Source organism: Clarias gariepinus, chromosome 20 (assembly GCF_024256425.1).
Source record: "Clarias gariepinus isolate MV-2021 ecotype Netherlands chromosome 20, CGAR_prim_01v2, whole genome shotgun sequence".
Taxonomy (NCBI): Eukaryota; Metazoa; Chordata; class Actinopteri; order Siluriformes; family Clariidae; genus Clarias; species Clarias gariepinus.
In genome coordinates, this window is record NC_071119.1 from 26,039,892 (window position 1) to 26,111,980 (window position 72,089).

A 72,089-nucleotide genomic window follows, 5' to 3' on the forward strand; every position below is an offset into this window, starting at 1 on the left:
GAACATTGTTGAGGAATGAAGTGACCACATTTATTCCTAAAACGATCTTAATTACCTCTGATGTCATGGCCAAATTAGTATTTTTTGGCAGACATAGACATTTGTGTAATGCACAATTTCATCTGTCAGATTTGCATGCAATAGATGCATGAAGCACCTTTGACTACACCAGTGGTTCTCAAAGTGTGGGGCGCGCCCCACTAGTGGGGAATACAGATATGACAGGTGGGGCGCAATGAACGGTATGGGAATTAGTGGAAAATAATACGAAAGTATGCTTTTCTTTATTGATTTATTTAATCTTTATTTTCTTTATCAGACACTCGAAACTAAATAATGACACAGAAAGAAATGGATCATTAATACAAGTAAATTAAAATAACATCAGAGAAAAAGTGGAACCATAGTCCAACAATAACGGTTTAACGTCGGCATGTTGATTGCAGAGGAACAATATATAAGGAAACATTCGGTATTATATATGTCATTTAATTTATTCCAATGTGTATGCTGATGTTTCTGTATTTTTGTTAAACATTAATATTTTATTAGTCAGTACTAGTCTGGCATTTCTAGTTTCCAGTGAGGCAACAAAGTAGCTTTTTGATCCTTCAGGCGCTGAACAGAAGGGAAGATCAATGTCGTTCTACGCTTTTTGTTGGTGTGCGGCATTTTGCAATGATCCCTAAATCATTCGTTGCGCCGTAGAGAATAATGGTGTTTATGCTTTTAAACATGTATAATTAAAGGCAGATGTAGCTTAAAGACAATGTAGAGAGGAAATATATCTGGGTATCTTATTTGCGGGTTTATTTACGCAGCTTTTGAATTCAGAGATGCGAATATCAAACTAACTTTACCGCGGACACAAACAGGTGTTATACGCTAAAGTGCCCCCCTGCCACGGATTGCCCAACCCCACCCCATTTTTTGTGGTGAAAAATTACGGTGGTGAAAAGAAACGATTTTTATTATGAAATAAGCAATATAAAAATATACATGTGGTATATATATATATATATATATATATATATATATATATATATATATATAATTTATATATTTTTCCCCCTATACAACCTTTTTTTTATATATTGCTTACTTTATAATTAAATTCATTTGTTATAATTTGTCATTTGTAAACCATAAACCTATGTATTTAGGTGGGCAATCCGTGGCCTAGATCGGGGGCATTTTAGACCATAACACAGTAGCATACTGTATGTAGTGAGCATAATAACATCAATGGATACATTTGTTACATGGACCACAAATAAGCAGGTGAGCAGCCTAATCAACCAAAAATCCAGCCGAAAGGAAAACATGATGAAGCCTATGTTGCGCTTGGATTCATGGTGGGGATGGGGGCAGAGGAGAGACCTCTCTGTGTTTTGTGTCTTAAACCGCTGGCAGCAGACAGCATGAGACAAAGTAGGAAGACACTTATTGACAACACACCCCACGTTAATAAGCCACTTAACTTCTTTGAAAGAAAGCTCTAGATAAGTGACAAAGTAAGCCTGTTATAACAATTGCACGTGTATTTTATCTGTTCTGAACTTGGTGTTATTTGATCTTACTAGTTTAGAAATAGATTTTGCAATAAATAGTACACTTGGCCGTTTTCGTTATCATTTTGTTGACAAGTGGGGCTTGAAAATTCGCCCACCACCTTAAGTGGGGAATGACAGAAAATGTTTGAGAACCACTGGACTACACTGTTATTATCTCACAATAAAATTAACCTAAACAAAATATTGTTTTGATGGTAAATACCCTGCAAATTACATAGTGGTAAAATAAATAAACTGACTTGTTACTCATTACATTAAATCAAATCTTTAATCAAATAATATACACTAATTAAATTCTCTAGAAGTTATTTTATGGCATTTTTTACTGCAAGGGTCATTTAAAATAAAAATAAAAAATGGCTAGAAACTTGTACCATGAAAAACTTTTTTTTTTGTCTGTCTGTCGGCCATCTTCGTTGAAATAAATCTTAAGTTACAGGTACAACTGCTGGCCACTAGGTAGAAACCTATGGAGCGATGCAACAGTGTCCACTGTAGAGCCTGGTATGCGCTTAGAGCATTGCAACCTGTGCATTTACAAGAAAATGTCTGTTGAATAGTTGTTCACTATAGTGACTGTCACAGTGCAGAGCGGAACAAGGTGAATCCAGGCGCAGATGAGTGACAGCAACCTGAAAACAAGAGCGAGGTCGGAATGCGGAATCGGAGGTCAATACCGGGAGATAAATCAGCGCAGCGTTTAAGTCAAATCGTAAAACGAGAGCAGTAGTCAGAAGGGGAGGCGTTTAATCGGTAACCGGGAAATCAGTCAGCGAAGCGACAATCCAAAAAACGAGAAACAAAAGCCGTGGTCAAAGCAAGGAAGCGCGAGGTCAAAACCGGGAGGTCAAAGAGCGAGGCAAACAAAACCGAGACGAGAAACCGAAAGCAAAAACGAGAAACAAAGCAGACTTGGGAACGTGAAAGCAGGAACAAAAATAACGCGACAGAAACGAGGCAAAATACACAAGATAACAGCGCGTGCTTAAATGCTGGAGTAATCAGACGGGGATTAGAGACAGGTGTGCAGACGGGGCGGAAACGGGGGCGTGGGAAAGGACACAGACAGACTAAGGTAAACATGAGCACATCGACAAAGTGACAGCATGGCGCACAAGGCAGACCGGGCATAAATCATGACAGTACCCCCCCCTTTATGAACGCCTCTGGGCGTTAGAGCGCGGAGCCTCAGGGTAGCGTTTATAAAAGTCAGAAATTAACTTGGGGTCTAGGACAAACTTGGCAGGGATCCAGCTTCTCTCCTCAGGTCCATAGCCCTCCCAGTCCACCAGGAACTGAATGCCCCTACCTTGGCGGCGAGCTTTCAGGAGTCGGCGGACAGTGTAGGCTTCACTGCCGTCAATGATACGGGGAGAAGGTAGAGGGTGGGTGGGGGGACTTAATGGACATGAGGCGAGACGGCGCAGCTGGGACACGTGAAACGTAGGATTGATTTGTCGCATGGTTGAGGGGAGCAAGAGTTTAACAGCGCAGGGGTTGACTATCTTGGTGATGGTGAAGGGGCCGAGGTAACGAGGGGAAAGCTTGCGGCAGGTGGTCTTTAGGGGAATATCTCTGGTGGCGAGCATGACTCTCTGCCCCACCCTGTACTTGGGAGCCTGAGAGCATCTGCGGTCAGCCTGTGTCTTATATCTCCTGCCGACCCATAACAGTGTTCTCCTCGCTTGCAGCCAGGTCTTTCTGCAGCGCCTGACAAAAGCTTGGGCTGATGGGACACTGACCTCCTCCTCCTGAGACGGGAATAAGGGTGGTTGATAGCCCAGGCATCACTGGAAGGGAGACAAACCAGTAGATGACGATACTTGGGAGTTGTGGGCGTATTCCACCCAAGGCAGGAACTTGCTCCAGGAGGCGACATCTCGGGAGGCCATGCACCTTAAGGCTACCTCAAGGGACTGGTTCTTTCTTTCCGTCTGTCCGTTGGATTGGGGGTGAAAGCCTGAGGACAGACTGGGGGTGGCTCCAATGAGTCTACAGAACGCCTTCCAAAATTGTGATGTAAATTGGGGCCCACGGTCAGAGACGATGTCATTGGGGAGACCGTGCAGCCTGAAAACGTGCGTTATCATGAGATCAGCGGTTTCCTTGGCGGATGGAAGCTTGGGTAGCGGAATGAAATGGGCGGCCTTAGAGAACCGATCCACCATGGTCATAATGCATGAGTGGCCGTTGGAGGAGGGTAACCCTGTGACAAAGTCCAGGGCAATGTTAGACCATGGACGAGATGGGATAGGTAATGGTCTGAGGAGGCCTGCCGGCGCGGTGTTGGTGTGCTTGCATCTAGCACAGGTGTCACATGCTGCCACAAAGCTTGAGGTGTCTTCCTTGACTGTGGACCACCAGAAACGTTGTTGGATTAGAGACAGAGTTCGAGCTGAGCCAGGATGACAGGAAAGCTTGGAGCTGTGTGCCCATTTCAGAACTTGAGAACGTAGGGGAAGTAGAACAAACAAGCGGTTTGGAGGCACGTTACTTGGCCCAAGTTCATGAGACAGGGCTTGCTGGACCTTGGTTTCGATATCAAGCTCAGCAGCTGCAAGCAAGCATGACGGGGGAATAATGGTTTCGTTGGCAGCGGAGTCGTGAGTAGGAGAAAACTGCCTGGAGAGTGCATCTGGCTTGGAATTCTTGGACCCAGGACGATAGGAGAGAACGAAGTTGAATCTGGCGAAGAACAGTGCCCACCGAGCCTGGCGAGAGTTTAGCCTCTTGGCGTTCTGCAGATATTCAAGGTTCTTGTGGTCGGTCCAGACCAAAAATGGGGTCTCCGTCCGCTCTAACCAGTGTCTCCATTCTTCTAGGGCCAGCTTGATGGCCCGCAGTTCTCGATCGCTGATGCCGTAATTCACCTCAGCAAGAGTTAAGCGGTGAGAGAAGAAAGAGCATGGGTGTAGCTTGTTGTCATGTGCAGCTCTCTGGGAAAGGACACCTCCTATCCCTGTGCTGGAGGCGTCGACTTCCACAACAAATTGGCGTGACGGATCTGGAATAGTCAGGATTGGGGCAGACGTGAAGCGTTTCTTGAGTTCCGAGAAGGCTTTTTCAGAGGTCATGTCACAACGGAAACACATCTTGGGAGAAGTCAGGGCCGTTAAAGGGGCAGCGATGGAGCTGTAGCCTCGGATGAACCGACGATAAAAGTTGGCAAAACCCAAGAATCTTTGAAGTTCCTGTCTTGTGGTGGGCGTGGGCCAGTTTGTGACTGCATGGAGCTTGGCAGGCTCCATTCCGATGCCTGAGGGGCCAATAACAAATCCCAGGAAGGTGGTGGTTGTTGTGTGAAATTCGCACTTTTCTGCTTTGACGAAGAGATTGTTTTCTAACAGTCTTTGTAGCACCCGTCGAACATGGTGTTGGTGCTCCCCTAGGTCTCGGGAGAAGATTAAAATGTCATCTAAATACACAAATACAAATAAATTCAGAAAATCTCTGAGGACATCGTTGATGAGAGCCTGAAAGACGGCCGGGGCGTTGGTCAGGTTAAACGGGACCACCAGGTACTCATAGTGTCCTGTTGGAGTATTAAAAGCAGTCTTCCATTCGTCAACCTCTCGGATTCGGACGAGGTGGTATGCGTTGCGAAGGTCCAGTTTGGAAAAGATCTTTGCTTCCTGGAAAAGTTCAAAGGCGGTTGTCATTAATGGAAGGGGATAGCAGTTCTTTACTGTGATCTGGTTAAGGCCCCTATAGTCGATGCATGGACGAAGGGACCCATCTTTTTTGCCCACGAAGAAGAAGCCGGCTCCCGCCGGGGAGGAGGAGGGGCGAATGATCCCTGCCGCGAGGGACTCCGAGATGTAATGGTTCATAGCTTCACGTTCCCTGGGTGACAAAGAATATAGGCGGCCCTTGGGGGGCGTGGTGCCTAGGAGCAGGTCGATAGCGCAGTCATATGGTCGGTGGGGGGGCAGGGAGACAGCACGAGATTTACTGAAGACCTTCTTGAGATCATGTTACTCTGACGGGACGGCTGTGAGATCCAGCGGTTCCTTCACAGATGCAGGACTGAGGCAAGACGTGGCTGCAGCTCGCAGGCAGGTAGTGGCGCATGACGGGCTCCAAGCTATGATTGTGTTTCTGACCCAATCGAGTTGAGGATTGTGACGGGTTAGCCAGGGCAGGCCTAGGACAACAGTAGCATGTGATCCCTCCATGATAAATAGTAAAGTCTGTTCAAAATGGTTGCCTGAGACCCTTAGCCCGATGAGGGGCGTTTTGTGTGTGATAGGTGGGAGCGGGCTACCGTCGAGTGCCTGAACTTTGAGATGGGTCTCCAAGGGTAGAGCGGGGATTCCTAGGGTCTTGGCAGAAGACGCATTGATCAGGTTGCGATCTGAACCTGAATCAATCAGTGCCTGCACCAGATGGGTCCGTTGCTCGTGGATGAGGAAGACTGGAAACAGGCGGCGTTGATCTGAGAATCTTTCTGGTGTCACACCCTCCAATCCTCCCAGCTGTACTAGAAGACGCTCCCTTTTTACAGGACAGTTCCTGAGCTGATGACAAGATCTCCCACAGTAGAAGCACGCACCATCTACTCTGCGTCGTTGTCGTTCTTCAGGGGAGACGCGGGTCCTGTCCAGTCGCATGGGTCTCTCCTGAGGATCAGTTTGAGGGGAGCGAGGTCGCGGGAGGTCGCGGGAGGTCTTTGGGAGGCGAGAGTCTAGTTGGCTTTCGAAGGCGGAGGCGCGAATCTACTCGGCCGGCTAGATCCATGAGATCTTGGAGCGACGAGGGAAGTTCTTGGGAGATCAAGGTATCCTGGAGCGTCTCAGTTAGACCTTCGAAGAAGGCGTCACTTAGGGCCCGACTATTCCACCCGCTGGAGAGAGCTAGGGTCTGGAACTCTATGGCGTAGTCATAGGCTGAACGTGAACCCTGGTGGAGTGTTAACAGCTTGTGACCTGCCTCCCTGCCGTGACATGAGCGATCAAACACCCTCTTCATCTCCTTAGCGAAGTGCTCGTAGTTGGAGCAGCAGGGGTCATGAGCATCCCAGAGTGCAGTGCTCCACTCCCTAGCCCGTCCTGAGAGGAGAGTTATCACGTAGGCGACCTTGGAGCGTTCAGTAAGAAATGTGGATGACTGGAGTTCAAATATCAGCGTGCACTGAGAGAGGAAGGAGCGACAGGTGCCTGGATCTCCTTCATACGTGGGGGGGGCGGGAAGTCGTGGCTCCCGTTGCGTGCAGAGGCCCCCATTTTGTGCCGGAGAGAGATGGCGCCGTTGGAGCTGATTCATGACATCAGTGAGGGTTTGCTTGGTGTTAAGCAGCTCCTGCTGGTGAGCTCCGAGAAGTGCACCTTGACTCTCCAGCGCTGATTTCATGCGGTCGATATCTGCTGGATTCATTTCGTGGCTGGATTATTCTGTCACAGTGCAGAGCGGAACGAGGTGAATCCAGGCGCAGATGAGTGACAGCAACGTGAAAACAAGAGCGAGGTCGGAATGCGGAATTGGAGGTCAATACCGGGAGATAAATCAGCGCAGCGTTTAAGTCAAATCGTAAAACGAGAGCAGTAGTCAGAAGGGGAGGCGTTTAATCGGTAACCGGGAAATCAATCAGCGAAGCGACAATCCAAAAAACGAGAAACAAAAGCCGTGGTCAAAGCAAGGAAGCGCGAGGTCAAAACCGGGAGGTCAAAGAGCGAGGCAAACAAAACCGAGATGAGAAACCGAAAGCAAAAACGAGAAACAAAGCAGACTTGGCAACGTGAAAGCAGGAACAAAAATAACGCGAGAGAATCGAGGCAAAATACACAAGATAATCCAGCGATTTAAGCAGCACACAGCGCGTGCTTAAATGCTGGAGTAATCAGACGGGGATTAGAGACAGGTGTGCAGACGGGGCGGAAACGGGGGCGTGGGAAAGGACACAGACAGACTAAGGTAAACATGAGCACATCGACAAAGTGACAGCGTGGGAAAAAGGGAGCACAAGGCAGACCGGGCATAAATCATGACAAGTGACCACCATGCATGAAAAGCCCAGTGTGTGTATGAAGTAGAACAGTTGGCTTTATATTTTGCCTCTATACTGCAATATATTGCAAAAGTCTTAAATAATGTAAATGAACATGTAAATAATCTCTTCTCCTTTTTTCTTTATCCACTTTTTGTATTAAACAGCTGTGGATTATTTGATCCTCACAACAAGCATATCAATATACGTTGGTCACAAATAATCTTGAAGCCTGAACACTCGGCATAGTTTTCCACCATTACTAGGATTAAATTTGGTACTTTTGTGTTAAATGAATCTGATTTCTGACACTGTTCAATACTAAAGGCAAACCGATTAAGTTATTTTGTCCTTTTGTCACTGGGTCATCATTTGCTTTTGGCCTGATTCCAGGTGAAGTGTAAAGTATTAGGAAAATTTGTCTGCGTCACACATAAGAATCTCTCTAGGACAAAGAGACCAGGTCAAATAAACAGGTATGAGTTGTGAAGATTTACACCTGAGCTACTGAAGAAACGCCAGTCTATAGAGTTTAATACCACAGGTATGTTTTAATGCTTATTCTTATTGATAGAATTGCCAAAAAGAATACTAATAATATTACATGCTGAAATTTAATCAACTTGGTGGATTAAGTTCTGGTAATAATGCAAGTATAAAGTATTGTAAAGCATTAGAATTGAATATATTTATTTAAATTCTACAATTGGAATCTTGAACAATTTGCATGTTTGTATATTGTATTACTTTATAAATATCATATGTAAAAAGAAGTTAAAACAATTAATAAAATTGCAATATAAAAACAAAGCAACCTTCAGTTTATGAAAATTAGCTAGATACCTGCTGTCCTGTTTTTTTTTTCTGTATTAGCTTATTTCATGTAGTCATTCATTTATTTTAATACATTATAAAAATGTAGAATCAGGTAACACAGCATTTTGGAGCTGTAGTTCTTAACCCTGCTCTGCAAATTTTAGTGTTAAGGCAGCTCTTGTTGGAGTTTCAAAATTGTCCTCCAGTCTGAGTGCATGCATGGTATTTGCATGTTCTCTCATGTATGGTGGGTTTTCTCTAGGTACTTCGGTTTACTTTTACAGTCCAAATACATGCAGTGTAGGCTGACAGGTGTTTTGACATAGTGTATGATTTGGTGTATGAGTGTGTGTGCTAATGTTGAATGATGTCATGGGACTGGATTAAGTGTGTAGCTGGTCTTGAAATTCGTGGGATTTTTCCTAGGGATTTTTCTGGAAAAGTCTTTTTTTTTTCTTCTAAAATTAATAGTCAGCAGTATTAACTCTGTACCATAGAACATTGCATAATATGTGACAAATATTCTGGCACCACTGGTGTGACGTACTGACCACCATATCTAGAATTCAGAACAATTTGTTTCCAAGATCATGGGACTGAAACTGGATGCTGAGGAAACTATGGTTTCCTTTGGACGTTACATCGCTCTTTACAAGCATCCTACCACTGATGCCATAATAGCTGTTAAAAGAGATTGGAAGAGGACAGCATCCTCAACACTAGAAGCAGTCTTAATCTTGACCAGATCTTTTCTGATCCTGTCTGGTTCTGTCTTAAAACTTGCGGTTTGACTTCCACCATCCATTGCAACACAAATACCGTGTCATAAGGACACTGCACCACAGGGTAGACCTCCCTACCTCCACTGAGGCCGAACAGGAAGAAAAAAAGCGTCTGAAGGCAGCAATGTGGATATCATAAGACACAACGAGACACAACGGAAGAAAAATCTCGTCATTCCCTATGTCGCTTGGAGTTTCAAAAATGTTATAAAAGGATTTTTGGAAAGCACAACATACCAATTTACTTTAAACCAACCAACACACTAAGACAGAGACTCGTCCTCCCCAAAGACCACACACCAAAACATAAGAAAAGTGCAGTGACAAGTGTTCAGAGTTCTACACTGGGGAGACAAAACAACCTCTTCATAAAAGGTTGTTTCAACACAGAAGGAGCAACACCTCAGGTCCAGAATCAGCAGTATACTGTACTTTTACTTAATAGACAAAGGACACACATTTCAGGATCAAATTGTGTGAATTTTTGACAGAGAAGATGAATAGTTTGAGAGACGGGTGAAAGAAGAACATCTATGTGCAGAGGGAAAATCCTTCTCTCAACAGAGGTGTAGGTCTTTGACACAACCTGTCTCCTATTTTTCATGCTGCCCTTTTAACTATCCCAAGAAATATCAAGACCTCTTCACATGTCCACCAAGAAAGCCACATATTACCCCTAAAGGCTTTCTCTAATCTCTCTCTATTGTTACCCCAACAGCCCTTTTATCTCGACAATCATAACGACTCTATAATAATGTAACAATCCATTTCAGATACAGGTGGACCCTTTGACCTTGAAGGATTTAAATACACAGAACCTTTCAACTTATTTTACACTGTGGAAGCTATTTGGATGAGTAGTAAAATGTTTCTACCAAATTAAGAAGTTGTCCAGTTGACGAGTCAACTTTCAGATAACCTCACCTTGATGACCTCGAATGACTTTTAGAATCTTCTAAAATTAGATAATGTTTATAATTTAAAGCATGATTGAATAACTTTTGTCAAAAAGTCAGGTAAATTATTACTGTTTAATATACTTCATATTCTTATTTTGTAACTAGAGTGTTTTTTTATTTAATTCAATTTTATTTTATTGTATTTTACTTTCCTTAGGTAACTATCCATCATGAAGCTGAACATTTTTCTTTTCCTGTGTCTCAGTGGTAAGACTTTTATTTATTTATTTATTTGTTTATTTATTTATTTAATTGACTGCATGGTTTATTGAACTTTTTTGAATTCACTCTTACTTCCACTAACTTTTTACTATTATAAAACTGAAAAAAAAAATTGTTATTCATACTGTCTGGGTTAAATTTAAGCAGGTACTGACATAATAACTAATTATATATATATTTATATATTTTGGCCAAACCTTTGTATAACATTGTATACACGTACAGTACATTTATTTCAGTACGGAGTCGGTCCCCTTTTTGCAGCTATAACAGCTTCCAGTCTTCTTGGAAGCATGTCCACAAGATTTTGTAGTGTTTCTGTGAAGACTCGTGTCCATCCATTCTGTAGAGCAGCAGAGGTCAGGCACTGTTGTTAGACGAGAAGGCCCAGCTCACAATCTCCGTTTCAGTTCGTCCCAAAGGTGCTTGATGGGGTTGAGATCAGGGCTCTGGTTGGGCCGTTCAAGTTCTTCCGCATGAAACTCATCAAACCATGTCTTTAAAGCCTTTGCTTTGTGCACTGGGGCACAGTCATGTTGGAATAGAAAAGGGCCTTCTCCAAACGGATGCCACAAAGTTGATAGCGTAGCATTGTCCAAGATTTCTTGGTATGCTGAAGCATTACAATTGCCCTTCACTAGGGATAAGAGGCCTGATTGAAACATTTGGATTCAACAATTAAATGGTTTGTCCACACAGTTTATCTACTCACAAATTGATATTACTTTTAATTTATAAAGGAAATACTAAACCTGGTTTGCTGAACAGGCAGGTGCCCCTTTAGCCTGGGACAATCACCCAGTACACCAGCTCACCTGTCCAACACAGGACACTGCTACCTGAGATTTAGGCTGCTATAGTGATTAATCCACAATTATCCTAAATATACACTCAGTACTCTCCCAACAATTCATTCATTGTTGCTTTATATGAACTCCGATCTGAAATTATCGTTTTTCGAATTACTTATTTGTTAAACGAATTATATTAAAAGAGAGAGAGAGAGAGAGAGAGAGAGAGAGAGATTTGATTTAAAAAGTCAAGTACATAAGTTGTTATACAAAATAAATTGTAAATAAAATTATTTTAGTGATAATTTAACACACTAAAATTTTATTTATTTATTCAGTTCTGCAAATACAAATTTCAAGTCATCAATCAGTAAAGTCCCTTTTCTTAGTAAGGTCTGATTTGACAAGCATGGATTTAATGAATTGCTTTATAAGTTCTCTATGCTGGTTTTGGTTCCTTACATCTTTAGATGCTAATTATATATCAAACATTCTTTGTTTAAGCCATTAAGAATTTATATATATATATATATATATATATATATATATATATATATATATATATATATATACACATTATATGAATATTTTTCATCAGTTAAAGTTTACTGTGATTACCAAAAATAAAATGCCTTTAACAGGTCTGGCCCCGGTTGCTGTATCCATCCTGCTAACCATCCCTCACAGATATGAGTTGATCCCTACAAGATTGACATGGGCTAGTGCACAGACTTACTGCAAAGCAAAGTACACTGACCTAGCAATAACCCTAAGTGATACGGACTGGCTAAGAGTGAAGACAGTAGCAGGCAGAAAAGGTCTGGCAACAGGTGCATCAATGTTTGTTGGACTGTGGAATGATGTGAATAGCTGGCGTTGGTCCTTATACGACCTTTCACTGAATATTGCCAATTATACCAACTGGTACGCTGGACAGCCTGATAATCTAAGTGGGAATCAAGCATGTGTTGCTATAATTACACTTAATCAGTGGTTTGATCAACCATGTACAGACCTAAGACCCTTCATTTGCTATGATGGTGAGTCTATAATGATAATAATGATGATTTGCTTGGTTTTGATTTCATGGCTCTGGTTACATTTTGTGTTTTACTGTACCTTTGTATCCTATTTTCTGTGGAGGCCGGTGCTAACAGACACAACCTTATGTTTACTTTTACCCCACAGTTAATTTCAGTGGCAAATTTATCTCTATTACCAGTCCTTTGCTGACCTGGCTTGATGCTCGGACCTATTGCAGACAACATCATACAGACTTGGCCAGCTCTCTTAGCAGCTCAGATCAAGACATAATTGATCAGTTAGCAGCAACCAGTAACAGTCCCTGGATAGGGCTATACAGAGACACATGGAAGTGGTCAGATGGGTCCAATGCTACAAATATCAAGTGGACTCCTGGAGAGCCAAATAATGCTGGAACAAATGATAACTGTGCAGCATTTCGTAATGGACTAATAATTGATGCTTCCTGCAGCATCACATTTTATTTCTTCTGTCACACATGTGAGTCTTTTGTGTTGTCAAGTTTAGTTAGTGTGGTTTATATATATAAACCAATCAATGAGTGTTTGTGCATGTGTGTTTCTATAGTTTACCCAACACGGAGTCAGATAATTAGACTGCAGGTGGAGTATGATGGGAGTGTGTTTGACCCTGCTGTCCAGTCAATCATTTTAAATCAAGTGAGTCATAAGATTGTAAAATTGTGTGTCAAATGTCGTTGTTGGTATTTTTAACTGCTTATCTGCTTAAATTTTGTTTGTCTTCAGTAATCCACCTCAGTAATTCTTGGTTTCTCTGTGACATTTATTTGTTTCTTTTCTTAAGTAATTAAACCCCAATTCTGATCTTCAGATTAAGCAGAAACTGAAGGAAAATGGCATGTTGGAGAACACCACAGTTACCTGGAGTGTGCAGCCCGATGGAAACATTTTCCACTTGAAAAAATAGGTGACATGTAACAGCTTAATCAGGAGTGTCCAAATTTAGCACATGTTGTAATACACAAGCACCTAAACATATACATTAACATATACATTAGGTAAATATCCTTGTAATTGTATTACTTTGTATGTAACTCACCCTGTTTGACTTTTCAAGTAAAATTTTCAAGTCACTTTTAATTTTTTGGGAAATGTTTAATATTTAACATGTTTAGTAATATTCAATAAGTAAAAAGTCAAAAAGGGTCTGTTCACATACTAGGTTTAGTGCATGAGTGCGTCATAATGAAAAACAATTCTTATATTGAATGTAAAGAATTAAATAAAAAAAACTTTAAGTACTTAGTGCATACAATGAACAGTCTGTATAATCTATAATATTCTTTTGATTATTACTGTTCATAAACATACTCTTAAGTTATCACATTTTGTTATTTCTAACATTTATCTTAGTTTGGATTTGGGCTTTTTCTTTTTTTCATCATTTCACACACAGTCCACAGCAATGGGTACTCAATAAACAGGTGTTTGGAGTTGTTTTTAAAAATAAAGACTAAAAATCAATTTTCCATCAATTTTCAAACCCTCTGTTATGACATTTGTGACCTCTGGTGCATCCTACTTTTATTGGTCATCCTTAAGATACTTCGATCTTGATTGAGTCCAGTCCTAGGCACAGAAACAAAAACACCAAAAACTTTCCTGTCTCCTTCATCCATGATTATTCATTTTGGCTGGGTGGACTAATCTGAGAAGACTGTTGTTGAGTTGTTCTAAATCTCTTTCATTTGAGAATGCGGGGTAGTTTCCTACCCTTTTCCTCAGCTATTCTTCCTATTTTCATCTTGCCATTATAATTCACTTTAATTTGAACTATAATTTACTTTAGTTCGTTATACTGCCCTTCTGGAGGCTGCCCTTATCTGGGATACTTTCAATTCTGCAAATGCATTCTTCCTCGAATCTGTTTTTTGACACAACTCTATTTTACATGTCTACAGATAATGCCTTTCACTTTAAAAGTTAACTAAGTTTAATCAAAAAGACATACCAAACTCCTGCATACATACGGAGAGAATGAAGGAAATGCGAAAGTACTGAATAATATAAACTTACATTAAAATAATGGCTTGGCCCTGACTTGGCCAGACAGGCAGTGTAAGCATTCTTTCTTCGGGCCGTGTAAATCTCAAATATGTTTTATGTATTATAATTTGTTTTAAAAAATGACTATGAACATGTGATTTTAGATGGATGGATTTATGTCTCTGTTAGCTAAATTTTTCAACAATTCAGATAGGGTGTTATCAAGTGGGAGCAGATATGACAAAAAAAATAATAATTTTACCGCCCAGATTCACACCTTAAAAAGCCCCTTCTCCACTCCCCATGCAAAATAATAATAAATATGAAAAGTGCTCTTCCACCTCACTTATTACAGTGTCCAGCAAGAGGTAGAACATGTCTTACATTTTAACATTTCATCAGGAAATTGTTTTCTGCATCAGGTATTTTTTTACCCCAGTTGCACTGGGATATGCGAAGAAGGAATTTCACTGTGCTGTAATGTATATGTGACAAATAAAGGCTTAATTTAACTTAACTTAACTTGGGTAGAATGCTCTGTGAATGTGGTGTGGGAAATGTAATTTTTTACTTTTTTTTGTTAATTTACCAAGATATTTATGATTCTTTTTTTCTCTCTTACAGCTTGAGATACTTTTGTACACACTTCTGCACAGTAATGGGACTTTCAGAATTGGTCCCCAGTGTTGTTACTTAAAGTTTGATTCGTCAGGAACTATTCACAAATCCACTAAAAGAGGAGCTCTCGGATATCCACAGATTTTACCTTGTGGACTGACTGGTGGGACTAACAGCCATCAGTCTCAAAAAAAGTTCCAATGCGTTTTAGAGAGTTTTAGAGACCATTTACTAACCCTCTTTTTAGTTGGCTCTTGGACATCTTAGAGGACACTTGGTAGTTTTGTCCTAGAAATCAAAGGCTAACGCAGTCATTAAATTATTGTAAAAAATGCAGTTTTACTTCATCCAGACCCTCGGACTCATTGGTTTTGCAGTTGTTAGTTTTCTTTAAAGATTATTTCAAGAATTAACACATCAATTATTAATCATGATTATTAATTATTGACAATTATTAACAAGTATTAATTTGAAAGTCAGAATTAACTTGTAGGGGAGGGAAAAACTTCACACAACATCTTTAAACAATTTTAAACAAGGGATTTTTTATTTAGACCCTACGGAACATTTTGTGTTCAAAGTTTATGCACTCAGTTCTAATATTGGGATAATTTACATTGTCCAGGTATACCATAGAAAGACCAGGTATAGAGGACATGATTGGACATGATTTGTCCATCAGAGTTTACCTGATTGGCTGTTTTGTGGCATGCAAAAAACACAGATATAACACCACACTTACCCCCAAGCACATAAACTAAGAACATGTGGTCTGCAAGTTTGCGCTTAGAAACATCGCTAAGTTGTTTTTAGTGGAATAAATAATGTGATATATGGTGGGGTAAAAGGTTGTAAAAACATATTGAGGTCATTTTAAAAGTATCATTCATTCATTAGCATTTGCTCAATAGTGTTTTGTACCATTTTGGCATGTTGCTAATCTGTATTAATGCCTGTATTGATGAGAGAGTAAACATTTAATAAACTACTATGAGCTAATACAAGCTCATTTCATCTGAAACTTTAAGTGAGTTTAAACTAAGTGTAGGAAAGATATAATACTGGCGTCCACATGCTAGAAGGATCTGTGTTATTTTATGTGTTTTATTGTGTGATGGAGACTTTCTCTAAATTGTTGAACCTGTTGATTGACCACAGATTGTTTTTCTTATGAGAAGAGGTTGTCTGTTTGTCAACTGATGCCTAATTCGAAATAAACCAAATTAAAAGAGAGAGCAGCTGTGCTGTCGATCCGGCCACAAATACTGTAATATCTTCTCTTCTACCTTGCCGACCTCTAAAAAAAATTGTCCGACAAATTAATTCACAACAAAACAAAAATTTCATGTCTTGGAAAATCAGCTAATTATTGCAGCTTACTGTGAAGTCTGCTTGGTGTTAATTTTTTTATGACCTGCTTCATGCCGAAATCTGATGTTGACTCACAACTTTCAGCATAGGTATTTTACATGTTTTTATTATGTGCAGTTTTGCAAAGCAAATTTATATTAATGTCCTCATTTCTGTAGTGACAGCTAATCCACAGTGACTTGTGCCATGGATAAGCCATATAAATCAATGACGGTGAAGTTTTCTGGAAGTGAGGAGATGACTATGTAACAAATAGCAATAAAACATTCAGCGATAAAGCTGTGACTAAGCTTTCAGACTTTTTAACAAGCTGTGTGCTCTTGTCACTAAATGCACTAAAATTTTTTTTTTTTTTACTTTATTACTGAAACAAGTTTAGCTCTGTTTTATTGTTATATTTTATAGTGATGCACTCATACTGGCAGAGCCAGTCCCTCGCTACTTCCTCTCTAGTCTGTTCCAAGCACTCAGAATTCAGCATCAGTATACAGTACTAATAGTACTATAGTACTAAAGAGACTTTATTGTCATTGTAGTGTTACAAAAAACTTTGTTTGGCAGCTCCCAGAGACCAGCAGCAATGATAAATGTAAGAATAACCTAAGGAATAGACAAAAGAATAAACACAAGGTAATTGCACTATAATAACTATGACAATATATACAATGGAATGTATGTGAAGTGGGACCTGGATCTTGGTGCAAACAATAAAGTGCAAAAAAGTACAAATATGATTGTACAAGATAAGAAGATATTGCATACATTATACTAATAGCTGGAATAACACAGTCCTGGTGTAAAGTGTTTGGTGCAGAAAAGTTTCTTGTGCATAAGCAGCAGCATAGTGAAGAGGGTCTATCAGCTGAGTTTGTTATAACCACCTTTTCAGCAGCTATGGGTGTGACTGTGTGTAAGTGTGTGAGTGTGCATGTGGTGTGGTGGTTGGGGGAATGGGGTAATACTGTAAAGGCTAAAGCTCTGGGGAAGAAACTGTTCCTCGGTCTGTTAATGTCTGTCCTGATTGTCCTGTATCTTTTGCCCAATGGGAGGGTCACAAACAGTCCATGTCTTGGATGGGTTGGATCCTTGATAATGTTGCTAGCTTTCTTGTGTAGACAGATAGCATAAACTGTCTCAAGGTTGGGGAGCTTGGTTCACACAATTCTCTGCGCAGTCTTAACTATCCGAGCCAGGTCTCTCCGATTTTCTGCAGTGCAGCTGGTGTACCACACTGTGGTGCAGTGCCAGAGAATGGTCTTTATTGTGCTCCTGTAGGAGTTCACAAAGAGCTGAGAGGGTGTGTTGGCCCTTAAGCTTCCTTAGAAAGAAACCCTGCTGAGCTTTCTTCACTACGTGTAAAGTTTTAATGGTCCATGTAAAGTCTACTGTTATTTGCAGATCCAGGAATTTGACATTGTTAGCCCATTTAACCTCCTGACCATTTATGTGGAGGAAATGGGAGGTGGTGTCATTTTTCTTGCTCTCCTGTAGTCCACAATGATCTCCTTTGTTTTAGTGGTGATCACAACCAGGTCACAATCCACACACTGAACCAGATGTTGAACTTCCTCTCTGTAGTGAGTCTCATTGTTTTCTGAGATCAGTCCCACTACTGTGGTGTCATCAGCAAACTTCACTATGGTGGTAGAGGCGTGGATGGGTGAATGGTGAAGTTTTCTACTGATTTTTACCCACCTCAAGACAAGTACTGTAGGTAAAAATCAGTAGAAAACTTTAGGAATGTTGATTGGTTACTATGACTTTTCCATTTTTGTCAGTTTATTTCTCTGCATGGCTGAGCAATTGCAACAGTGTGATAACCAAAAAACCTATGCTGCAGCTTCTCACAATTTTTTTTATAATTTTTTGCAATCTTTTTACAATTTTTTTTTTTTTTTTATAGGGACGTGTTCAATATTTAATATAATAATAAATTAAAATTAAATTATTTAGTTTGGTCATATGTTACTTTTTCATGTTGTTGAACTCCCACCAATGTATTTAAAGAATACTAAATTTACAAGGCAAAAGATGGGCAGAAGTGTGAATTTGCATGTCTATGACCACAGGTGTGAATTTGCGTCTAGCGTTAATCTGCTTTTCTGTCTATACATTGAAAAACGCTGTTCAAAAGTCAACGCACTCTTAATTATTCATGCCTTTGCATAATTTTAACATTATAAGTTTAGTTTTTACTTTCTTTTTGTTAAAAAAACAACAACAACAAAAATATTTTTGACTGTGGTGTGTTTCAAAGGTTTTATGGAAGTTTGATGTGAAAAACTCATCTGTTCAGGAATTTATACCATTTATATATATGAAGTGCCTACTAGCCAACAAACTATAAAATAAACAATCTGAAGCAAATCAGGCCAAAGACAGTCCGAAATAATACAAGAGTAAACGTTTGTTTTAGATCTTATTCCAACATAAAAAAAAACTTTTTATTTGCTAAGAAAATATGCATGTAAATAGTCACACAAAGCCCTATCATCAGGGTAGAGATCAAGGTGCAACATTGATGTCATAAAACCCAGAACATTCTTTAGCTTCTATGAAGGATTCAATTCAATTGAATTTTATTTATATAGGGCTTTTGGTCATTGTCTCAAAGCAGCTTTACAAAATTAAAATAAATTTTTTTTGGAAGTGTATATGAGTGAGAAAAAAGGTGTTAAGATAATAATTAGATTGTGAGATTGTCCCTGGTGAGCAAGCCGAGGGTGACAGTGGCAAAGGAAAACTTAAAGGAGATGGCAATGAGGAGAAACCTTGAGAGGAACCAGACTCAACAGGGAACCCATCCCCATTAGGATGATAATGGATAATAGAAATTATATAACGATATCATGTGTGTTAGGCTGCTAGAAGTTCAGTATAACAGGAGTTGTCCAAGTTATTATGTAGTCCAGTTCAACACAGGGATAAATCAGCAGGTGCAGAGGACCGATTGGGGTCTGGATCACCGGAAGCTCAGCAGCATTTTTAGATCCAAACCATCATGAAGGCAGAATCCAGCTGGAGGTGCGCCTTCTCAGGGCTGGCCTTTGCCTACTGGAGCTGGCACAATCTCCAGATAAACAATGATTTGTATCAGTGTTTACTGTTTCAAGTCTCCACAGGTTTTGTCCTATTCAAATAACTTAATAGACTCAAGCCTCAAGCATCATTAAGTTTTAGACTTGGTTGGAAAAAATATCTCATTCGTCATATTATATATAATAAAAATAAAATATTTTTTTAAATGTCCATAGTAGTTGTAGACCATGTACACTGTATGTTGTTACTTTTGTGGTAAAGATGCATTGCTGTTGTTTATGATTAGAGTGACTGCAGTACTGAAAGACATGTGGGGCAAGATGTGGGGCATTCCGAAAAAGGTTTTTATTTTAGTTTTTATTAGAGTCCTGTGTTAAAATAAAATCTTAATAAAAATTTTTTTACGAGATATGTGTTGACTACTTGGGTATATGGACATATATAAAAATACACATATAAAATGTTTTATGATAAAATTATTACTTATAGTTTCTGCATATGTATCTGCAGACATCTTTTTAAAATGTATGGCTATAATCACAGTAACAACTTCTCTCTCTCTTTGTCTCTCACCCCCCGCCCCCGTATATATATATATATATATATATATATATATATATATATATATATATATATATATATACTTAGCAAAAAAAGAAACGTCCCTTTTTCAGGACTGAAAAAACTCAGATTATTTGTTCCACATGATACTCGATCATACTTGGTACCTGTATATCAAGGCTCATTTATCAAGTCAAAATGTATTAAAAAATGTTGTCGTCTTGCGGAACTCTTGCAAACTGTGTTACTTGCAATCTGATGTTCAACTATATTTCTTATATTCACAACAACTGGGAAATATCTGCTTATGTTTTTTTTTTATCTTAGTGAACGCTCCCTGATGTATTTGGAGAATACAACATCTACAAGGCAAAAGACAGTGTGAAGTGCGAATTTGCATCTCTTTGACCACAAGTGTGAATTTGCATGTAGCTTTCTTCTGCTTCTCTGTCTATATGTTGAAAAACACTGTACAAAAAGTCAACACACTCTTAATTACTCATTAATATGTAGTTGAGTTCTTTCTTTCCCTATATAAAAACCATGGATTCACCATTATAAACTGCAACAACACAATATATGCTTTGGCTGACATTGGTGGTGAATAAGGCAAATGTTCTCTTTTAATTTGTGTCAGGTTTATTTTGGCAACCTTGATGTAGGGGAGAGTAGGGCAAAAACAAGGTTAAAATCCCAACCTGGTTTTATTCAAGCTTCTAATGCACATAAGCTAACTAGGTCAGGATTTTCATAATCATGCTTTTTGCTCGACTGTGTTGTGTTTTACAAAAGTTCTCAAACAGTCGCTCACATTTCTCATCTTCTAAATTTGCTTACCATAGGTAATTACAGTGAAACTGCGGATTGCAAGTAACGTTGTTTGCGAGTGTTCTACAAGACGAGCAAAGATTTTTAATAAATTTTGACTTGAAAACGAGAAAGTCTTGGTTTACGAGTGCCGAGTATCATGTGTCACGTTTTGACGCAGAGCGTCACGTGATCACAACTGAGGCAACGGTTTTTCTCTCTCTTGCGCTGCGGAATTGTGGGTAATCGTCTCCCCTGCTGGGTCTTAGTGCGTGTCTCTTACAGGTAGGTACAGGAGCTTATGTGTGTGCGCGTAATTTGACACCATGCTGGGTCACACACTCTCTCTCTCGCCTGAAGTGTGTGTGTGTGTGTGTGTGTGAGAGAGTGAAGCACCCCCTCTTTGCTTCACACCTACACAAAGAGACACACTCTCTGCTTTTCACAGAAACACTGCTCTGTCGCGATTCTTTATAAAGGTAAAGTGCAGGTTTGTTTGTTTGTTTGTTTTACATTACAGCAGTGATTCTGTTATTCTAAATTTTTAAACTTTTTAAATGCAGGTTAATAAGTTTTATTCTTCCTCTATATATTTTGTGTTGATTATTTTTATGTATTTTTTTTTTTTGAGCTGTGGAACGAATAATTTGAGTTTCCATTATTTCTTACGGGAAAATTAAATTAGGTTTACGAGTGTTTTAAAATACAAGCCCGCTTCCAGAACGAATTATGCTCGTAATCCAAGGTTCCACTGTATAGCACAATACCCATTTATAAATATAGTTCAACATTTGAATAGTTTAAAGTTATTTTTGTTTTACTGTTTGGCATTTTTATACCACCAGTCTCCAGGGAAGAGGGCATATTATGAAAAACTAACCTTTTTCAGGGCTTGTGCATGTACATATGGTAATGTACAATTTGTTGGGCCTTCCAGCCCACAAACTGTAATATTAAATAACTTGGTTTTAAGTGGGAAAAAATTATGTGAAAAAAACTGACCATTTACATTTTAAGTTAAATTTTTACAATGAAAATGCTGCTGAGAATTGCAACTAAGAATTTAAGAGAAATTTTCATTTTCATTTGAGAAATGCAAACAGGCAACAGTGTTATAAACTTTAGCTCATAAATAATAACTGTCACGCATGAAAATGCATTCATATATGCAAATGTACAAAATTTATCTCTTCTACAGGACAGAAACAGTGTTATGATGCAGTATCAGTGTTCACACACCGAAAAAACAAAAGCAGGTGCGTTTAATGATAAATCTCAGATGTGCGGAATTTTAAAATGTTTTGAGCTCTGTGACAATGTATCAGTAGTCTGGGTTTGATGCTTCTCTGTGTGCATGGGGCATCAGTTAGTACACAAAGCGCTGTACTTGTCTGGCAAAAACTGGTAATGTTCCATCACTAGTGTCTATAATTAATTATACTGTAATATGAACTAATATTTTTAGTAGGTAATATTTATTATAGGGATTTTAATTCTGAAAGTTTTTTATTTAACTTTGAAAATTGCAAATTTTTAAAACAATGCAGTACAGTTTATTTTACGTGGTACTGACAAGCAGCCTGCATCTTTTGATCGAAGTAGGCGTGGCGTATCGTAAGACAATAGCAGTTTATTCACTCACTCAGATGCTTTATATGTCAATAGTAGTATTTTAAAATTGATGCGAAATTTCACAGAATGCCAATGAAGTGAAGACAAGACAGGGATTGTTTATGCACCTACTTTTGTTGAACAACCGTGAACAATAGTTATAATAGTCCAAACTAAAGGTGAAAAAAAAGCTTGAACTAGTTTTTTATGCATTTTGTAATTCAATTCAATTCAATTTTATTTATATAGCGCTTTTAGCAATTTTCATTACCGCAAAGCAGCTTTACACAGTCAAAAGAATTATTTAAGTTTGTATGAAATGTGAATTTGTATGAATCAAAATGGTCAGTTTGTCCCTGGTGAGCAAGCGGAGGGCGACAGTGGCAAGGAAAAACTCCCTGAGATGGTAATAGGAAGAAACCTTGAGAGGAACCAGACTCAACAGGGAACCCATCCTTATCTGGGTGAAACAGAAAGCAGAATATGATCTGCATTTATACAGTGTGTTAGGTGGCAGGCAGTTCAGCTATAATAGCTGATGTTAATTGATGTTAATATGGAGTCCAGGTAGTTATTGAAGACCCTGGTAGACATGTAAGAAGTTCCAGTCCTGAACTATCGAGCTGTCTAGCCCCCAGAGAAACAGTTGCCAACACCAGTCAAGGCCAGAACCGTCTTCTAGGTAGAGAGAATCATCCCCAGACATCAGACGCATTCCAGAGAGACACACGGGGCATCCATGGAACGAGATCTTCAGCCAGAAGCGGGGCACCAGGATGGGTCAGACAGGTCCGGAGGGCAGAGGGAACTGGGTCACTGGCAGCTCAGGAACGACATGTGTAGCTCGACAGAGAGAGAGAGAAAGAGTGAAAGGGGGAGACAGGAGGAGACAGGAAAGAGAAAGGGGGGGGGGGGAGAAGAAGAGGAGAGATGGCAGTTAGGTATGGTCACAGTCACACAATGTATAATGTGAATGTATATTAACTGTAGAGTGCAAGCAGAGACTCCGGCAGGACTAACTATGACAGCATAACTAAAAGAGAGAGCCAGAAGGAAACACAAACATGAGGGCTTCCTGACATGTAAAGCAAACAATCACCTCACCGTCAGCAAACCTGAGTGATCAATGAGAGTGAGGAAGACAGCATCCAAACATACCAGTTCACCATAATACTCTACGTCCATGAGTCCCCCAGATCTGCTCCTTTACCTAAGGCTAATCTATTTATAAAAATGCTTGGCTAAATAAATAGGTTTTTAGCCTGGACTTAAACACTGAGACTGTGTCTGAGTCCCGAACACTATTTGAAGACTATTCCATAATTTTGGGGCTTTGTAAGAAAAAGCTCTGCCCCCAGCTTGCATCCTTTGATCGAAGTAGGCGTGGCGGATCGTAAGACACTAGCAGTTCGCTCAGGTACTGCGGCACGAGACCATTTAATGCTTTATATGTCAAGAGTAGTATTTTAAAATCAATGCAAAATTTCACCGGGAGCCAATGCAGTGACGATAAGATAGGGGTGATGTGCTCATATCTTCTGGTTCTAGTGAGGACTCTCGCTGCTGCATTCTGGACTAGCTGAAGCTTATTTATGCATCTAGCGAAACAACCAGACAGTAAGGTGTTACAATAGTCCAACCTAGAGGTGATAAAAGCATGAACTAGTTTTTCTGCATCGTAATGACAAAATGTTTATTTTCCAGCCAATATTTCTGAGATGAAAAAATGCTATCCTGGTAATATAATCTACATAAGCTTTAAATAAAAGATTAAAATCTATAATTACACAGAGGTCATCTACTGTTGCACTTGATGGAACAAAAAGGAGTTACTGTGAGATCAAAAAACTTACTTTTATCTTTTAGCTGCATGCAATAATTTCCTTGGTTTTTAAAGAGGTTTATAAGCATTGATCTCACTGATGTCATTGATGATTTTAATAAGCAGCATTGATATTGTGTTGAATGTTTAACCCTTTTGTGGTGTTCATATTTTTGTTATTTAGCCAGTGTTCTGGGTCTGGTGGATCTGCTGCATTTTGTAGTTTTTAATTTAACACAATCAATCAATTTTATATTAAAATATTCAACAGATGTTTACTTTATCCTGATTACAAGCAAAAAACATGGAATAAATGGTTAATATTTGCCCTTTACATTTGTTTTGATAACATTTGAGTTAAATTTTTCCTTCTTTTTAAATAAAAGTTAATCAAATATCAATTTTCAATATGAGTAAAAAGAGATCAACAGATTTACAAATTAAGCAACTATTGATTTTGATTTATATGAACTTAATTAGAAGTTTAACCCGTTCGACCTCATTTTATACAACACAAGCTGAAACATGTCAGGTTAGCCCCAGTTAACACACTGCTTTTTCATACCAGCCTATACAACACATTAGGGGCAGAGTTTTACTGTAAATGTGTTGCGTATGTACTTCTTGACGCATGTACAGTACATAGTGTTTCTCTGTCCATCTTGGGTCCACACACTTCATAGCATTCTTTTTGTTGTTGCTGGCCGAAACCGAGAATAATAGGCCAATAGGGTTGTTGGGGGGGTTGGGGGGGATTGCACCCACTTGTCCCACACCGTCCTGATGGCAGCTAGATTGTCTCTCTGCCATCAAGCTGGTCTGTTATCTCGTTTTTCAAATTGGATAATCCTAAAAATTATGTGGACGTTTTCCAGGAACATAGTTGCATGAAAGTGTTCTCTGTCATTTTAGCAATGATAAGAACCCCAAATTGGGCATGTGAATGAATTTGGTCATTCTCCTTTCTTCTCGTTCCAAAAAACACGCCTTCCTTCTAAATTAATGCAATACAGAATCATTTTCTTGGATTGTATCTAGGACAAAAAGCTTAAATAAAGACTTGATGTCCTGCACATGAGAAACTGCCATCCCTGTTGGCCCTGGTTGCATTCTTATCACATTGGCAGCTATGCAGGGTGGCTCATTTCTTCGGCATGAAGACTATTCAATTTCGCCATATTTTGATCTTGATATTTTTTCACTTGCTGACAGGCTGGTTCTAGGGGACACAAAAAATCTTTACACTTTTATTTTCCCTGGGTCTAGTGGATATTAATAATTAAATTATATCATTTTATTATTATTAAATTAATAATATTATTAGCGGGACAGGTGAAGTGTGCAGGTGATTTTTTAAAAAAGTTATGTGGAAGCAGAGAAGATTTAAAAACAGAGCTCCTGAAGAAACACCAGCCTTCAGATTTCCATAATACAGGTATGTATGTTTTAATGCCGTAAAATTTATATCTGTACTGGTAGAATTGATGAAACTTAACCATTTAAATAAGACATTCATTTCAAGTTAACGGGCAGTGGTAGCTCACTGGTTAAAGTTTAAACCCCACCACCTAGTTGCCACTGTTGGGCCCTTAAACAAGGCCTTTCCCATCAACTTTAACAAAAAGGTACATAAGTACTTTTATAAAAATGTATTAATATTATTAAACAAAAAAAATTATATTAATTTAAAAAGGCTTACTCTAAGTAAAACCACATAAATCTAATAAAACATTAATTTATTAAAACAGTGGGTCTACAGAAGTGTTGATTGATTACCGACATATTTTTTAACCAAACTGCTTAATTATAATGTTTCTTAATTTTTCCTTGTAACAAAACAAAACATCTAGACATCTTAAATTAATTTACTAAAATGAATATTACTGAAATCTAAAATGCTAGAATCTTAATAAGCAGTATTGTGAATGGTATTTTATACAGGTGAATGAGAACACATGCTACAGTGTCACAGATGTTCATTTCTTTTATCTTCCCGCCACAGCTGTCTGTGTTAATGTGTCATTTGATGATAATGATGAAAAGCCTAAATAAAGAATCATTTAAGTTGAATAAATATGTTACTTTGTATTTCTGCCTTATATATTTTATTTTGTAATTCAGAATGTGATTGTTTGTTTCCATTATGAAGCTGAATCTTTTTCTTATACTGTGTCTCACTGGTAAGAGCTTTTTCATAACTACTTTTGATTAATCCACTATTATTGAAATTAATATAAAATCTGATTTGGAAAAATATTGAATACACCCTTCAGTATTTTATAAGCCAGTATTTAAAAATAACATATTACATATCATTTTGGTATCTTTTCCTAGTTTTTAAATATTTTTTTTTATTTTACTTACTTGTTTAGTAGATGTTTTTCCAATTTCTTTATCGTACATTTTTGGACTTGATAAAGTCAGTTTTTGGAAACTGATAAAGAAAATAAACTACAATAACAATAATATTTTATTTTATTTCATTTTATAGTTTATTTAACTGAACAGTTCATGCTGGGGGTCCTGATAGTTTCAGCACATCCTCAAATAATTTCAAATATTAATAATTATATATAGACACAAAATTTAATGAGACATTTTATGTTTATGAATTAAAAGATATCTTGGAAATTAAATGTTATTTTACTTATAAACTTTGTTAAGGAAATAATAAAAAAAAAACAGGCAAGTAAATGAGATGTAGCTGATAAGCGCACATTTTGCCTTGTGGGAGTCACCCAGTTCACTAGCTCATCTGTCCAGCAGAGGGCACAACTGCCTGAGTTTTAAACTGATAGTGATTAATCCTAATCTAATGCTCGAATGATAAATAATCCTATTACAATGTACTAATGTTTACTTTATATAAACGGACTGTTCTACATCTTAATGAATTATTTATTTCCAAGTTAGTCTTCAAATTGCAAAGGGAGAGATTTCCTTTTTTTTTTTAAATGTAGAGTCCAGTTCATACTGTAACATACAGTGTGTGTGTGTGTGTGTGTGTGTGTGTGTGTGTGTGTGTGTGTAAGAAAGGTCTTATTTGGCAAGCATGTATTTGTAAGTCGCTCTGGATAAGAGCGTCTGCCAAATGCCTAAATGTAAATGTCTTGTTTTGTTTTCTAACACCCTCTAAAGGAACATCTTAAAAGAAAACAAAGAAAAAAAAGAAAGAAAACAAGCACTGGACAATTAAAGCAAACATTTTCACTGAACTGAACTAATGTTGATTATATTTTGCTAATTCTTTAATTAGGATTGAGGTATGATGTAACCTGCCTGGTCCTTAGGCAACCTACCACTGTAGAATGTGACTTATTCTGTTAGACTGGTTCTCTGCAGCGCCTAATAATAGTGGTGGAAAAGCAGGGTGGTCAGTGGGTTGACTGACTACGTAAAACCCCAAGTGACTTCATATGCTACAATGAGTTAGTATCCTGGTATTATTTATTTTTTTTGTTGTGATTATTGGTCTTTTACATTGTATGTTGCTGCTTGATATAATATTTCCTATGGAAACATGGGCTATATAAAGACACTTTGTGGTCAGACAGAAGTGGTCAGATGGGACCAATGCTATAGACCTCCGGTTATTTCATTTTGATTTGAGTAATTACATAAATTCTGATTCTGATCTTTAGATCATGCAGAAACTGGAGGAAAGTGGCATGCTGGAGAACACCACAGTGACCTGGAACGTGCAGCCTGATGGAATCATCTTCCGCAAGTAGAAAAAATAACGAACTGTAATGTCTAAATGCTCAGCTTTAATTTAAATAGATTTCCAACTGACTGAAATTTTATTTAATCTACAATTATGCATTATTCAGTAGAGGGATTTGAAGGACAAGATTAGCCTGAAGTAGAGAAATAAACATCTTTTTATTATGATCATGATATTCTTTTACAAATTTATAATTTATTTTTTGTACTTTAGTCATTAAGTAAGTGTATTAATATCATTAATAAATTGTGTTATAGTGTTTAAATTTTTTACCTTAAATTTATTTAATTTTAAATGTAAACATTTTGTAACTATTATAGATTAAAGTTTATCATGGTCTGTTACTATAAGTGTTATATATACAATGCAATATCACGATTCACTTCATCATCACCTATGCCTACCTAACTTGCCTGGCGTAGATCAAATGAAGAAAAAGACGACAAGGCAGACAGTGAAGGTGGGTTTTACTTTTTTGCGCCGAATTTAAAATTCAGTGCATAGTTATTATTGACAAGGAGTCAAAATGTTAAAAAATGTTAGAATGTTAAAGCTAAAAACCACAAAGTCTGTGGTCAGAAAACATGGAGTATATTGTAGCGTTTTTACCGCTAAGCAGGAACTTGGAGAGACAAGTGAGCTTCCTGGCTGCCCAAAGCAATGGCTGGGAGTATTTTAATTGGTTTTGAACACAACGGCACATTCACAATCACAGTCACAAACATAAGACATACGTTCTAGCCCTCACACACACAACCTGGCCGAACCCACTAATTCAAACACCTTTCCCCAACAGGGTGACAACATAACAACCCCTCCCGCAAAGCATGATCGTTCCCAAACGAAACCCCGCCCACGCCACATTGCCCCCACCCGAGCTGTGACCGTCCCCGGTCACCACGGCGCACTCAGTCTAACAGGCGTGACGGTGGTCGGCGCTGGCGCTGGGAACGCCGGAGACTTTTTGCGGGGGAAGGGGGGCCGTCGCCCTCCTCCTGAGGCGGACTGGCCTCCACAGAATCCGACGATGCCCTGGCGTGGGGCTGATAAGGAGCCAGGCGGTCCCTGTGGAGCATGACCAATCGCGATCGCCCCGTCAACCGCACCCGGTAGACCACTTCAGAGAGCTGTGCAACGACCGTGCAGGGGCCCACCCAGTGCGACATAAGCTTAGGTGAAAGCCCCCTTTTCCTTCCGGGGGAATACACCCAAACTTGTTCCCCAGTAGCAAAGTTCCGCCCCCGGCTGTGAGTATCGTACACGCGGCGCTGCTTAACCCCCGGCGTCCGCCAAGTGTCTACGCGCCAACTTGTGGACACGGCACAGTTTGTCTTTCAACGAAAAAAAATAATCCAAACCCGGTTTCGTGTGTAAATCCACTTGTGGAGGGGGCCCGAACACCAGATCCACAGGCGTGCGCAACTCGCGACCGAACATTAACGCAGCTGGCGTCAGTTGTGAGGACTCCTGCACTGCGGTATGATAAGCCCAAAGCACGAGAGGCAAATGCTCGTCCCAATCCTTCTGCCGGTCGCTGGTAAGCACGGCGAGTTGGGTGGTGAGTGTTCGGTTAAAGCGTTCCACGAGGCCGTCACTTTGTGGATGCAGGGGCGTGGTGCGGGTCTTTTTCACCCCGAGGTGCTCGCACACCGCTGCAAACACCTCCGCCTCGAAGTTACGCCCCTGATCGCTGTGCAACTGCTCCGGGACGCCGAATCGGCTGAACACCTCATCCACCAGCACTCGAGCCGTGGTGGAAGCGCTCTGATCAGGAACAGCAAATGCCTCCGGCCACTTAGTGAAATAATCCATGGCCACCAGCACATAACGATTCCCGCGATCGGAGATGGGGAACGGCCCCAGAATGTCCACGCCCATACGTTCCATGGGCGCCCCCACCCGAAAGTCTTGCAAGGGTGCTCGTGAGCGCTGGGTAGGGCCCTTCTTTGCCGTGCAGACGTCGCATCTGTGAACAAAAAGTTCACTATCAGTATGACAGCCCGGCCAGTAAAACCGAGCACGCAACCGCCGCAGTGTTTTAGTTACCCCGAAGTGTCCAGAACCTGCATGCCCATGAACCATCCCCAGCACACATGCCCGCAAAGTCCGCGGCACCAGCAGTTGAAAAGATTAGCCAGGGCCACATGGCCGTTCCCATTGGCGGTAGAGTAAACCCCCCCACAACGCTAGTCGGTTAAACTGCGAGTGGAGAGCTTTTTCCTTTGGTCCCAGGTGGGCAACGGCAGCATAATCCGGTCTCTGGCCCGCCTTAACCCAACCTAATACCCGCTGCAGCGCCGGGTCCTTCTCCTCCTCGACCATTAGCTGCTCGCAGTCCAGCTGTGGCACAGGCGAAACGACCACCGGCGATGGTTTAGGTGACGCAGTAGTCCGGCTGCACGCCGGCTCGGACGGCGGATTACTGACAGAGGCTCCGGAGGACTGCGCAGGGAGGATGTTCTCATTCACGGGGGTCAGGAAGTGTTTGGTGTCGCGATAACCCACGCGCTCTTCAACTCGCTCGCAGTGCCAACAACGCTCTTTGCTACACGGCCGTCGGGACAAAGCATCGGCGTTAGCATGCAGTTTTCCCGCTCGGTGCTGGACGGTTAAGTCGTAGTCCTGCAACCGCTCGAGCCAGCGCGCCAACTGCCCCTCGGGCTCTTTAAAACTGAGCAGCCACACCAGCGACGCGTGATCGGTCCGCAGCAAGAAGGATTGCCCGTATATATACGGCCTAAAATGCTTAAGGGCCGCGACGACCGCTAACAGCTCGCGCCGCGTGACGCAGTAATTTTTCTCCGGTCCAGACAACGCGCGGCTGAAGTACGCGATAGCACGCTCTTTACCCTCGGAAACCTGAGACAGTACAGCCCCCAGACCTACATCGCTTGCGTCCGTGTCGAGGATAAACATACGAGACGCGTCAGGATATCCGAGAACGGGCACGTGACCAGAGCTTCCCGTAACCGAGTGAAAGCACGCGCGTGCACCGTGTCCCAACGAAACGGCTGATTCTTTTTCGTGAGGCCGTGCAGCGGACTGGCGATCATGGCAAAATCCTTCACAAACCGGCGATAGTAAGAAGCTAACCCGAGGAAGGTGCGTAGCTGGGGCACATTTAGTGGTTCAGGCCAATTCTGTACCGCCGCAATTTTGGCCGGATCGGTGGCAATCCCTCTAGCACTAATTACATGTCCTAGGAAACCGGTCTCTCGCCGCAACAGCTGACACTTTTTGGGGTTGAGTCGCAAATTCGCCCGCCGGATAGCCAAAAATACCTCCCGTAGGTTAGCTAGAGCGACCTCAAACTCCCTGCCGTGCACCAGTAAATCGTCCAGGTAGACGACACAACGGTTGCGAGGAATATCGGCTAACACCTTCTCCATCAGCCGTTCGAACGTAGCCGGAGCGTTACATAGGCCGAACGGCATGCGCCGGAATTGCCATAGCCCTTGCCCGATCGAGAACGCGGTTTTAGGTCGCGCTTCCGGGGCGAGCTCTACTTGCCAGTACCCGCAACGTGTTCCAGCGCGTCATCTATTCGCGGCAACGGATAGGAATCTTTGCGCGTCACCTCGTTTAGCCGCCTGTAATCGACACAAAACCGCCACGATTCTTCCTTTTTGCGCACCAACACAACCGGTGAAGACCACGGTCCGGACGCTGGCTCTATTACGCCCGCGTCGGCCATCTCACGTAGCTTTTGTTCAGCGATAGCTCGTTTAGCTAAGGGCAGACGTCTCGGATGTAGCCGAACTGGAGCTGCGTTACCCGTATTAATCGTGTGCTGCACCAAATCGGTATGTGTGCACTCGCGCTCATCAACCGCGAAAATGTCCGCGAATTCGTGTAACAGGGATTTCACAGTGTCGGCCTGTGTCTGACTTAGCCCTACGCTGCTACGCCGCCAAAGCTCGGCCATGATTCTCGTTCGGTCTACTACCGGATGTTTACATGGTGCGCCTACCGGAAGTTCCGCCCCCCTGGTGCGCTCCACTAACATGTCCGGCTGCGCTTTGGGCACTAGCAACCTGGCTAACCCGAAGCTACCACGCAACGTTCCGTCATCGAGATTCAATACGGCCCCCCACCTTTCCAAAATATCCAACCCCAAGATACAATCATCCTCAATGTCGGCCACAAAGAACGGATGAAAAAGAATGATTGCACCTACTTGTATTCGCACTGTGCGGCAGGCCCGTATCTCCAGATAGCTCCCCGAAACGGTGCGAATGTTCACAGCTGGAGCCGGCAGCATACGACAGCGATCGCCTTGTGCTAGCACTCCCCAGCGCAGCAGCGAAACGGTAGAGCCGGTGTCCACGAGCGCTCGTAGCGAAACGTTGTCCAGGCCACAGTTAACGTAGACCCCCGCGCGATTTCCTACATGTCCTGACTGGAGGTTGAGATCGGCACTCGGGGAAACAAGGAAAGCTGTGGGAGGCGGCTTCCCCTCGGCGCCCCCCGAAGCTAGTTTAACGGCTGCTGGGGTACGTTGTCCTCAGGCCTGAGAGCATTGCAGCGGTAATCCGGCGGTCCCTGGCCTCGACGGGTAGCCCTGTCCCCGGCCAGGTTCACCTACCGAGCGGCCCCGAGCAACGGGAGGTCGCTCGGCTCTTTCGCCGTAGCGTTCCGCCAAGATGGGCTAGGCGCGCTCAGCCTCGCGCAGCGCCTCAGCCAGGGAAGCCGGTGCCGCTAACCGGATGTGCTCACGAAGCCGCCACGGCCGGATTCCTCGCAGGAACGCACGGCCCGCTAGCTCCTCCTGCTGGGCGGGCCCGAACTCCGGGTAGCCTCTGCGCGCGAGAGACCTCAGGTCCATGGCGAACGCCCCCAGTGGCTCAGAGGCGCTCCGCACGCGGGTTGCCAGCTCCTCACCCGCGGCCTCGTTACGGTCCCCTGCGCCGAAGCGGAAACAGAGCGACTGCTGCAGCTTCAACCAATCCCCCCGCTCATCAGCCCGGAGATCTTGCAACGCCCGCAGCGCGTCACCCTCCAACGAGAGGGCCACCCGGACGGCTGTTTCTGCCGGGGACCAGCCCGCGAATTTGGCGGCTAGCTCTACTTGGGCGATGTACGCGTGGGGATCGCCGGCGCCGTTGTAGGCTGGTAGGCGCAGCTGCAGGTCGCTTCGCTGGCGGACGGGGCACGGAGCTGTAGCTTGCTCCGGTGCCGGCGCCGTGTCACTGGAGGAATCCTCTCCGAGGTCCAATGCCGGAACCTGGAACGTGCCGCTCCGGTCCGGACGCCGCTCTTTGCCCGCGCTGGCCCCATCAGGGAGGGTCTTCTTCCTCCTCAGCTGCTCTGCTACTCGGCGGCCTATTTGGATCCTCCGGATTTCCTCCGGGGTGCGCTCTAACTCGCGACTCTCCATCCCACTTCTGACACCAATTGTAGCGTTTTTACCGCTATGCAGGAACTTGGAGAGACAAGTGAGCTTCCTGGCTGCCCAAAGCAATGGCTGGGAGTATTTTAATTGGTTTTGAACACAACGGCACATTCACAATCACAGTCACAAACATAAGACATACGTTCTAGCCCTCACACACACAACCTGGCCGAACCCACTAATTCAAACACCTTTCCCCAACAGGGTGACAACATAACAACCCCTCCCGCAAAGCATGATCGTTCCCAAACGAAACCCCGCCCACGCCACAATATTTTAGGTGAAAATTACACAGCTTACGTTTATTCCTAAATTGGAAAAATATTTAAAATTCTACCTGTAGGTGGTTTAACATGTGGATTAGCATGTCTAGGTTCTTAATACTACTGAGGTTAAAAGTTGATGTTTTGGGGTTTTTTTTATTTGTTTGTTTTTTTTATGGTAAAAGTCAGTCAGCTACAATATTATTCTATTAATATTTGAGAAATACAATATTTACAATATTATTATTAGGCTGATCCTAAGTTAACCAGTTTGACATAGTAAGTTAGTTTTCGCCTTTTCTTAAAAAAATAAAATAAAATTAACAAATAAATAAAAATAGTAAGTTAAAGTTACTGCATGATCATTTTTTGCAAACCAGTATTTTTATTATATATTTATAGAGTGTCCAGTGTTTAACAGTAGTTCTCCATCAGCACCACATCATCAGTCAGCTAAGCAGCTGTTGACGAGTAAGACAAGACTGATGTAGCTGGTGAGAAAGCTTTCTGATGATTGATGATCACAGGATGATTGTCACAATGCTGTGGCCTTTGTGTAACTCCTGTATAAATCATACTTTAAGTTGAGCAGTGTGACACTAGATTTTGCTGGTGTGTGTTATGTTGTGTAAATTGTAAATGTATTACTCAATCAGTACAATATAAATCAGTATATTGTATTTTGCACATTTAAGTTTATTCTATTTATGTATTTATTTTTATGCATGGGCTCAATTTACAATTTAGTGGTAATATTAGTGGTAATATTTTTAATATTGCTTAATAACTTGCTGGTTTTAATGTTGTGTTGGACTCTGTATGGACACTGACTGGTCTCGGGTGTTGTTTGTTGTGGCTTATCACTGTATGCTGTTAATTTAGGATTTTTTATATGTTTAATAAAACTAACATTTCTCATTTGTGTTTCATGCATCTCATTTATATCTGGCTTTGCATAAGTAAATGAGCGATAAGCATGTTGTAAAAAAATATAAACAAATAGATATTCAATCAAATTTAATATATTATGAAGTATATTCTTAAATATACACTTACCTAAAGGATTATTAGGAACACAACACTAATACGGTGTTTGACCTACTTTTGCCTTCAGAACTGCCTTAATTCTACGTGGCATTGATTCAACAAGGTGCTGAAAGCATTCTTTAGAAATGTTGGCCCATATTGATAGGATAGCATCTTGCAGTTGATGGAGATTTGTGGGATGCACATCCAGGGCACGAAGCTCCCGTTCCACCACATCCCAAAGATGCTCTATTGGGTTAAGATCTGGTGACTGTGGGGGTCATTTACATACATTAAGTATTTAATTTATGATTTAAATATATTTCTCAATATATGAAAAGTGGTAATTCCTTATACATTTTAAAATATGTGGTAAAATAATATTGTAATTGTAATATTGTAAAATGTAGTATATTGTAAATATATTTAGATCAGAACACTAAATCATTCAATATATTGACAGTTAATATATTAGATAAATATATTTTCTTTGCATAAGTGCACCGTCGCTGTCTTTAATAAAACATTTGGAGTAATTCGATATCTGCCATTGTTGTTTAAAAAAAGCGAAGCTACGGTACACAGTGCATCTGTAGTATAGAATAAACAAATTTAATCAAATTTACATGTCAGTGTTACCGATTTAAAGAAGAAGAAGAACAACAACTAGAAGAAGTGACTCCACCAAACATTTGAGTCTGACTAGTGAAGCTGTGGAAGACGTTAACCTGCAGCACAAATCTAGCATTGCAATCCCAAGATATCCCAATATTTGATTGACCTAGATTACAGCACATTACATGTAATGATTACACAGCACCTTCTCCCTAATAACCTCAGTTATGTTTCTGCTTCATTGCCACTCTACATGTCATCACCCATACACTGCTTCAATCAGGTGCAGTGTAACCCATAAGAACATCCTACTAGGGAAATTCTCAAAGATCCAGATGGCCAATCGACATGGTCTTAGGTGTCACTTGTTTTCCTATGAAAAAACAGGACTCTTTGTTTTTATAGTTTCCACTATGAAGTCTTACTTGAAATGTTAATCCTGCACTGGAGAAGGGTGCTACTTTTATTTGCCATGACGATATATCCAAATTACTACAATGTGGTTAGCACTGTGGCCTTGCAATGCTATGAGGGTTGGGGTTAATGACCTTTGCACACCTGCTTTGCCGACCTAAGCACAATACCACCCACTGTCCACGTAGCCCATACCCGAATCTCCTTCTGAAATGAGCACAACAAAAACTGCCGCTAGAGTGTAAATTTAATGGATAATAACAACTTCCTAGGTTCATAAAATTTAAAACCACCTTGGGCATATGGTCAAGGATGAAAAGAAAAGATAAAATTATAATTCCATTATAAATTTGTTATAATTTTTTACAATGTTTTAGAAGTGTAGCAGAGTGTGATCAAGAAAAAAGAAAAAGGCAGAATAAATAAAACCCTTAATTGCAATCCTAATAAACAAAAATATATCATATGTTTATAGATAGAGCCCAATAGAGGGCACTTATTGTGGTACTTATTAATCATAGCTTAATACTATACTTGTGCAAACTTCTTGTTTTGAAAACACAATATATGACATGAAAGAATAAGAAATATAAACAAAGCATATTTGTGATAATATGAATAATTTATTATTAAAACATTTCTTTCTGGTTGTACACCTAAATGCCAACACCAGCCCTAAACTGGGACCTGCAGGACTCCTTAAAATCCCAAGATTAACCAAAACATTTAGTTAATCAGTGAGGTCATCATGACCCAGCACCTGTTCCCTGTTTACTCCTCTAAGATTATTCTGTCTCTCTGACACAGTCCACATCATTACAGGTACTCTGCTTAAACAACGCTGTTATCTTGGTACATTTCCTTGCATAAAGACCAGCCCACAAGAACGTATCACCGGGGAAATTCCCAAACTTCCTGATGTCCTGTCAACACTGTCTAAGGTGACACTGATTTTCCTATGTAAAATAGAACTCTTTGTTTTTATAGTTTTAAATGGTAATCCAACACTGGAGGAAGGTGCTATTTTTATTTTTTTTGTCAAGAAAATATATTCAAATAGTCACAGTGTTTTTCCCCTAAAACTGTAAAGTGTTTAAGAATCTAGCAAATCTAAAAATCCTGGTCTGTTTCTCTCCCTTGCTAATTTATTGTTTTGTTGAAAATTCATAAAAAAAAAAAAAATAAATAAAAAAAAATCACAATTAAGTTCCCTCTACATTATTTTGGTTCGTCAATCGGTTAGATTACATCTTACTTCCCCGAAATCTTAGCAATTATAACCAAGAAGAACCAGTCAGGATTTTATAAGGCAGGCATACAAATACTGTTCATGTGGAATGATATATCTGATTCTTAGTATATGGCTATTGCACTAAAAGCAACCTGGTGAACCCATTCATCTCCTGTTTATTGATTAGCGGTTGAATTTGTTTACATAAGAAGTATGATGATAAGAAGACATCTAACAAAAAATCTTTCTAACAAAAACATTTAGTTCTGCATGAGGTCATTTAAAACTCTTGGGGTCTGAGGGTGTTTTGGGCCCTGGAGAAGTTCTGACATGTATTTAGCACAAACTAGGCTACAATAATATGTGAGCAGTATGTGTGTACAAGTTTGCATTTTGGAAACAATAACTATTATGCATGGTTAAGGAAACAAAAAAAAAAAAAGAAGATATTTAAGTAGCACCCAGTATGGAAGTAAGGTCTTCATAGACAAAGGGCACATCAACTAAAACTGATTTTGCTCTGTTTAGGTGGTTTCTGTTCCTGGAATTTCCTCCCAAGTCGCAACAGCCGGATAGTCACGTTACTACTGCAGAACAGTACACTTACATTTGGGCATTTGGCAGACGCTCTTATCCAAAGCGACCTACATTTTTATCTCATTACACATCTGAGCAGTTGAGGGTTAAGGGCCTTGCTCAAGGGCCCAACAGTGGCAACTTGGTGGTTGTGGGGTTTGAACCTGGGATCTTCCGAACCGTAGTCCAATGCCTTAACCACTGAACTACCCCTGGCCCAACGCTTCTACAATCTGCAGCACTCAGCACTCCGTCTCTCATTGTGAGCCTTCTTCAATGTCGATACTCAGTGACTCATTGTTGCCTTAGTTCTTCACTCCTCACAGCCAGCCTTCTCCTCTTATTCCACTTGGTGCCCCTTTTGTATGTCTTGCATTATATCACCTACACTCACTGTACAGCCATCCCCTATAGTTTTGCTCCACAAACCTCGTTATTTTAAAACACATCCTCTCACTCTTACAGCCACTCTATCAATTAACGAGGCAATTCAGCTGAGTCACCGGTTTGTCTAACTATAAATTAGAAAATAGGAAGTTCACTTTAACTTAGCATTCCAATAACCAGTCAAAATAAAAGCTGTAAAATGTGATGTAACAAAATAACAGTACAAACACAAAACATGCAATAAAAATAAACAGCATTCATTGAAACATTGAAATATACATAAATACATTCTCTTAAAAAAATATAACAGAGAACGTCATTACCCTGTGACACTAATATTCAGTACAGAAGCACCACCTTTTGTGTGATGATACTTAATTATATACCTTATATATCTACTGTAACAGGTTATGATACAAAAAATATTAATATGTGATATAGAAAAAAGAGGCGGCATGGTGGTGTAGTGGTTAGCACTGTCGCCTTGCACCTCCAGGGTCTGGGTTCGATTCCCGGCCAGGCTCGATTCCCATCTCTGTGTGAATGGAGTTTGCATGTTCTCCCCATGCTTGGTGGGTTTCCTCCTGGTACTCCGGTTTCCTCGCACAGTCGAAAGATATGCAGGTTAGGAGTTCCCTAATTGGAGTTCCCAAATTGCTCTTTGTGTGTGAATGAGTGTGTGAGTTTGTATGTGTGCCCTGCAATGGATTGGCACCCTGTCCAGGGTGTACCCCGCCTTGTGCCCTAAGCCTCCTGGGAAGGCTTCAGGTCCCTGTGACCCTGAATACAGGATAATGCGGTATAGAAGGTGAGTGAGTGAGTATGGAAAAAAAACTTGTCCATGCAAAATCTATGGGCACGACTTAAAAAAAAAAAAAAAAAAAAAACATTTTGCAGAAACTTCTCCAGACTTTTGGGTCTGACTAGTTGGAAACCTTGGAAGGGGTCAAACCTGCAGCCTAAATCTATCATTAAACCTCCAAAAAATAAAGGTCTTTTAACTACATTACAACACATAGCATGTAATCATGGCACATTAATTTGTTTCACTTTGCTGCATTGTTCACAAAAAGCAATCTTTACAAGAATGTAAAATCAGGGAAATTCCCAAATATCCCAATGACCAGTCAACATGGTCTTAGGTGACACTGCTTTTTCCATGTAAAACAGGAATCTTTGCTTTTATAGTTGTAAAATTTCAACATGAAGTCTTGTTTTAAATGTTAAGAAATACTGTAGAAAAATGAAAATTTATTCATATATTATTACTATTCCCATAACATTGTAATGCGTGTAAATATCTAGCACAACATCTTTTTCTGACCTTTAATATATGTTGTAGATCTTCGTTTGTGATAACAATATGCTGTTGTCCTGTTGTAAATCTGTAATTTTTTAATTATCACAATTAAGTTGCCTCTGCAGTTTCCCTTGGTAAACTAAGGGAACTAGATTTCATCACACTGCTACAATCAATATAAAGAATTTATAAAGCAGCCATGCAGCCATGCTAATACTGTTTATATAGAATGTCATATCTAATTATTAGCGCATTGCTGTTCCACACTAAAACCAGCCTGGTGAAGCTGTTCAGTTCCATTCTACAATATGCTGGATCTTGAGGTTGATGGACCAGCATTTGGTTTTGTTTAAATAAGGAGCCTGAAGTCTAACTAATGCTTGAAGTAATATGCAAATCAGCCTGCGTCACACATGTTGTTTTTAGGATAATCTTTCTAGGATTATTAGGTGACCTGAACAAGTAAGTGTTTGAGAAAGTTGTGTGCCAGCAGCAAAGATCTAATGCAGAGCAACAGAAGAAACACCAGCCTTTAGATTGCCATAATACAGGTATGTTTTAATGCTCAGTGCCCATCCTTTAAATTTATTGCAGAAAACATGTATTAATGAAGTGTAACAAGAATATTGTCGTGGCTGAAATTGGTGTACTGTAGACCAGATCCTATTTATTAATTACATACTTCATGAATATACTTTTATCAGTAAGCAGTATTGCATTTTGTAAAAATTTTATTTTGTATAGGATAATATAAGATCAAATGTGCTGCAGTTGTATACATATGTTATGTAAAACATAAAAATGTAAGCAGATTTAATTATGTACTGAAAATGATAAATTGTGTTAAGTGTCATTGTTAAGTCATTTGGAGACAGATAAAAATGTAAAATGTTGTTTAGAGTGAAGTATATGAACAAGTAACTAGACAATATAATAGATGCAGAGTAGACAAGCATGAAATAAACATGACATGGCATAAATCACACAATCACCAATGACACTTTTTACAAAGGACACTAGAGCAAGACTGCTATACAGATGTGATTAAAATCCTAGAGCTTCTTTATGCATAAATGTGGTTTAGGTGTTCACGATCATAGGACATCGGCAGTAACTAATACCTTCTGTAGTCAGGCATTGCTATTGATGTTTAATATGACACCTATTGATGATAATGATTGATCTTGATCATTAATCATTTGCACAAATTAATCTCTGTATTTTATCCCCACATACTTTAAGTTTGTACTTTGGATTGTGAGTCTACTGCTTGTCCACCATGAAGCTGAATCTTTTTCTTCTCCTGTGTTTCACTGGTAAGAACTGTTAAAAAACCACTCTTGAATAATTGATTGCTACTGAAATTAATATAACATTTTATAAACTTCTTTCTTATTTAATATTTTTATTTACTATATTTAATGAATTGTTTATTACATGTTTAGCAACTTCTTTAACATATTCATAAAAAATATCTACATATAAAATAAACATTTTAATACAGTAGGTAGAACATTATGGAAATGAGTAGGAGAAAGAAAAAAATGTGTATAGAGCATAGTGATCTGATTGTCCCTGATGAGCAAGCCAAGAGCGACCTCGACAGTGGCAAGGGAAAACTTCCTGAGATGGCAATAGGAAGAAACTTTGAGAGGAACCAGACAGGTAACGTCCTCATTTGGGTCATAACAGATAGCAGGGATTAATCTGCAGTCATACTGTTTGTTACACAGCTGGAAGTTCAATATAACAAACGATGTCTAAGTTAACATGAAGTCTAGTTCAGTTTGGCACCAGCATGGCAGTAGGATGAGTCAGACAGGTGCAGAGGGGGATCTGAACTGCTGGGAGCTCAGGAGTAGAATGTGTAGCTCAAACCATCATTAAGCAGAATCGTGCTGGAGGTGGTCGTTTTCTGGTTGCCTCAGGATCCTTGCAGAGTTGGCCTCTGTCTACTGGATATATATATATATGTATATATATATATATACACACACACACACACACACACACACACAGTGGCTTGCAAAAGTATTCGGCCCCCTTAAACTTTTCCTCAATTTATAGATTGACATCAGCAGGCTCCTTGAGTCAATACTTTAATCATCTTAGAACCACCTTTTGCTGCAATTACAGCTGCCAGTCTTTTAGGGTATGTCTCTACCAGCTTTGCACATCTAGAGACTGAAATCCTTGCCCATTCTTCTTTGCAAAACAGCTCCAGCTCAGTCAGATTAGATGGACAGCGTTTGTGAACAGCAGTTTTCAGATCTTGCCACAGATTCTCAATTGGATTTAGATCTGGACTTTGACTGGGCCATTCTAACACATGGATATGTTTTGTTTTAAACCATTCCATTGTTGCCCTGGCTTTATGTTTAGGGTCGTTGTCCTGCTGGAAGGTGAACCTCCGCCCCAGTCTTAAGTCTTTTGCCGACTCCAAGAGGTTTTCTTCCAAGATTGTCCTGTATTTGGCTCCATCCATCTTGCCATCAACTCTGACCAGCTTCCCTGTCCCTGCTGAAGAGAAGTGATGAGCATGATGCTGCCACCACCATATTTGACAGTGGGGATGGTGTGTTCAGAGTGATGTGCAGTGTTAGTTTTCCGCCACACATAGCGTTTTGCATTTTGGCCAAAAAGTTCCATTTTGGTCTCATCTGACCAGAGCACCTTCTTCCACATGTTTGCTGTGTCCCCCACATGGCTTGTGGCAAACTGCAAACGGGACTTCTTATGGTTTTCTGTTAACAATAGCTTTCTACTTGCCATTCTTCCACAAAGGCCAACTTTGTGCAGTTCACGACTAATAGTTGTCCTATGGACAGATTCCCACACCTGAGCTGTAGATCTCTGCCGCTCGTCCAGAGTCACCATGGGCCTCTTGGCTCCATTTCTGATCAACGCCCTCCTTATTCGGCCTGTGAGTTTAGGTGGACGGCCTTGTCTTGGTAGGTTTACAGTTGTGCCATACTGATGATGAATAAATGATTGCTTGAACAGTGCTCTGTGGGATGTTCAAGGCTTTGAAAATCTTTTTGTAGCCCAAGCCTGCTTTAAATTTCTCAATAACTTTATCCCTGACCTGTCTGGTGTGTTCTTTGGACTTCATGGTGTTGTTGCTCCCGATATTCTCTTAGACAACCTCTGAGGCCGTCACAGAGCAGCTGTATTTGTACTGACATTAGATTACACACAGGTGCACTCCATTAGTCATTGGCACTCATCAGGCAATGTCTATGGGCAAATGACTGCACTCAGACCAAAGGGGGTGAATAATTACGCACACCCCACTTTGCAGATATTTATTTGTAAAAAATGTTTGGAATCATGTATGATTTTCGTTCCACTTTTCAAGTGGACACCACTTTGTATTGGTCTTTCACGTGGAATTCCAATGAAATTGATTCATGTTTGTGGCTGTAATGTGACAAAATGTGGAAAAGTTCAAGGGGGCTGAATACTTTTGCAAGCCACTGTATATACACACCATAAAAAAATCTAATGTTTATAGAGGGCCTCAGCATTAGGCAAATACAATATCAGACAAACAATAACATAGAACCTTTTTCCACAATGCCATTATTTATTTTATAAAAATGAAGGCAGAAATGTTCATGTGGGCAATACCGAGCACCACCACAATTCAACAGCTTGTAGATCCAGCTTTAGAAGCAGTAACTGGAAGTAATCATTTCTTTTATGACTTTCTTTGTCTCTCAAATAGTTTTGGTCCATTCTGCTTGATAGCATTGCTTCAGTTCATTGAGGTTTGGTGAATTCGCTTATGCACTAGGCACTGACACAACATCTCACTTGAGTTGAGGTCTAAACTTTGACTAGGCCATTCCAAAACATAGATGCTTTTGTTTTTCAGCCAGTTTGATGGAGATTTACTGCTGTGCTCCAGATCATAGTCCTATTGCATGACAGAATTTTAAACAAGCTTTAGCTGTTAGACAGATGGCTTCGCATTTGACCCTAGAAAACTCTCTTATACAGAGGAGTTCCTGGTCAACTTAGTGACTGCAAGGTGCCAAGGTCCTGTGGGAGCAAAATAAAGCCCAAGTTATCACCCCTTTACCACTGTGCTTGACTATGGGTATGAGGTGTTTCTGCTGAAATGCTGTTTGTTTTTTCCAAACTGATCATTTGGGTTGTCATTGACTGCACAAATAGAAGTCATGGGATGTAGCTTTGAGATTCTTCTATATTTTTCTGAGCATTACACAGTCTGATCTTGGGGTGAATGTGCTCGGATGTCCACTCCTGGACAATTGGCACCTATCTTGAATGCTTTCCAATTGTGAATAATCTTTCTCCCTGAAAAATGTTGACCTCTGACCCCAGTTATGCTAGGATATGTGAAGAAAGAATTTTACTATGCAGTAACGTACAGTACTGTATATGTGACAAACAAAGGCTTAACTTAACAAATTGTTTGGAAATAGTTTTATAACTATTTATAAATTGACATCAGCAAGAAATGTTCCTCTAAAATTATTGCTTATGTCTTTTCCTATTGACATTGTGAGAACACACACCGAAATGCTTTAAACCAGCAAACTGCCAAAATTTCTGCTTTTATAAAAGGTCTGCACACCTGCTGATAGTGAATTAATCAAGGGCTGATAATTAGAAGCACTTGGCTGCAAATTAACTTTCTAAATGCTGTGGAAGCAGTAAGGTGCTTAGTATTGCCTGCATGTTTTTTTTTTCTTTTTCTTTATCTTAGTTCTTGTTAAATAAATAATTGCGTTATAAATGTTATGTGTCCATTACATTTGTTTAGTTAATGTAAATAAGTTAACTGACCAGTAAACAATGTTCTATTTGCCAATCATATACTTCAATTCCCACTGTACATGTTTTCTGTTCTGGTATCATTTTCACACCCTTACTGAGGAGAGATTCCATGCGCAGGGGGGACAATGCTTACTTAAACTTCACTTACTTATTGTCTCTAAAGTAAACAGCTGGATTGCATTTTACATCACTAATATTTTAATTTATCAATTAGGAATATTTATATCCTTCAGTTGAACTATGTGATTTAGAAATAAGATATTTCCAACAGGTCTGGTCCCAGCTGCGGTATCCAACCCGCAAACCGTCTTTCATAGATATGAGCTGAACATGACACAGGCAACATGGCCCATTGCACAGAATTACTGCAGGGTGATGTACACTGACCTGGCAACGATCCTGAGTGATACCGATTTTTTAAGACTGAATAAAGAAACAACAAGCAAAAGTCTGACAACACCTGCCTGGGTCGGATTGTGGAATGATATCAATAGCTGGCGCTGGTCTTTAGGCGACCTCCCACTGAAGAATGTCACTTATACCAACTGGTACCCTGGATATCCTGTAAATGCTGGTGGAAAAGCAGGGTGTGCTTATATAGGCGCATCTTATTACTGGTTTGATGATGCATGTGCAACTCCGAGAAAATTCATATGCTACAATGGTGAGTCAATATTCTGAAATTTATTTGGTTAATTATGGTTTGACAGTTGCTGACAGAGACATGATCATTTCTCTATTTTTTTTTTTTACAGCTAATTTCACTAACTCTGACAAATTCATTATTATCATTAGTCCTACACTGCCCTGGCTTGAAGCTCGGGCTTACTGCCGACAATATCACACAGACCTGGCCAGCTCTCTTAACAGCTCAGACCAAAATATTTTAGTGCATGTGTTATCCGGTTATTATCCCTGGATTGGGCTATATAGAGACACTTGGAAGTGGTCAGATGGGACCAATGCTACAGACCTCAAGTGGGTTTCTGGAAAACCTGATAACGCTGGAGGAAATTCTAACTGTGCTGTGGTTTCTAATGGCCTGTTCACTGATGTCCCCTGCAGCAACCTGAACTATTTCTTCTGTCACACACGTGGGTTCTATTCTTAGTATTATTTCATAATTTTAATAAAAGGATGGCATGAGAGCAGGAGAGGTTTAAAGTTCATATATTTTATATAGACAACTATATATAAGATTCAATTATAACTTTTATATATTTAATTTTAGTGCAAATAAACAAATTATTCTACAATATGAAAAAAAAACAATTATGTATCAATAATGTAATATTAATTTTATTTTAACAGTTCATTATGTTCTTTAGGTACTATTATAATACAGTATTTATAAAAAAAAATGTTATGCAATGTGTGTGCATAATGGGAAGGAAAAAAAAATGTGTGTGTTCCACAGTTTACTCAACAAGGGGTCAGATAATGAGACTGCAGGTGGAGTCAGACAGCAGTGTGTTTGAACCTGCTGTGCAGTCGCTCATTTTAGAGCAGGTAAAATCTTTGGGAAAATTTATGTAAAATGCCTTGCTAGCACTTCTCTTTGGTGACTTGCTTAATGTTTTGTCATTTTCCAGCCTTTTAATCCCTTATTAAATCTTGGCTGCTCTTTGACGTAGATTATTACGCTTTTCATGGTTTTCGTTATTAAATTCTGATTCTGATCTTCAGATCAAGCAGCAACTGGAGGGAAATGGCATGTGGGAGAACACCACAGTGACCTGGAAGGTGCAGCCAGATGGACACATCTTCCACAAGAAGAAAAAGGATAAACTGTAACGTCTAAATGCTCACCATCAATCAAATAGATTTCAAACTGGCTGAAACTTTATTTAACCTGCAACATTTATACTTTAATCAGTAGGGGGAGTCAGAGGACAAGATTAGCCTGAGGTAGCGGAATAAATGTCGGCTGCATTCTGTTCAGATTGATGTTCCCTGTAAGCACACTTCACAGGGTCTTCAGCCATGTTAAGTGTGATTCCAAACCGCAGGGAGCAAGAATGTTCAGTTCAAAGAGGACTGCAAACTGTGTAGGGAATAAATGAACAACAGGTCTTTACTTCACAGGAAAAGGGAATAAAAAATCCTCCATAAGTCATTGCGTCTCACTGGAGCGTGAAAAAAAAAGGGAACTCGAAAAAAGATTTATATATTTATTATTATTATTATCAAGGATTTTATCATATTAAAAGGACAATCAATAATTTAATAAATAAGCTATTCACGTTTCTATAGTATGTTTTATAATGGTATCAGTTTTTGTTTCAATAAATATTCAATATTTAATGTCAGGCTTGTAATCTGTAAAAAAAAAAGCATAACAATATGTTCTATGTACACCTTGTAAATTAATCAAATTATGTATTTACTAGTTATATACATTTCAGTAGCATACATTTATTAATTGTATAAGATATTGATTCAATAAATATTTAATATCTTTTAATTTCCACAATGTGAAATCTCCACAGTAGCATTGCGGGTGTTTTAAATGGTTGAACAGAATGCAGTCGTCGTTTTAATGCTCTGTTTGTAACATGCCCACTGAACATACAGTAACTATAATATATCTATAGTTCTATTAGTTATAAGATATTTTTTATTTCCTGTATTTTTTATATCTATTTTCTGTACTAATAGGTATTAAAGCCATGCAATAATGTCATCAATCAACAAGTTCAAAGATAAACCTTTTGTAATGATTGTGTAGCTGTTATAGAAATAAATGTATTGTACTAATATTTTGATATAGGTGTTGTCTCATCATTTATACCTACACATCATCATCATCATCACACATTTTACATCACTTCAAATCTGTCCTCACATCAGCAGTGAACAGAGCAAAGTGAGAAAAATGGGCAACAAAACCAGTCAATCAGAGACCATATGCAGGTGCATTCCGATTGACTCTTGCCTTTGCAATCTTCCTGTATGTTTAAAGGTTTGTTGTGGAAAAACGTAATAAAAATCATCTTATAATAGCGAGTCTCGATATTAAACAAACACAACCTCAGCCGAACAACAACATCCCAGATAAAACTACTTTATTAGCCCAACGTTGGCAATTTTTTTTTTAACAAAAAAAAGGTCACTAGATGGCGCTTATCTTTGGGAGAAACCTAAAACTCCACAGAGGTCAGGTGCTGCTGATTAAGTCCCGAAGCCAAGCTGCGTTCAGGTTTTGTGCCTCTTTGCTCCTAACTACAGATGGGTTAATATTTCTCTAAATGAGATGTAAATACCTTGAGAAACATATAAAAGTGTTGAGAATCTGTGGTGGTAACTTGAAAAGCATGCAGTTAGTAGTTTTGCTGTAATGTGGTGAAAAAGATGTTAAACTAAAGACTATTATGCTAGGCTAATCCACCTGTTGACATGTTTTGAAGTACATTTTAATGTACAGTGATTAAATTATTGAGGTATTTACACAGACTGGAGTTACAGTTCTCGAAGGATGCTGTAATGTTGAAGAGGAAGATGATGGTGATGATGACAAAGAACAGCTGAGCTACAGTGACCAAGGTGATGGTGGAAGTATCGAGGTGAATGATGATGAGAACTTTTCACCTTGCTGAAAGAAAAAGTGGTTTTGCTAAATGTTTATTTTGTAGTTTATCATTATAGTGGTTACATCATATTTGCAAATAAATTTATGATATAAATGTGTTTTCTTATTATTGGTGTTGAAAGGAGTCTAATTTAATTTTCAATTTCCAACCTTGCTTTTATTTACTTAACCAACATTGTAACAAAATTTGGCCAACCTATCCTTAGCTCCACCAATGGGCCAACTTTGTGTTATCGGGCCAACCACTGACGCCAATGAGAGTTGTACATGTAGCAAATTTCTAAAACAGAGCTACAGAAGAAATGCCAGCTTTCACATTCTCATAAGACATTTTTAATACTTTATTAATGTTTTAATACTCAATTTGGTAAATAAAATTTGAATTTGAATTTATCCTTATTGTTATCCGAATTGACTAAAACATTAATTTAAATTCATTTAAAAAAACACACACAGACAAGACAAGCATGCAATTAACATAAACACACAATCAAGAATGATGCTACAGCACACACTACACCAAGAGTGCTACAGAGCCATGATATAAATCCTAGTGCTTTATTCAGTATGAGCATGGTTCAGGTGTTTGTGATCATTTCTCTTGGTGTATGATGTGAATTCAAATTTAAATTCAAAATTTATCTGTCACATACACAATCATACACAGTACGATATGCAGTAAAATGCTTAGACGACCTTAATTAATATACAGTAGATAAATATGAAAAAGAAAAATAGAAAGTAAATTTAACTACTTTCTATACATCTGCAATAACTAATATGTGCAGTAGTTCTACACCACTATGTGTGCTAATGTGACACCTGGCTATTTAATGATGTAAAGTTTGATTAAATAGTCTTAAATCACTTTTCATTTTTGACTCTGCATGTGAAATATGCAGATAAGAAGAAATTAAGTTTCATTGCAATAGAAAAAAATCAGTGCTATCATTAGTATTTCTATTCTAAAGCTGCAGTTTCTATCACACACACACCATACTTCCCATTCATTTTATTTTTTGTAATGCATCTAAAAATAACTTGAATGAAGTAGTGATCAGAAAAAAAATTTTAAACTCTAATTTACTGTAATCCATAGTCACACAATAATAATATAATTATGTTAGTTCTTCAGTGAGGTCATTTATCTAGATTACAGCACATAGCATGCAATCATGACACAACACTTGCTCCCTGCTCAATCCTTTTGATGTTTCTGCCTTTTCCATCTAAAGTCATTTAGTCTAAGATGATTTGCAAATTGTGAACTTGTGAACAAAGAACAGCCAATATATAATGACAACTTTCTCCATTTTATTGACATAATTAAACGTTTAATTCATGTTTAGCATTTTTTTTTACTGATGAAACATTTTATTTACTTATAAAACTGAAAAAAAATTATTTTGACTCAGCATTTCATATCTGTGCAAGTGGTAGTTTCAGCACATACTGAAATTCATTCATTCTCGGGTCTCCTCCGGGTACTACAGGTTTCTCCCACATTCCAAAGATATAAAGATTAGGGTTATTACCATTTCCATATTGCCCATACTGTGTGCAAGTGTGTGAGTCATGCAATAGATTGCCACCCTGTCTAAGGTGTACTCCACCTTGTGCCCAAAGTATCCTGGGACAGGCTCCAGGCTTCCATCGCACTGGATAAGCGGTATAAAAGATGAATGAATGATGAACAGACAGGTAGATGAGATGTAGCTGCTAAAAACTACATATTTTGCTTGTGGCAGTGCCCTGGCACACCAGCTCACTTGTCCAATAGAGGGCAGAACTGCCTGAGTATTTGACTCCTATGGGCACTAGTCCTTAAATATTCTAACTGTACTCTGCTCACAAAGCACTTATGGTTACATTCTTTGACAACCTTTGACTCGAGACTGTTCTATAATATGGTGCTCTGAAAAAGTATTTGATTATTGAGTATTTCAGTTTTATTTACTTTTTGTTACACTTTTTGCAATTTTAAAGTGATTTTTAATATTGTACAAGCATAACCTGTGAAAATACAAAAATGTAGCTTTTAAATGATAAATTTATTTATTAATGGAAAAAAAGCTGTCCAGACCTACCAGGCCCTATTTAAAGAAGTAATCCCCCCTAGCTAAATCATTAATGAACTGTGATTAACCACATTTTTGGAATGTCGGGATATCCGTTTGTGACCCATGCAGCATGACAATGATCCAAAACACACCAGCAAGTTCTTCTTTGAATGGCTCAAAAAATAAAATAAAATAAAATAAATAAAGGATCTGGAGTGGTCAAGTCCTCGGTTCCTCTTTTGCCACCAAGGTACTGTAGCTCTGGCTGAGGTGGGGAATGATCGCCTGCTTTGATTTCGGCACAGATTCAACAGGTCATCTTTTCAATGATCTCGAAAGATCATCATAATCAGAGAGATTTATTTCTGTCCTGAGTCAAATTAATTTCTCTCCAAAGTATTTTATTGATGATTTCTCCAGCCTTGTCTCAGACGATATCAATGGAGATAAGGTCTGGACTCTGTGGTGGCCAATCCATGCTTGAATAGTATCTCCCATGCACCCTGAACCAATCATTCACAATTTGATTCTGATGAATCCTGGCATCTTGACCTCAATTTTTAGGCACTTAATGTTTAATGAACTTAGACCTAATCAACATAAGCAACCCCAGATCATGACACTACCCCACAGTATGTACATGATGGGTGCATCACATCATCTGCCTCTTTTCTTACCTTGATGCACTCACCACTCTGGAAAAAGGAAAATCTGGATCCTGGAGCCCGATTTTGTGTCCCTGAAGCCATTGATTTAACTCTGCATTTAGCATAATTGTCCTGTTAAATTGCATAGTGTCTTCTAAAGTTCAGATTGCAGACAGCCACACTGACATTATCCTGTAGGATTCATTGATAAACTGATGGAACAATGCCAAACTGTCCAGGTCTAGAGGCAGCAAAAGCAGCCCCAAATCATGATCCTCCCACCACCATTTATCAATGTTGGGATGATGTTTTCATGTTGGTAAGCAGTTATATTTGCATGTCATATGTAGTGCTATGTGTTCTTCCCAAACAATTACATTTGTTTAATCTGTCCACAAGACATTATTCCAGCAGTGCTGTGGGTTGTCAGGGAGATCTTTGGAAACCTTCAGATATATATATTTTTTTGGAGAACGCTGACTTCCTCCATGGTGTCCTGCTAAGGATTCCACGTCTGTTTAATGTTTACCATACGGCCTTATGTAGTATGGTGTTAATTATGTGCCAAAATTTAACGAACAAACACAATCTGCTTTGCAAAGAAAAAAAACGACTTTTTTACAAATGCAGCGTTTTGCAAACAAACACAATCTGCTTTGCAAAGAAAAAAAAAAATAGACTCTCACAAATGCAACGTTTTGCAAACAAACACAATCTGCTTTGCAAAGAAAAAAAAATCGACTTTCTCACAAATGCGCCGAACGTATTTTCTCACAAATGCACCCACTGTATTTTCTCACAAATGCACCCAACCTATTTTCTCACAAATGCAATGGAGCAACTTCCTCTTCCAAAACAGCAGATGGCGCTATCAGTCAATTTACTCTATTCTCCCGAGACCTCAAACAACGTGTTTATATGGTTTACCCTTATGTCCAGTTATGTCCATTATATATCCAGACAGCCAGACATATTAATAATTCACTATCTTTAGGATAGAGACCTGTAGGGGAATACAGTTATATCAAACCACAGTTGCATTTTAATTAACTATTGAATTTTAAACTATAATTAGTGATCATATCTACATTTAAATAATCTGTGTCTGTAGTACAATCATACATTGTAGACAGCTGTTGCAGCTCGAGGTGTAGATACAGTAAGATGCAAGAATTATTGTATTAGACTGCATAAAATGTATGAAACTTTTTACAAGCAGGTTTATAATAGAATTCTGTCTGTAATTCAGTATGTTTACTGTTCATTTAAAGCTTTTTCCCCCCTTATAACTTTGTTAAATATTATTTAAATGTAGATATGATCACTAATTATGAAAGATTTTAATGCATCATGTCACATATGTCTCTTATGGATATAAAAAGCCAATGGCAGTTCTTTCAGCCTTCAATAGTTAATTAAAATGCAGCTGTGGTTTGATATAACTGTATTCCCCTACAGGGCTCTATCCTAAAGATAGTTAATATGTCTGGCTGTCTGGATATATAATGGACACCTCAAAACTGTTCCCCACTCATATTCCTCTGGGACATAGGGGTAAACCAAATAAACACGTTGTTTGAGGTCTCGGGAGAATAGAGTAAATTGACCAATAGCGCCATCTGCTGTTTTGGAAAAGAAAGTTGCTCCATTGCATTCGTGAGAAAATACGGTGGGTGCATTTGTGAGAAAATACGTTCGGCGCATTTGTGAGAAAGTCGATTTTTTTTCTTTGCAAAGCAGATTGTGTTTGTTTGTAAAATTTTGGCATATAATTAACTCCATACTACTTATGCTTTAAAAGTTTTTTTTTTACATTATTCAGGAGGCTTAGGGACAAGGCAGGCTGCCAATCCATCGCAGGGCACAAACACATACACACACTCAAAGACATGCAGATTAGGCTAATTACCTGTTGCCCCGTCTCATGCCCCACGTCTCTTGGGATAGGAGTTTAAAAATCTGCAAGATTATTTAACTTACATTTATGCTTCAATCAATAGTGTTGGACTAATGGCACTTAGTTATTAACCTAGTTAACCCAGTGTAAGTATGTATCCAATGATGTAAACATTAAAGCACTTTTTGTAAGTTACTCTGGATAAGAGCGTCTGCCAAATGCCCAAATGTAAATGTAAATAGGGGGATTTAAGGGACAAGATTAGCCAAAAGTTGAGGAATAAACAGTTTTTAACACATAATATATGTGTAATAATAAATAACAATTCTTATGCAGATGATAGAGAATGTAATAGAGGTTGGAAAAAAACTTTCTCTATATAAACTATCTACCCAAGGAGGGAAACTTAAGCAATTTTGTAAGTCGCTCCGGATTAGAGCATCTAATCATTAATAAACATTTTCAGATATAGATTTTGTAATGATTTACTCGCCATTATAGAATTAAAATTATTATGGCTTATGGACACTGCTAAATAAGGGCCAAAGCCGCACCATGGGATGTTGTAATGTGTATAAGAGCTCTAACGCAGGACTTGGGGGTGAATTAAACAGTTCTCTCGTTTGTCTGCGCGCTTTCCTTTCTTTTACTTTTTCTTTCTCTTTCTTTGTGTGTTTCTTTGTGTGTTTCTTTCCTTTTTCCAAAGACCTTACCGGTGTTACCTAAATGATCGCGTGAAGTGCCGACGGATCATGACTCTTAAATAAACATGCCGCCAGGTGAGGATTGTTCAAGATGATTGCCTTACGGTGGCGTTGCCTGGCAACCGTGTGTCTACCTGGCCACACCTCTGCATGTTCAGAACTCCTCCAGGTACTGTATATATGAACTGTTCAGCCCTCGTGAAACCCGTGTCGTTACACAAACATTTACCAGTTGGCCTTGTTGATTTGAATGAGTCAAGGAGTGAGTATCTGTGATTTGTGTGACAGCTGGTGAATAGAACAACTGTGCAAGGCATAAGTATAGTTACTTATCCCATATGGATGGCAACAAATCATTTAAAAAGTGAGCAAGAGAGGAAGGAAGAAAGCAACCCTGCTGATTTTTTTCTCTCTTTGTGATAAGTAAAGTCTTATGTTTTAACTAAAGAATTCACCTGCTTGATTACATACAGACCCCCTGGGCAGATCTACATGCAGCCAGGGGGCAGCTGCCCACCAATCCCTAACCAACTACTGTACCACCTCACCTTTTCACTTCCTAACAATGTGGATGTAAAAACAAAACTAAGGTAATATCTATAAGCTGTTTAACATGCAAACAAACAAGAACATTTTCAAAACAAACATGAGCTGCACTCCATACTGCACTTGATCGCTGCACTCACGCAGCTCTGTTGTTACTGATGCGTTGTTCAAGACACAACAAGAGCTACTGTGGTATCTCGAGATAAAAACTTCTCTTTGGCTACACCATTTACACTCTGGTAAATGTAAAATTTGGTAACCAGGTTTCAGTATTGGGGCTGTGTCTTATGTAAAGTCGCTCACTAAACAGTTATTTGTAAAATTAACAAATAAGCAGGATGTTGAAATCTCTACAGCAAAGAATCTGCTCAAAACTTTACTATTATGCCATGCTTGCAGTAGTTGTTTCATTTATCATCTCCTGTATTGGCCCATTCTTCTTAACAACATTTCTACAGTTCATTGAAGTTTTTGGGTTAAGGTCCTGCAACAGGATTTCAGCCGGGTTGGGGTCTGGACTTTAACTAGGCCATTTAAAAACATTTATACTTTAATTTTTTAGTTATTCCAGTAAATCATTTGAATTTACTGTTGTTCTTCTGATCATTCCCCTGTTGCATGACCCAATTACAACTAAACTTTAGTTGGATAGATGTCCTCCCATTTGCCTCTGGAATCCTTTGGTATACAGAGGAGTTCATTGTTGACTCAATAATTGCAATTGCATGGCAACACCTTAAGGCCAGAGTTAAATTTCAAAGAGACTACAGTTTCCACTCATTCACAGAGATATGGATATATCCAGTGGTTCCAGATCATGCCATCCAGCAGGCCAGTTTTTCTCGGGTCACCGCATAGACAGCATATTGTAATGAAGAGGAGTCAAGGGGAGGCAGCATGCATTTAATGGTGAACACCAGCTGGTGCAACAGCTCAAGCACTGTACCTTTCACACATTTCTGCACACCCAACCTGGATCAACAACATCTGGTATGATGAATACAGATGTGTCTCTTGCAGATGGGCTAAACACCTATGCTTGTTTCAAGGCTGCAGATAACAATGCTAGCAATACTAATAGTAATGCTAGTGCCACTAACTAATGGCTGGGAAATGGAAGAGAATGCCAACACTGGAAACACATTCATTATCTGAGCATGATGTGAGCAGATTGTTCAGGAGGGTGAACACCAGGTAAGCAGCAAGACCAATCAGCATCTCAGGTCAAGTCCTTGGAGCCTGCGCAGACTAGCTTGCACCTGTATTTAAAGTAATATTGAACCTTATTCCAGTCAGTAAGCCCCACATGTTCTAAGGAGTCCATCATTGTTCCTGTCCCAATGAAACCCTATCCTGCTTCTCCTAATGACTATTGCTAAAGCCCTGACCTCAGTAGTGATGCAATACTTTGAGCGGCTGGTCAGAGACTTACCTCACCAGGCACACTGGACCCATTACAGTTTGATTATCAAAGAACCAATCAACAGATGATGCCATCACTCAACTTCTTTACACATTACTCACTTACCTGGACACTAAAAAGGGGATTTATGTTAAAATGCTGTATGTTTACTATAGTTTGCTAATGATACCTTTGTTCTGGGTCTAATCTCTGACAACAATGAGATGGCCTACCAGATTGCAAATCTGGAGAACTGGTACCAGAGGAACAATCTCATACTGAATATCAGCAACAAAAAGGATCTTATAGTGGACTCCAGTACAAATTAACAGAGGAACTACCAGACCACTGTGATCAATGAAAGCCCAGTGGAGTGAGTAAACAGCTTCAGCAGATATACCTTAGTATTCAGGTATTCCTTAGTATACGCAGGATCTGTCTTGGTCCTGTCACATCAGCACCATGGTTAAAAAGACAATATGTGATGCCATTAAACAACCTTCTCTTTTATTTCAGATACAGAAATTTTATTAGAGAAGCTGATGGTTGACTTTACTAATGTGTCTAATGAAATGCATGCTTTTTTTTTTTATATCTAATCAAAGGCTTTCTTAAAGTAACAGCATTTCATAGCAGCATCAGACAAAGATGAATTTTTGGCTTTATTCATTAGATATATCCCTATCTCATACATATGTAACTTTAATCTGAGACCTTAATGTTTCATTTGCTGATGTGTATCTTTCCTAGCGAAGGATCGAAGGCACAGGCCCATAATTAAGTGCAGCTAATTTCTTTTTTGGGCTCCAACTGAATCTCCACTATATAAATAAAGTATCTGGGTTGAAGAAGAGATCAGCCTGGAAGAAGACTTGGATGTTTGTACTACACTGATAAAAATATCCAGCCTGATCTACTTAAAAAAATTAAGGTAACGTTTTGCATCAGATTATTATGTAGATCAAGCAAGACTATTCTTTGTATTTAATACTTACATTTCTTTATGTAAAAAATATTTTTTGATAGTAAAGTCTACTTAATTTTGCTAGTTAAGTCTATTTAATTTCGCAAGTAAACCCTACTGTCATGTTCTGGCTGTCTGTGGGTGCGTGGCATAATCGCAGAGGCTGAGACGCAGACGTCAGATTCGTCTTTTCATTGTTATATTAAAGCAAAAAACAAAAGCTCTTTTCTAAGAGCACTTGGAAATCTTTTAATATAACACTTACAAAAACAACCCTCACAAAATAAACATAACAACAACCAATGCTAGACGCCTGACTGAAGTTCAGTCAGGCTATTTATAATGATTAACTTAATTACTCATCCTCGGCTCAGGTGAGTGCTCCCCTCACCTGACCGAGGTGCAGTCTGGGACATGAAGTCCAAATCAAACAAAACTACAACACAAAAAAACAATGGAACAGTCTTTGACGCCCTTTAGGGGTTAACCCTTACAGTACCCCCCCGTTAAAAACGCTCCTCCGGAGCGACACCGGAGGTCCCGGACTCCCACCCCAGCGGTCCCAGTCTGGACCCCCAACACTGAGGCGGTCGATCCCCTCCCACGTGCCGGGCCACAACGCCTGCGTAACCCAATCTCCCACGTCCGCTGAGCTGTGCGGCGGCAGAGCTGAAGCGACGTCCCCTGAGCTGTGTGGCGGCAGAGCTGAAGCGACATCCCCTGAGCTGGGCGGCGGCGGAGCTGGAGCGACGTCCGCTGAGCTGGGCGGCGGCGGAGCTGGAGCGACGTCCCCTAAGCCTGGAGGAGGAGGAAGCACGACATCCTCTGTGTCGGCCTCACCGTCAGGGAGAGGCGGCGGAGGGGGAAGAAGCGCAAAGTCCTCGCTGTCCAGCAGAGGATGCGCGATTTCCTCACTATCGAGGAGAGGCGGCGGAGGAGGAAGATGCACGTCGTCCTCGCTGTCCAGCAGAGGAAGCGCTGTTTCCTCCGTGTTGACGAGCGGAGGTGGCGGAGGAAGCTCATCGCCGATCAGAGGAGGCGGAACAAGATTACTGCCCGCAACGCGGCTCTCGTGAATTTGGACGAGCAGATTTCGGAGTTGTTCCACCTGCTCCTGCAGGCTTTGTATACGCTCCTGATTCTGCTCGGCATAAAACATGAAGAGGTCCCTTGTTCCTTCCTCTTTCCATTGCTGCACCGTTTGAGGTTCTTCTTCCCTCTCGCCACCGCCGTACCTGACCTTCTTGGTCCGTACCTCCTGGTTGGTGCAGGGAAGTGTGTCACCCCAAACTGCATCGCTCTTAAACGGTGTTTGCCGGATGGCTCTGCAGCGCCCTTCGCTCACTTCGCTCTCTGACCTTTTTGTGCTCCTCGATGTCGCCCAGCCAGTCTGCTCGCTCCGGCGACACGGTCATTGCTCCCCCCCAAAAAACATCTAGGGGGGACACCTCTGCTATGCGACTGTAGAGGTTTTTAAAGGAGGGGGGGGTACTGTAAGGGTTAACCCCTAGAGGGCGCTTTTCTAAATTCCTAAACGGAGGTTTAGAGTTCAGGGCTGAGTCTCAAGAGTTAAACACTGTATTCACAGAAAAAGGGAGTTCATTATCAATCTCCGTAGCTTAATAAAGCCACATACATCATGAAGACACCAAAAAAGAGGATATGTTTTCTTATTTTTACACAGGCACATGGTTTTGATTAATTACATTTTTCAAATTCGATTTTTGTAAATCTATTCTATGCCAATGCTTAACTAATTATTTATTGTAATTTTTATTGATAACTGTAGTAAATTATGTTAGAATGTAAGGGGGCATTGTAATGTATTATAATATTGTACTGTATCTTAATCTTAAATTTCTTATCGCATCTCTGTCTCTGGGTCTTTTTATGACTGACATTTTAATGATTGATTCTTCTGATCTTCGGGACACAGCATGTGCCCAAGTGCTTTAAATGTGCTCTTTTTGTTGACAATAAACAGAGATCTTCAGACATCATGCCTGTGCATGTGTGTCTTTGTCTCTTCCGGTTTGGGGCCAAACCTGTAAGTGTACCAAGAGGTAGATCCACTTCATTTATCTTAAAACTTATTTCGGAAACTTAACACTTAATTGTATGCATACCTAACACGTCATAATAAAAAAACTAAAAATACAAAAATACTATATTCTAAAAATGTATTATAAAATATTATTTTTTTATATATATTTTTTACTTTTTTTTAAAGTTTGAGTCTAAATATTAACCTTGGAAATGTAGCAGAGGAGAACTACAGCATTAATACTTCAGGACTATTAGTACAAATCAATTAATAGTTTTTTAAAGCCATTTAACTAGATAGCACATAGCATGTTATGATCAGCATGTCATGTTATGACAGCACCTGCTCCCTGCTCACTAATCTGTGATTTTTTGCCTCTTTTTTATTTGCCACTTTCTGATGGCCATTTTACAAGGTCCTAGATGACACTATGAAAGGCCCTCGAAAGCTCAGTCCAGTGATTTGAATGTTTAAGCCATAAAAATATTTACTTACTGTAAGAAAATTTTGCATGCTTTTTTCTATTGAGCAGGACTAAAAATTGTGTTTCCGCACTAAAATTATTGTTTCCTGGCATCCGTGTTCCACTTACTGCCCACTTAAACACTTCTTTTCTTATGTAAAGCAGGGACTCTTTGTTTGAATAGATGTAAAATTCCAACGTGAAGGCTTATTTTAAATATTAATTCAACACTGAAAAAGGGTGCTACTTTTATTTTTCAAGAAAATGTATTCAACTAGTCACAATGTGATTCACCTAACACTGTAAGGTGGTTAAAAACCTACAGTAGCACTGACCTGCTTCTGGCTCTTATTACTTCATACACACCTTTATTTACCCAAAAAGCTAAAAGCCTACTTGACTTGACTACTCGACTTGAGGCTATACTGTTTAAAAAGGTCAAACCTGCAGCAGGACTCTAGCAATAAACCTCAAATATTTACAAAAACATGTACAGTAGCTCTTCAATGAGGTCATTCAGCTCGTTTACAGCACATAGCATCTAATCATGAAACAGCACCTGCTCACCCCTCTGTCACGTTTCTGTGTCATTGCCACAGTACAGATCACCCCAGCTCAAAACCAAGCCTTGCGATACTTTACTGTTTAGCCAATCAAGACCAGCCCTCACAAGAACATCCCACCAAGGAACTTCCCAAATTTCCCAATGATTGTTTTTAGGTAACACTTATTTTCCTAGGTAAAATATCTCTCTCTCTCTCTCGCTCTCTCTCTCTCTCTGTTTTTATAGTTGTAAAATTCCAACTTGAAGTCTTATTTAAAATTTTAATCAGACACTGGAGAAGGGTGCTACTTTCATTTGTCAAGAAAATATATACAAATAGTCACAATGTGGTTCACCCCACACTAATCTTTTTCTGGCCTTAAATGCATCAAGTAGATCTTCCCTTATGATAGCAATACTCTGTTGTTTTTGTCCATCATTTTTAATAATAATTAAGTTGCCTCTATAGTTTTCTTTTGCTTTCTCAATGGATTAGGTTTTTATCTCCTAGTAACCAAGAAAAGCCAGTGAAGATTTCATAAAACAGGCAACAGGCTGTGCATGCAGAACGTTATATCTGATTACTTAAACATCAAGTAACTTCACACTAAAAGCAACCTGGTGAAAATTAAATTTTGTGTGCTGAAATTGGAAATTGATGGATTTGCCTTTTGGTTCCGTATAAGGAGTCTTGTGTCTAAGGAATAGTTGAAGTTAATATGAAAATCAGTCTACGTCACAAATGTTGTAATCTTGCTGGGATTAATAGGACAGGTGTAGTGAGTAGGTATGTGTTTAAGAGAGTTGTGTGCAAGCAGAGAATATTGAAAACAGAGCTACAGAAGAAACATCAGCAGATTTTTATAACGCAGGTATGTTCCAATGCTCATTGATTATCCTTATTATTAGAATAGTCCAAAACATAAACATTTAAGTAACACATTGAGTAAATTAAATTCATTTAAGTAAATATGCACTATGGAATGTTATCAGATTTTTAATGTGTCTGACATTTTGTACATGGTATTTTATATAGGATAAAATGAGAAAAAAATATGGATTAAAAATCATAATATCAGGTTAGATGTTTATGTTGATGTTACGTTGGACAAACGAATTTCAAATATACATCAAACTTTGAGCATTTCAAACTTTAAGTTTTATCCTTGATGGCATATATGATTAAAAGATTATTTTATTTAAAGTGGAGCACATGTAAACAAAGAAGAGGACTATGTCACACAATCACATACTAGACAAGCATAAAATAAACATGAGCATGGCAAAAATCAGACAATAAAATGGCACTATTTACAATGAATACTGGACCAAGAGTACTATACAGACATAATTTAAATTCTAGGGCATCATTGTGTATGAATGTAGTTCAGATGTTTGTGATCATGTGATTTGCTGTGTAATGTAAACATGTGTAGTAACTAATTTCGGTGTTAATGCGACACCTGATAATGGTAATGATTAATTAGCTTAATTAGGAATAATTTGTAAATCTGTTTGTATTTAATTCTTATATCCTTTTATTTTGTATTTGAGAGTGTGATTTTCCCCCTCAGCCGCCAGTCCATCATGAAGTTGAATCTCATTCTTCTCTTGTGTGTCATTGGTAAGAGATTATTTGTAAACCACTATTGGTTAATTAAATATTACTGAAATTAGCATAACTTTTAGCAACTTTTTTTACTGTTTTATTTCATTAGCTTGTTTAATAAACGTTAAGCAGTTTCTTTGTCTTACTCAATAAAAAAATAATAATATTTTATTATGAAACTAATAAATGTACATTATTATGATTATCATTATTACTTTTATTATTTGATTTGCTTGCTATGGTGACTAATCAACAAATATTCCTATTCTACTTTGCTCTAACACTTAATACGTTGCCCACATGATGCACATGATCCTGGCAACATTACTTACTTTATATATTTGATGGTTAGTGTTAATATTATGGTTGATCAGTATATATATATATATATATATATATATATATATATATATATATATATATATACTCACACACACAAACATAAAGTGACCCCTATATTTATTTAGTTGAGCATACACAGATTCATATGGTTTGTCATGTAGAACAAATCATAAATAAGTAAATGCAAACCCTTTTTTTTTCTACTGTACATATTTCCTGCTTTGGTATCATTTTCCGAGGTGGGAAAAAAAAAGCACTAGTATAGTAATTTTCATTACTTAATTTTTTTTTTTATTTAGCCGTTAGAAATGTCTTTATCTGAACAATCATCAGTTAAAATTTACTGTGTGAGTTAAAAAAATATCTATTTCCAACAGGTCTGGTCCCAGCTTCTGTATCCATCCTGCAAACCGTCTTTCACAGATATGAGCTGAGCATGACACCGGCGACATGGCCTGTTGCACAGAATTACTGCAGAGTGATGTACACTGATTTGGCAACAATCCTGAGTGATACTGATTGGCTAAGATTAAAGACAGAAACAAAAAGCAAAGGTCTGGCAAAATCTGCCTGGGTCGGATTGTGGAATGATATCAATAGCTGGCGCTGGTCTTTGGGTGACCTCTCACTGAAAAATGTCACATATACTAACTGGTACCCTGGATATCCTGATAATACTGGTGGAGACGCAGCATGTGTTTACCTGTATTCAGGTGCAGGTTATGGCTGGATTGATGATGCATGTACAATCAAAAGATACTTTATATGCTACAATGGTGAGTCAATGTCATTATATGTATTTAGTTAGTTTTGGTTTGATAGTTGGATTTTATTTTTTATATTTTTTACATCTTTGTTTGTAAAATGTATTTTTACATCACATTTTTTGTGAAAAAAGGAGCTGACAGGTGCTGAGACATGACCATTTATCTACTTTTTATTTACAGCTAATCTTACTGACTTAGCCAAATTCATTTTAATCACTATTTCACTGCCCTGGCTTCAAGCTCGGGCGTACTGCCGACAATATTACACAGACCTGGCCAGCGCTCTTGACAGCTCAGACCAAAGAATGTTAGTGCAGGTTTCAACCGGTTATACTATCTGGATTGGGCTATATAGAGACACTTGGAAGTGGTCAGATGGGACCAATGCTACAGACCTCCCATGGGCTCCTGGGAAACCTGATAACTCTGGAGGAAATTATAACTGTGCAGAGGTTTCTAATGGCCTGTTCATTGATGGCCCATGCAACAGCCTGAATTACTTTTTCTGTCACACAGGTGAGTGTTTTTGGTAATATCTTTTAATATGAAGTCAGGGGAACTGACTCCCCCAAAGCCCCATAAATTCATTACTTTTTTTTTGTTTTGTTTAATGCAATGATGGCATTAACATTAAATTGTACAGGATGGAAATATACTTTTAATCAATAAAACTCATAACACTCATAGTGTGACTGTGCATGTAATGCAAGTAATGTAAATTTTATTTAAACAAATTTTTTATGGCATTAAGCCATCCATCATAATATTCATTAAGATGTAGTTTATAATTGGAGAAAACAGTATGTGTGTGTGTGTGTGTGTGTGTGTGGGTGTTCCACAGTTTACCTGACAAGAAGTCAGACAGTGAGATTACAGGTGGAGTCAGATGTCAGCGTGTTTGATCCTGCTGTGCAGTCGTTAATTTTGGAGAAGGTAAAATTTATGTGTAAAGTGTCCCTGTTAGCATTTCTATCGGATGATTTGCCTAACTTTTTCAAATATTTATTAACTCTTGGCTTCTCTATGACATGTACATTTTGGTTTATGTGATTCTGATCCTTAGATCAAACAGAAACTGGATGAAAATGACATGCTAGGGAAGATCACAGTGACTTGGAAGGTGCAGCCAGATGGAAGCATCTTCCACAAAAAAAAAGATAAACTGTAATGTTTAAACGCTCACGTACAAGTAAAGTTGATTTCAAAGTTATAGACACTTTATTTAACCTACAACATTTATGCATTTATGCCTTGAGTAAAGGGAGTCAGAGGACAAGATTAATTTGAAGGTGAGGAATACACATTTCCTTTAATGCTCTGTTTGGAACATGCCCACTTTGACACATTTTTATTAAAACTCATTTTCTACCCAGTTGCTTTTGTTGCAAATGGCCACTGAAGACAGTGAAAATAAGAAATGGAATTTTTAAACAGTGTGCAATACATCAATGTGTCACATTGAAGACCAATTTTATACATAAAATAGAGACTGTAAATAGATAAATACATTACGTGAAGACCATGCAGTATCATGAGCATTTTTTTAATGATTTGTTTTTAGACATTAGAAGATTAAGCTTATTGTGAGTTGCTTATGGCAAGTACCAGTCAAAAGTTTAATTCAATGTTTTTTTTGTTTAGTGATTAATTTTCTACTTTCTAGTACAATACTGCAAAAATATGAAATAATGTATATGTCATTATGTAATTAAATAACAACAAAAAAGTCAGTTGTTATTTTAAGACATGAAGGTCAGCTGTTCTGGAATAGTTCTTACAAGAACAGTATTGTCAAGTGCATTTGCAAAACACATGAAGACCTTCCCAGAAAAGCAAGACCAAAACTTACCTCTGCTGCAGAGGAGAAGTTCATTTAGAGTCACCAGCCTCAGAAATTACCAATTAAAGTGCCCCTATTATGCCATTTTAAAAGTTGCTTATATTGCTTAATGAGTTTCTTAAAACAGGTTTACATGTATGCAAGGTCAAAAAACACTTTAGTTTTCTCCCAAAATAGATTAAATTTTACCCCATTTCTAAATGATTCGTAAACGACTCATGTGAAGTTCGAAGATTCAGTCTGTCTAAATCCCTCCTTACTGTGAGCCCTCACTGCTGTGATTGGTCAGATGGCGGTGTGATTTATGATTGGTCTACCGCTACAGCGTGTGTCGAAAAACGAAACGCCCATGACCATTACTGAACGATGGCTCTGGAGACCCGTCAATACATAGAAAAGATGGTGTCGGTTTTACCATGTAACAACCAGTCAATTTTATATTAACTGTGGCTACAAAAATCAAGAGGTATTTTATCTTTGTGTAAAGTAAACGAAAAAGGTGCACAACAACCAAACAAAGATATAAACAATATTTACAAATTATATATAATAAACGGTATGTGTATGTGTGCGAGTGAGTGGAGAATGTCCGAAGTCAGTGTTTATTGTAGGGTTAATGAAGTCAGAGAGGCCGGTGACGGAATATGTCCAGTCAAAGATAATACGGTTATCAAATCTTCGAAAGAAATTGATTCACAGCAATCTCTCCTTCTCTCGTCCAAACAAATAATGGCAGTGCTGTTTCACCATTACTATGGACGTGAAGTGCGCATACGCCTTGTCACTTCGCAAGTTTTAAGTTCAGTTTTGTTGAATGGTGGAGAATAAACAGTTAAAAAGGATTTCATGTGCTCTCGTTTTTATTGCTTTTTTATATTACAAAGTGTTTAAGCGAACTTGGCATGAAATGCTCGGTCACATTAACAAGAGTGTGGTAAAGTTAATTATAAGGTGGCGGGCAAGTTGTTCGTGATGTTGAACGTGGGCGGACATTATGCAAATATGTTACCGAGTGACGTAGAAGGTAGGCGGGCAAGTTGTTCGCGACGTAGAACCTGGGCGTACATTATGCAAATATGTTATGGAGTGACGTGGATCCGTAAGAGAGTAAAAATAGATTTGCTAACGACTCGTTTAGGCGAATGTGAGCCGATTCTTTTTTTTAATAGATAAAAACTTCATTTATCGTGCACTGTCAGCGTCACAGATAGTGCAGATAGTTTAAGACCACATACAGCTACATGACACTGCATGAAAGAAAATATTTGAAAAAGCATAATAGTGGCACTTTAACAAACAGCGTTTGTAGAGCCGTTATGAAGGATTTACAGAGCAGAAGTAGCAGATATACATCTCAATATCAACTGTTAAAAGGAGATTATTGTGTATTCAGCATTGTTTTACATGATAAAAAATATATAAATAGGAAGGTCCATGGAATTAGAAAGTATGTCCAAACTTTTTACAGGTAGTGTAGGTTCAACCATACTAATGCATCATCATAGACGTAATTTCGTCACTTCAAAGCTGTCCTCATAACAGAGGGAAAAAGCAATGTGTCACAAATAGAGCTGAGCAGGTAAAATCCCTTAACCAATTTAATCTTGACTCGAGACTCCGCTTTCTCATTGGCTTATCTGTAACCTTATCCTTTAGCATTTTCTCATTATGAACATTTACATCTTAACGTATTTATTTGCTTTGCCTTTTGTTTTATTGCACTTTGTACTGTATGTTGAGTGTCCCCATTTGGGTCATTTAATATATATATATATATATATATATATATATATATTTTTTTTTTTATTTTTTATTTTATTTTTTTATTCTTTAGCTGTACAGCAGTTTGTTTAGCTTAAAAGTGTTAAAAAATTTGTTCAACTGAATTGCAACTAAATCATAAAAAATAAAAAGATAAAAATAGGCATCAAGATACTGTCGCACAGGTAACTGCACAAACATAGACACATGCACATACATTAGCATTGGACATTTCTTGGTTAAGGTAGATATAATACTTAACTCAATACTCTGTGATACACGGTCATACCAGTGTGATATAATATGATTTACACCCAAATCATGACAGCATGCAATTCAAAATGATCAGATTCAACACAGATAGCAAAAACATTGTGCTGGTGCTAAAAAGTGTCACCACGGTAAAAAAAGTGACTTTTCAGATAGCATTATAATACACCACTTTTCATAATACCTTATGCCCCATAACTCTCTATCCATTATTCGTTTTTTTTTTAAACATACATGCAACATACAATTTTATGCCCTTTTATATAGTGTCTATAATTTTTTTTATGATTTCAATGATCTTAATTGTCAGTCAGTTGAAACTTTTGGCCACTTTCTATTTCACATGAGAAGACATAAACCAGAAAAAAAAGTTTTATTCTAAAATCCAAAATTAATTTGACATGGTTACAGACACAACAGAATTTTTGCTTTTTAAGCTTTTACCAAAAATCTTTTTAAGCAACAATTTTTACAGGTCATATGCTTCTGGAAGCTTACACCAATGTTAGTAAGAGTGAAAAAAAGAATAAAGAAGGAGCCGTAAAGTGAGCATGGAAAGTAACGCTCAGAAAAAGCTGCAGTGGGGCGATGACCTGGTTACAGTTACTGGAGAAAAATTTAAATTACACACTAAGGAGATGCTGTGACAGACCCACAAGCTACTGAACACAAAGTTGGGTAGAAGTAAGAGGACATAGAAGTTTCTCTGCCTGCAAATGTGTGAGTAAATGGGTGACTGACGCTGCTGCTGGCTGTGCATGTAAAGGAGAACATTGTGATTGTGACTCAGTCCCACTTCAGTAAATGTCCTCCCCTAGGTGGACTTTTAGTATCTTTACATTTTTAGTATTTTCTGCAACTTTGATGACATTTTTTAATGCCTAGATATTTTTCTTCAGTTTTTAGCCTAAGGCCATTTTATCATTAAGATCAAAGCTGTTTTATTATTATTTCTATGTGGATTTGTTTGTGGATTTTTATTTTAATAATTTTGTCTTCTTTATCATGATTAATTTGCTGATGTAATCAGCTTCCACATAGTTAAAATTAAAATTCAAATGTTATTCCATATATAACCAATCACACACAATCTGACTACTAAAACATATCTTGCAACATGCAATACCATTGCATCTATCAGACAAGGGATAAGGCAACATAATTATGAAATAAAAATTCAAACAAAAAAGAGCAAGGATCATGGTGATACACTGCAAAATACGTACACCCTTAAAAATACTGGGGTTGTTTTTAACCCAGCTGCTGTATAAATATTGAACTATCTACATGCTGGGTTAATTTAACCCAGCAAAATGGGTTATTTGTTTAACACAGAAAGATGGGTTAAATATTCAACCCAAATGCTGGGTCATATGTAACTATAATGCTGGGTTCATTCTACCACATAAATTGGTCAAATGTTCTACCCAGATGTTGGTTCATTTTAACTGGAATGTTGGGTTAATTCTACCTCACAAATAGGTAATTATTTTAATTTTTTACAGTGAATCTGTAAAAAAAAAAAAAAAAAACTACCCATGTCTATTAAACACTTTGATACACTGGTCTATTATAGAGGGGCCAATCAAACTTCAACTCAGTCACTGGGTTACACAAAACTACCCAATACTCTGAAAATACCCCAGAAAAATGACCCAGCAGAGGCAACCCAGCGTTTGGGTAGAAAAAACAACCCAGCAATTTTTAATGTGGAATAGTATTTCGGCTCCTTAGGATTAACCAAGTTCAGTGCATAGATGACTCCTAACATCATGGCACAAGCTTGGGCTGCAAAGACAATGTTTTCCAGAACAATCACTGTCAAGTTATCTGGGAATTTGCATATCAGCCTCTGCTTCAAACTCGAAAAAAGCCATAGCCAAGTACAGGGGACATGGGGATCAACTCTGGAATCACTTTAATTCTTGTGTCTGACAGCTTTGCAGTTTGCACAATAATCGTTTAAAGTGGATTTAACTAAGTGAGAGAGAGGTCGATAACCTTAAATGAAAAAAACAGAAAAAGGGTACATCACTGTATGGGTATGGCACTGGAAAGACTCTCAGACCATGACAAACAATATTTTTGTTGAAGCATCTTTGTTACCAATTATAGCCTCAAGCCTTTTTTTAAGTATGACGCTAACAGATGGATATTCTAACTGTGGTACCTTTTTCCAAGATGGCTGAGGGGTAAGGAATAAGTTTGCTAGGGTTATAAGTTTGCTAGGGTTAGTTGGGTGTCTGTTAGCCTCTCTATATGCTAACTTGTTGTTCTTACTGATGAGAGACAATTGTGTCATCAGAAAAATTGCCAATGTTTATTTTTGTTGATAAACAGCAGTGCTTAGTGTGGTGGTGCTGTTTCCAATCCCCACTGACTGAGGCCTTCCGGGCAGAAAGTTTAGAATCCAGTTACAGAAAGATGAGTTAATCAACCTTTATCATCTGCTTTATTCTGACATCTTAAGACTGTAATCTTTCTACAATTAAATGACTGACTCCAAATTCCAGCACAGGCACTCTGATTGCTTTATTGACTTGATTATATGATAAGATACTCTTTCTGTGACTTGTAAACCAGTGGCTCTAGTTGTTGGTTTCAGGTGACATTTGTTTTTCTATGTAAAACAAATCACATTGTTTTTATAGTTGTAGACATGTGTTTGTCTTACATAATACTCCAACACCAAAGATCCAGGCTACTTTCTATTTGTTAAGAAAAATATATTCAAATACTTACAATGCTTTTTTCCCCTACCTTAGTAGGATGTGTAGAAATTTAGTCCTGACCTGTTTCTGGCCTTTATTATACAATGTAGGTCTTTTTTTAGGATTAAAATATTCTGTAGCTCCTCTGTAGCTCTGTCACTTTAAAATAATAATGATTAGGATGTCGCTAATTTTTTTTCAAGTGGAATGAATTTTGTCTCACTTACCCAAAATCCTGCCATAATAATATTGTGCTGAATGTTCTAATTATTAGCAGTGGCTAATCCACACTAAAGGCAACGTAATCGACTTGCTCACTTCCTTCGCTAAAATTTGAAATCAATGGGTCAGCATTTGTTTGTGTTTAAATAAGGTGTACAGAGTATAAAAGGTAAAGTTATATAAAAATCAGTTTGCGACAAACAAGCTGCAATCATTTTAAGTTTAAGAACAGATAAAGGAAAAAGATAAGCATTTGAGAGACTAGTGTACAAGCAATAAAGATCTAATAAGAAGCTATTGAAGAAAAAAAAAATCATTCTACAGGTATGTTTTAATGTTTAGTGTTTATCCTTATTGTTAGAATTGAAGAAATATAAAATGTATTTAAAACAAGCTTATTTAAAGTTTGGTAATACATCAATTAAAACTACTTAAAAAGTAGCATGTTAAATTTTTAGATTTATCCATAAGTTACTGTAGAAAGTCGAATAATTGAATAACACTGAAGCAATTATATACGATGCATGAAATGTTGTGTGGATATTGGACATGGGCAATATCCACATATTTCCAGCAGGGAGGTCTTGCAAGACTTTTTGTAAAAAAAATTTAAAGAACATTTAAAAGTAATATGCTGTAAATATGTCAAATATGCATGTGAAGTGAAAGTGATTAAAATTGTAAGGTAAGTGTACAATTAAATAATTTGGCTTTGTTTCAAATGTAGACATCAGTAAATTGATTAATATAGATGAGGTTAATAGAAAGAAAGAAAAACAAGTCCAAAGTCAAAGAATATATATGTATGTGAAAAAGGTGAGAAGCGATGAGAGCCCCCTTTTGAGGTGTCTTCAGGACGTGTGTCGCTCCACTAGCCCCTCGATGCGGGCTAGGAGATCTTGTGAAGTAGTGGTTGATTATCTTAAGCTGTCAGAGTCGTCCGCGGTGCCTTCTTTACACGGCTGGCGTGAATCCACTGTGGCTGTGTGAGAACAGCTGTGCGAGTCACTGCAATTACAGTTGTAGGTGTACTGTAGGCAGCGTCCCCACCTTCCTGGGATTCAAACTTTTCACCAGCACTGTATCACCTGGGATGAAAGAATGAGTAGGCCTGTCTGTAGGCAGAGGGAGAGAAGCAGAGACATTACCATAAACACTGTTCAGTTTTTCAATGAGTGCTTGCGTATAATCGCAGACAATCACGTCCAGATCACCTGTAAGGGAAACACCAGGGTTACCTTTTACCCAGGGGGTGGGGAATGGTCGTCCCTTTATAATCTCAAATGGTGAAAGTTTGGTTGTAGAATTGGGTGTCATTTCAATTTCACAAAGCACAGAAGGTAACAGGTCAACCCAGATCTTACCTGTATCCATCATGGCTTTGGTCAACCTATCTTTAATTGTTCTGTTCATCCTTTCTACCACACCAGAACTTTGGGGATGGTAGGGGATGTGAAATTTCCGATCAATGCTTAAAAATTTACACAATTTTTGTGTCACTTTGGAGACGAAGGGCGTGCCATTATCACTGTCAATAGATGTTGGAATACCATATCTAGGAATGATTTCTTTAGCCAGAATTTTAACTAGTATTGTTGCATTTTCTTTTGAGCATGGAAATGCTTCTACTCATTTAGAAAATCTGTCCACAATTACAAGCATAAATTCAAGATTTCTGACAGGTGCCATGTTTGTAAAGTCAATTTGTAAACATTGAAATGGTGCAATAGGCATCGGCAAGGCATCATGTTTAACATGTTGTCCTTGTGTATTTGCGCGAGCACAGATCAAACAGGAATCTAATAGAACAAGTGTAGCCTGTTTGATATTGCGAATGCAGAATCTGTCCTCGATCATACGGATTACCCCCCGTTTTGCGACATGTAAAATACCATGAAAATGTTGCACTAATAACGGGAGGACAGATGCTGCAAGAGCTATACGGCCGGTCTCATCTCGAATTAGTATATCGCTGCCAGGTAAACACTTACGGGAGGACCAAAAGTGTAGATCTTCAGGTGATGAATGGGTTTGCAAGAAGGCTATGTCAGTGTCAGATGACAAACTTGGGACGGAAACATGGGACGTCAGAGAGAATACTGTATCCCTACAAACCTGTGGGGACAAAGGTGCTTCTTTAGCGGCCCATTTGGCAACTTTATCAGCTAAACAGTTACCCAAAACCTTTTTAGAGTCACTAGATGCCTGACCTTTGACCTTCACCATAGCTAATTGTGAGGGAAGCAAGCTAGCTTGTAAAAGATCAGTTACAAGAGTAGCATGTGAAATAGTCTTTCCATCAGCTGATTTAAAACCTCGCGAAGCCCAAATCTTTCCAAAATTGTGTGTGACACCATAAGCATAACGCGAATCCATAAAGATAGTAACAGGTTGATTTTTAAATAGGAGGCATGCATGAGTAAGAGCGGTAAGTTCAGCAGCTTGCCTTGAAAGAAAAGGCAACGAATAAGCTTCTAATACAATATTGGGCAGTTGACAGATAGAATAGCCGCAATATGTCACATTATCATTAGGCCTCGAACAAGAGCCATCAACATAAATATGGGTGCCATGCTTTAAAGGAGTGGTAGATAAATCGGAGCATACTGCCTAGGCAGTGGTGATCTCATGTAAACAGTCATGATCAGCCCAGTCTGGTTGGTTCTGATCAGGGCCACAGAGTGTCATGAGACGGTGTAAGAGTACAGCAGGAGTGTTGGGTGTCTATATTGGCTTAATAGTTGGATTATGTATGGCACAAAGAATAGCTTCGTATCCTGAACGACGTTAAGCTGTCATGTGCCGTGTTTAAATATTATTAAGGATAGTTATAACTTGGTGAAAAGAGTGTAATACTAAGGGGTACGAGAGAACAATCTTTTTAGCATCCGTGACAATGAGAGCAGAGGCAGCCACAGCTCGGCGACAAGCTGGGAAGTCCTAATGCTACAGGATCTAGGGTTTTAGATAAGTATGCAACTGGCCGATAAGTGAAATGGCTTGCCATAATTAGGTAGACCCAATGCTGGAGCTGAACTTAGAGATTGCTTGAGGTGAGTCCTTTATCTCAGATGTGATTTTGCCTGGTTGAATGGAGGAGCATGACTGGCGCAATATCTTGTAATAGTAGAAACAGTCAGGAATGGACTGCCTACAATAGTTTATAAGTCCAAGAAAGCCCATCATTGCTTGCTTCGTGGGAGGTGGACGAATCTCGACAACAGATTGAATGCGATCAGCAGATAATGTTCTTTGTCTAAGCAAAATTGAAGCTTAGTGAGTGAGGCCTTGAATCCAACATCAGCCAGATGTTTCAGCATACGCAGTCCTCAGTTTCAGCTGAGAGGAGGACGTCGTCGGTGTATAACAAAAGGCAGACTTTCTCAGACAGGGTCAGGGAAGCCATGGCATCTCTTACAACAGAGGAGAACACAGCTGGAGAGTCTATGAACCCTTGAGGAAGACGAGTCCAGGAGTGCGTTTCCCAAAAGCATCGTTAGCCAACTATGGTCGCAAGTTTCGTCGTTACCAACATAGTTCAACAATTCGGTGTTTCTCGAAACCATAGTTCAAACGAACATTCGCAAACAGTGTCGCAAACTTACGTGGTTGGAACTACAGCCTTCGACCTGTGGTTAGAAGCATAGTTGCCTGCCGCGGCTGGGTGTGTTCTATTCACAGTTAACGAACCTACGCACTATTAGTTTCTAAAATTTTTCCCAACCACTTTAAGCGATTTGGAAAACTTAATGTTTTGGTGCTCAGATATTAGGTTATTCATTTTTCGGTTATTTTGATTACAAATTCACTTTAAAATGATATAACAGCGATACCATCGCAATTATTCTCCCTTTGAAGTGCCCTACGAAAGCATTATTTATGCCGGTTGGAGCACAGCCTTGGTTTCGTTTGTGCGAACAAAAAGGTAAGTTTTCAAGTGAGTATCTTTGTTAAAAAAACAAAGAAA

General features: G+C 39.0%; 2 protein-coding genes across 2 annotated transcripts; both read left to right on the forward strand.

The window, feature by feature from the left end:
- Nucleotides 1–10,275: 10,275 nt before the first annotated feature.
- Nucleotides 10,276–13,098, forward strand: LOC128508445 (putative C-type lectin domain family 20 member A). The gene is made up of 5 exons (XM_053479788.1): nucleotides 10,276–10,321; nucleotides 11,769–12,167; nucleotides 12,316–12,651; nucleotides 12,739–12,830; nucleotides 13,003–13,098. Exons 1-5 carry the CDS (start codon nucleotides 10,285–10,287, stop codon nucleotides 13,096–13,098), a joined length of 960 nt encoding a protein of 319 aa, XP_053335763.1. The 5' UTR covers nucleotides 10,276–10,284.
- A 27,076-nt stretch (nucleotides 13,099–40,174) lies between these two features.
- On the forward strand, nucleotides 40,175–45,809 carry LOC128508446 (macrophage mannose receptor 1-like). The gene is made up of 5 exons (XM_053479789.1): nucleotides 40,175–40,250; nucleotides 44,012–44,404; nucleotides 44,496–44,834; nucleotides 45,158–45,249; nucleotides 45,427–45,809. The coding sequence occupies exons 1-5, from the start codon at nucleotides 40,214–40,216 to the stop codon at nucleotides 45,532–45,534; spliced, it is 969 nt and encodes a 322-aa protein (XP_053335764.1). The 5' UTR covers nucleotides 40,175–40,213; the 3' UTR covers nucleotides 45,535–45,809.
- Nucleotides 45,810–72,089: the final 26,280 nt, after the last annotated feature.

Bases quoted from the DNA above. Each gene is read 5' to 3' on its own strand.
- LOC128508445 (XM_053479788.1), top strand. From the start codon at position 10,285: ATGAAGCTGAACATTTTTCTTTTCCTGTGTCTCAGTG. The intron at 10,322-11,768 runs GTAAGACTTTTA...TGCCTTTAACAG, and splicing joins TCTTTTCCTGTGTCTCAGTG to GTCTGGCCCCGGTTGCTGTA. The intron at 12,652-12,738 runs GTGAGTCTTTTG...GTGTTTCTATAG, and splicing joins TTATTTCTTCTGTCACACAT to TTTACCCAACACGGAGTCAG.
- LOC128508446 (XM_053479789.1), top strand. From the start codon at position 40,214: ATGAAGCTGAATCTTTTTCTTCTCCTGTGTTTCACTG. The intron at 44,835-45,157 runs GTGGGTTCTATT...TGTGTTCCACAG, and splicing joins CTATTTCTTCTGTCACACAC to TTTACTCAACAAGGGGTCAG. The intron at 45,250-45,426 runs GTAAAATCTTTG...TCTGATCTTCAG, and splicing joins AGTCGCTCATTTTAGAGCAG to ATCAAGCAGCAACTGGAGGG.